The 58138-nt window shown below is 37.9% G+C and overlaps 1 protein-coding gene across 5 annotated transcripts; it reads left to right on the forward strand.

The window, feature by feature from the left end:
- Positions 1–8780: 8780 nt before the first annotated feature.
- LOC306861420 (liprin-alpha-2-like) lies at positions 8781–55731 on the forward strand. 5 transcript variants are annotated; one of them, XM_079403660.1, is made up of 29 exons: positions 8781–8876; positions 12204–12368; positions 14110–14184; positions 18747–18854; positions 22805–23026; positions 23541–23687; positions 25122–25256; positions 26962–27009; positions 27435–27518; positions 30265–30396; positions 30478–30540; positions 30650–30741; positions 31572–31710; positions 31789–32006; positions 35742–35982; positions 36425–36454; positions 37226–37353; positions 37443–37621; positions 37810–37903; positions 41956–42037; positions 42817–43017; positions 45258–45290; positions 45814–45989; positions 46138–46235; positions 46326–46501; positions 47299–47367; positions 48541–48697; positions 54390–54470; positions 55448–55563. In XM_079403660.1, the coding sequence occupies exons 2-28, from the start codon at positions 12258–12260 to the stop codon at positions 54446–54448; spliced, it is 3297 nt and encodes a 1098-aa protein (XP_079259786.1). In that variant the 5' UTR covers positions 8781–8876; positions 12204–12257; the 3' UTR covers positions 54449–54470; positions 55448–55563. The 5 variants fall into 5 exon arrangements, with proteins under 5 accessions (XP_079259786.1, XP_079259788.1, XP_079259789.1 ...); XM_079403662.1 differs by lacking the exon at positions 48541–48697 and having other exon boundaries at positions 55448–55731; XM_079403663.1 differs by lacking the exon at positions 26962–27009.
- Positions 55732–58138: the final 2407 nt, after the last annotated feature.

Genomic DNA, 58138 nt, shown 5'->3' on the forward strand with positions numbered 1-58138 from the left:
ATGTATGTATATATATGTGTATATATATATATATATATATATATGTATGTATATATATGTATGTATGTATGTGTGTATATATATATATATATATATATATATATATATATATATATATATATATATATATATATATATATATATATACTTTAAAATATGTGTGTGTGTGTGTGACCCTGGACCACAAAACCAGTCATAAGTTGCACGGATATATTTGTAGCAATAGTCAACAACACAATGTATGGGTCAAAATCATTGATTTTTCTTTTATGCCAAAAAATAATTAGGATATTAAGTAAAGATCATGTTCCATGAAGATATTTTGTAAATATCCTACTGTAAATACACTCACCTAAAGGATTATTAGGAACACCATACTAATACTGTGTTTGACCCCCTTTCGCCTTCAGAACTGCCTTAATTCTACGTGGCATTGATTCAACAAGGTGCTGAAAGCATTCTTTAGAAATGTTGGCCCATATTGATAGGATAGCATCTTGCAGTTGATGGAGATTTGTGGGATGCACATCCAGGGCACGAAGCTCCCGTTCCACCACATCCCAAAGATGCTCTATTGGGTTGAGATCTGGTGACTGTGGGGGCCATTTTAGTACAGTGAACTCATTGTCATGTTCAAGAAACCAATTTGAAATGATTCGAGCTTTGTGACATGGTGCATTATCCTGCTGGAAGTAGCCATCAGAGGATGGGTACATAGTGGTCATAAAGGGATGGACATGGTCAGAAACAATGCTCAGGTAGGCCGTGGCATTTAAACGATGCCCAGTTGGCACTAAGGGGCCTAAAGTGTGCCAAGAAAACATCCCCCACACCATTACACCACCACCAGCAGCCTGCACAGTGGTAACAAGGCATGATGGATCCATGTTCTCATTCGGTTTACCCCAAATTCTGACTCTACCATCTGAATGTCTCAACAGAAATCGAGACTCATCAGACCAGGCAACATTTTTCCAGTCTTCAACCGTCCAATTTTGGTGAGCTCGTGCAAATTGTAGCCTCTTTTTCCTATTTGTAGTGGAGATGAGTGGTACCCGGTGGGGTCTTCTGCTGTTGTAGCCCATCCGCCTCAAGGTTGTGCGTGTTGTGGCTTCACAAATGCTTTGCTGCATATCTCGGTTGTAACGAGTGGTTATTTCAGTCAAAGTTGCTCTTCTATCAGCTTGAATCAGTCGGCCCATTCTCCTCTGACCTCTAGCATCAACAAGGCATTTTCGCCCACAGGACTGCCACATACTGGATGTTTTTCCCTTCTCACACAATTCTTTGTAAACCCTAGAAATGGTTGTGCGTGAAAATCCCAGTAACTGAGCAGATTGTGAAATACTCAGACTGGCCCGTCTGGCACCAACAACCATGCCACGCTCAAAATTGCTTAAATCACCTTTCTTTCCCATTCTGACATTCAGTTTGGAGTTCAGGAGATTGTCTTGACCAGGACCACACCCCTAAATGCATTGAAGCAACTGCCATGTGATTGGTTGATTAGATAATTGCATTGAGAAATTGAACAGGTGTTCCTAATAATCCTTTAGGTGAGTGTATATCAAAACTACATTTTTGATTAGTAATATGCATTGCTAAGGACTGAATTTGGACAACTTTAAAGGCGATTTTCTCAATATTTAGATTTTTTTGCACCCTCAGATTCCAGATTTTCATATAGTTGTATCTCAGCCTAATATTGTCCTATCATAAATCAATGGAAAGCTTATTTAATCAGCTTGTATAAATCTTAATAATAAAAAAAAAAGACCCTTATGACAGGTTTTGTGGTCCAGGGTCACATGTATATCATACCAGTCATTTATTATAATCCAGATTGAAATACAAGAACAGTTTATTATATTCTCTCTGAAATGTTTTGTGATTATTTATTTACTTTTGGATGCAGATATACTATTAAAATATCTCTGTCTCAGTGCTGTCACACTTGTGAGTTGTGAAGGAAGGATGTGAAAGTAGCTGACTGCAAAGCCAAATAAAAAGTCACTGAAGATCACTTTTCAATGATGTTGATTAATTTTATAATAATGGCAACAGAGCCATAGAAGATATCTCAAAATTGTTTAACACCCATCAACCATAATCTAAATTTTCACTTTTTCTGGAGATTACAACTTCATCTGTACAGGAAGCAAGGGTTGTTACAAAGATCACTATATAGTTGTCTATCACTATATAGATGCTGACCTGTTTCTGTAAACAACCTTCAGAAAAAAAGGTTTGCTTCTTGAAGAGATGCTGGTAGATTCATATGTGACCTTCTTCAATATTTAAAGGACGGAAATGAGATGTGCTGAGTGCTGATGGTCATATAGGCCTTTCCTTCTCGTTCTAATGTCATTGGTTAGCTCTGGTTAGATGCTTTACTGACCAGGAGCCAGTCAGGACTGACCGGCTCCAAACATGTATGTAATTTAAAGCAGCTTAATGCCATTGGAAACTGTACGGTGAATGTGTTTTATTGCAGAAACATTTGAGTGTTAAAGAGTGCAAGAAGATGAGAAATGATGATGTAAATGTGTTTTCTTCTTTTGGTATTTGGGCTTCTTGAGCTTTGAGGGAAACCTGAAACAGCACACTGACATATAAAGAGTTTTATTGCTTGCACAGAGATGATTTTACTTGAGCTACATACATTTTATTTAATATTTATATGTATATTTAACTGGTAGTCTGTACTGTATTCATTTTTGCTGTGATATCAAAATTAAGAGTCGTCAGTAGTCATTAAGAATTGACTACTGATCATTTGGTATTGTAGCAATTCTACATGCATATTTTAAAAAATATTAGGGTTTATTAAACTGCTGCATCAGAAATTTACTCTACAACTAAAGGACTAGTAGGAATGTTACTCTACAACTAAAAGACTAGTTTCAAAAGCCTTGCATGTAACATACAGTACACAAAGACAGGAACTCCGATGCATCTGTGAGCTTGCACATGCCCCATGGGACATTCGGTAAATAAAGCTTTACAGCATCCATTAAAGATTCATCAAACGCAGAACATCCTCAGTCTAGAATTTAATGGGTCTGTGGTTGTATATCATCCACGTAGCTGTTCTGTCTGCTTTAGTGTTTGAGTTTTTTTTGTTTTGTTTATGATGAAGCATTGCTCCCAGTTTCATTTTATTTCATTAGTTATTGTGTAGCACTATGGGAATGCTCCATCATGCCACTTTAAATGAGTGTTTCTCAAGAGCCGCAGGTGCATTTGAAGGTTATCACTATACACAGGTCTTTGATTTAAAGCCTTAAAAACTCACTCTGAGTTTTTAAGGCGCATACCCTACTCAGTCTGTCATCCATTCTGCTCTTTAAACAGCCTGTCGCTCCCAGGAGTGTGTCTCATCCAGCTGAAAAAGAGTGTTTTGAGTCAATCCAAATAGAATGAATGACATGTGCTAGGGCTTTCACACTCACTGGTTGGCAGTCTTCGAGACATTTCTTGGTGGCTTTGTCAAACCCAAACACTTCAAACTGTAGTGCTGTTTCCTTGGGGAAGACCAGGATTGGTCTGGTTCCATGATGCAGTTCTTCCATCTGCCTTTCAAAAGGGGTGGTCTTTGTCATTTAGACTTCACACAGCTGTCAGGGTGAGATTGCCAACTTATATGGTTTTGGTGCCTTTTTAGATGATATGAAGTGGAGTTAAAGGAATTGTTCACCATCATGTTGGTCCAATCCCACTTTCGTTTTTCTGGGAAACACAAAAGTAGAAAAAAATTTACTTTGAATGTTCAAGCTGCTCTTTTCTATACAACTAAAACTTTCAGTGAACAGGGACTGTCAAGCTCCAATATAGACAAAATAGAAAAATATATGTAGACCATGTGACTTTCCAATTTTCAAGCCATATGATGGTTTTGTGTGTGAAACAGTAATTTAATTTACTACTGTCTCATATCTCATTCACACTTCTGCATATTCAAACTTTGTAACTCACATGAGATCCAGTGTAGCTTGATGTCTTAGTTTACACAACATATTTGAATATATGCAAATGATATTTGAGAGTCACGGTTGAGTAGAAGGTTTTCATTGAACGGCTTAAACTTTGATCAGTTTCTCACACAAAGCCGTTGTACAATTTTCAAACACCTGGAATAGCGTGCATGAGTCATATGGATCACTTTTATGGCGTTTTTGTTCTTTTATAGAGCTTGACAGGTCCTGATTACCATATGCATTTGTTGTATTGAAATGAGCAGCAAAATATTGTTCAAAGTTTCTCTTTTTGTGTTCATGAAAGAAAGAAAGAAAGTTTTATGGGATTGGGAAAAAATGATGGGTTGGAAATGAAGATTAATAAATAGTGACAGAATTAAAATGTTTAATTTTCAATGATTTCTGTACCTCCATCAGCCGCTCACCTGCAAAACAAAGCCTATATAAAGCTTAGCATGTACTAGTTTGTCATGGTAACACCTCGGGAGGTGAGAACCTACCCTTTATAGCACTGCTTTATATTACATTATTTAACAAGATATTCATCTGTTTTATTTAGCGTTTTTTGAGTCATGTAGGTACATTGTTGTTTTAAGAAAGTTGCAAACAAACATTTTAACATTCCTCTTAATAAAATGGGTAAAATTTCACTTTGACACTTTCCTTTGAACATTTTAACAAGTCTCTCCAGTTTTGTTCTCTCTTCGTTGTTTAAAGCGGTGTGGAACATGTTGCAATTATGCCTGTCTCTCCCCTTAGACTAACACCTCTTCACCACCACCTCTCTAATCAACACTTTTTAATTAGCGCTTTGCTAACTCATCCACAGTGACGTGTGTGCCAAACTGAACCGAGTGACTTCTGCTAGACGGCAGTGTCGTCAACATGCCCATTATGGGCATCTGCCAGCAGCGGCACTCTGGGCCCTGGTGCCGTCGGTGTATGGGATAACTATGGTGAGATATGTAGTTGTTGCTTTTCGTGAGATAGTCTGGAGCCAAAGACCTCAGGCTGGTTGAATCCCTACTGGCTGCTTCTCATAACGCTCTGTGGAGATTAATTATGACATTTCACTGTCCTCATTAAGTCAACTGTCCTGACAAACCAAGGCACAGTGCAAAAGTTCATCCGCTCCATATTAACCTGGGTTTTTGTCATAACCAGCTTGTGAAGCCATCACACAATTAGACAATTTAAAAAAACACTTGGATTCTGTTTTCAGCATAGTGAAATCTTGTCGGCTTTGAATGAAACTATATAAAGTAGCTGAATATTAAACATGAAGGGTCATATTTACTTACCAGTTGTGTCAGCACAATCCCCACTGTCAAAAAAAACAAACTAGTGTCAATATTTACTAAAGATACACTTGTGAAAAGTAGCAATAAAAGGAATGAAAGCAATGAAACTGTGGACAGCTATTTTTTTTGGCTGACCTTGTTGAATATGCAGTTGTAGGAGTTTCCTTTATTTTATTTTATATTTTATTGTGATTTACTAATGTTTGCGGTAGCCAATTTGCTAGTATTTGCACCAATATTTAACAAACTAAAAAGCATGTATTAACCTATGTTGCACCTGACATGACTGCGATAGTTGCTAATTTGTGCTGATCTTGCATTATGTAAGTGAGAATGTGTTCTTCAATACATTTTTTAATTAGCACGTTTTATTAAATCTGGCCACAAGTATGGTCTAATTGGCTGTGATTTAGTTGCTTCCCAGATGAAAGGCTCTGTATTTATTTCTCAGAGGTTGCTCGCCAGGTAACTTAATTGAGTTCTCAATTATGTATTGTTTAACTGTCAGCCTTGTCTCAGATGTTTCTCCAATTCCTTTGGAGAAACAATAATATAAACTAATAAGAATAGAGGTAATTAACATACAGTAGCATGGCAGAGCTTGGCTATTTTGGCATTAAAAATTTTGAGAAATGTTTGTTCATATTGAAATATTAGACTTGGATTGCAGACTTTGGTATCTTGAGAAACAGGAGACTTTAGAAAACAAATCAGTTTTCTCCATTTAATCTCATGTCTAGGAGAAACAGTTGTGATATTTAAGAAGAAATGGTTTACTGTAGATCTTATTTGTGGCTCTGCACAATATTGTTGGTGGTCAGAAATCTCTTCCAGGCTTTTCACACTACATTTAATTCCAGGTAAACTTCTTGTTAAATGGGTCATCGGATGTCCATTTTGCACAGGTTGATATGATTTTTTTAGGGTCTTAATTATAAGTCTATAACATACTTTGGTTAAAATTTCTCAATGGTAGTGTAAAAAACACATTCAGCTTTGTTTTCATTAAGCCATTCTAGTCCATGTTGCTTTAAATGCTAATGAGCTCTGCTGACCCGCCCCTCTCTTCCGTGCGGTGACAAGCAGACTGTAAACGAAAGGCGATTTGCAAAGATTCATAAAAAACCATTATACTCAATTCTTCTGTAGATGAAGCTGGATCACGAATGATTCGTGTGAACATACGCATTTAGGCAGATCAGGGATCGGCGCATTCACTTCAAAGCGAAAGTAACGTTAATCTTCTGAGTCTGCGTCTTCAGCGGCTCAGATGTCAGGAGTAAATAACGACTGCCATATTCATTATTACATCCAACAACAAAAAACCTCAATCGCTTAATCTGAGACATCTTGTCTTGCCCTGCACTGAGTCGACACGCACCCCTGCGGTCGGACTGTATACCGCTCACTCAGTTCACTCAGCTCACTCAGGGCGGGTCTAAGGTAAGACGGCTTTGTCAATCAACTATTGTGGGAGCGGTCTGTACAGAACTACGTCATTCTGACAGGAATCTCAGAACAGACTGATTTGAGAGAAGGAGATTTTAAAATAGGGATTAAAAAAAAAAAACTGGGTGGATTTTTATAATTATAGGATGGATGTGTACACACACTTCCAACACACATTTATGTTCAAACAACTTGAAAATTGAATTTTGCATCCGATGACCCCTTTAAATCCGCATTTAGAGCTTCTAGAAGGGAGTTTTGATCATTACTGATTGTAATTCCAGCCCATGTAGAGCTGGTTTGCTGTAAGACTGTGTTTATCTGTATGTGTGCGCTGGTGCATATGTTCACAGCAATGAATCTTACAGCTTCCCAAGATGAAATCTGAGGTCCCGGCGTATTTGTACTTTGAAGATTGCCTCCAGCAAATCCCCTTTGAAAAGCTACATAAAGCCTGGATACTTGTTTGCTCACACACATATGTTCTTGTCTGTCTTACAGTAACTCCGTGTAACATCAGTAATCAATACCGTCACAGCAAGTGGTTGTGGTACATATGAGATACCATGAGATAACATTGCCAGCTACCACAAGACTTCTACTGGGGTCTTTGATGGCCAGCTGGATTGAGTCCTGTTCAATTATCCCTCTATAATCGGAAGAGTCTTGCAGCAGAAGACAAGCTTAGATCAGTACCCCAGTGAGTTATTGTCCTAGACATCTACCTTTGCATGATCCCAATCCCTCCTGTCTGGTGGTAGCGAGAGGGGCTTGTAATCATCCACCAAGTTCATGTTTATCAATCGTAGTATCCGCTATAGAGATTTAAACTCTTGCCAATTTAAATAACACCTCTGATCCTTGCCTTCAGTCAACTGCCAGACAGATTCATGAAGATGTAACAGTCTAAAAGTTTCCTTTATATTCTGGCTGCACCCTCATCCATCATGTGCATTGTGATGGCCATTAGATTCAAGAAGTAAGCACATTTTAGTCCACTCAGACATAGTTGAGAGAAGGAAGGTGGAGGCTACTGTTACTGCAAATATTTTTGTCACTTAATATCATAGTATATAACAATCCTGGTCATAACAGTATAATTTTAACTCTGGAATGATTCATTGTCCTTTTTTTTTTTTTTTTACTTTAGCCTGTCCCTGGGATGATTCATTGCGCTTATTATCAAATGGTTACCAAAGTTGTAGTTGAGGTTATAGGGATGCAGGGTTGTTTTTCACATTTCACAACAACCCTGAGAACAACACTAAAGCAGCTCCTTGCTGCTGGAGGACTACCGCTGGTTAAAATAATGCCGGATATTATTTTATATGACTCCTCAACTCCTGTTGGCAGGGCAGGAGAATCTGCTCCTGCTCCAAGAGGGTCAATAGCCAGGTTTCCGTCCAAAGTTGCAAATTTAACTTGTGCTCAAAATTTAAATATTGCATAAAACATTTGCGAATAAGCACCGTTTCATCCAACGAGTCAAAGAGAACAAATCATTCTCTATTCATTCCCCTGCTATTTGGGGGCACAGTCGTGTATCAGTTCTGGGAGGCAATTAAACAGAAATACTTTGACAGACTTTACTCGGGCATTTCAAAATGACCATAACATTTCAGATGCTGTGGAACAAGATAAGTCTACTGGTTAGTCAGGTTTTGCTGTCCCATAGCGCAAAATCACATATATATTTTTGATACGCATGGAAGAATTTACTCGCCAAATGCGTTTCCATCTCACATTATTCGCATTAACCAAGTCAAAAACCACCTCAAGTGAGTGTAAAAACTTTTTTTGCAAATTAAGGGATTATTATTTGAAATGTATCATTTCCATTACTTGTTTCTGATGCGATGCTTCAAAATGCGCATAGAAACAGGGTGATGGAAACATAGCTAATGTCATGCAGAGTTTAGCTCAAACCTACTCACACTTGCCTAGAAGTTTCCAGTAATCCTGAAGACCATAATTAGATGTTTCAGGTGTGTTTGATGAAGATGTATTGTCCTTTGTGATGTTAAAATGTCTGTTTGGTGTCTTGCAGGAGTTTGCTGCCCTGACGAAAGAGTTGAACGCCTGCAGGGAACAGCTGCTGGAGAAGGAGGAGGAGATTTCAGAGCTGAAGGCCGAGAGGAACAATACCAGAGTGAGTTCACACACTGTGTCTTCCAGGCACTTCAAAGAACAGATTGTGCTCCTCAACTGTCAGCCAAGTTGTACTTGCTTACAAAAAGCCAAAAATGTAACAGATGCCCACCCAATAACTCGTGCATCATATTCATGATGTTTTGTTGGAGTCAGGATGTTTGTAGCCGCTCCAAATTGCTTTTAATGAACTGAAACCAGATTCTGTTGAGATGCTTACTTTAAAGTCACAACATTCTCACTTCAGTATGCCCTGCACTACTTTTCTTGGGGACTTTATTGTGATGAGATGACAGTTGAGCGATAACTTCATCCTTGTGAGATCATAATTCCTTGTAAGTCAAGATAACAGGCTGGCGTTTTTCAATAAAATTGTCATCAAGCATTTGCATTGAATGCAGAGAAGCTGCCAAAACGTCTGACAAGACCCAGCACTTTGGCTATCACTTCCATTTCACAAGAAAGTAGTCATTCTCACTTCTTCAGCTTCATTTTCACCTCCATTCTTTTCCTGCACCCCTCCGTGCTTGCCTGAGTCACCGTGCTAATGCAGCCCGGCTCGCCAGCCTCCACGCTGCAATTCAATTAATTACTTAACGTTACTTAGCCGCAGCCAAACGTTTGAAGAGTCAATTATGGAATTGAGGATATTGGAGGCTATTAAAAACCAGAGGGAAGCATAGATCGAGGAGGATAAGGGGCGTAGTGGAATGAAAAAGAAGAGAGGTCGAGTGAGATTAGCAACAGACTCTGGGAGCAGCATTTCAAGCAGAGTTTCTAATCTTACACATTCATGTATTAGCTAATGGCTGTGTCTACTGACGGCACCAGTGTGAATGTGATCCACCAAAACAGACACAATCAGAGGGAGAGAGAGAAACCTAACCTGCTTCATCCGGCTATAGGGTTGTTTTAGTGCTGAGCTGGCGCTGGGAAAGACAGAGGCTGGCATAGACCGAGGGTTATGAATGAGGGAGCAAGGAACTGAGCAGAAATAGAAAGGTCAGCTTCTCTATAGGTCTCTAGAGCAGCACTGCTACAGTACAGCCCTCAGGCAGGTACATGTGCTGCTGCAGCCCTAATGCTGCCTAACATTCATCTGGAGAAGTATGAATATCCAACTGCCTACTTGGAGACTCCACTTGAAGTTCAACTCCCTACTTAGAAAATCGTAGAAAACTTGCAGAAATGAAGCATGCTAAAAATTAGGCTAAACGTTCTTTTAGCTTCGTTTTTGTTCTGTTATTATTCCAGCTTTAGTTTTATCTTCAGCTTTAAGATTGTTTTCAGATTAGAATCAGTTTTAGCTTGTGCTTAAGGTTGAATTTTAGTTTTAACTCTAGTTGTACATATTTTAGTTTTTTCATTATTTTTAGATTAAGCTTCAAGTTTTAGCTATAAATAGATTTTTAGATTAAGTATTAGCTTAAGCATAAGCTTTTTATTTATAAGTTTTATACTTAATTTTAGTTTTTGATTATGTAGTAATTATTTGTATTTCGTTTAGATTTAGTTTTAATATTTAGCTTAAAATGTTCTTTAGATTTGGCTATACTACTGTTCATTTTTGGGATTAGCCAGATTTTTTTATGTTTTTAAAAGAAGTATCTTTTGCTAATCAAGGCTGCATTTATTTGATCAAAAATACAGAAAAAAACTGTAATATTTTGAAATATTATTACAATTTAAAACAACAATTTTCTATTTTATTACACTTTAAAATATAATTTATTCCTGTTATGCAAAGCTGAATTTTCATCAACCATTACTGCAGTCTTCAGTGTCACTTCAGAAATCATTCTGATTTATTATCAATATGCTGATTTATTATCCATGTTGGAAACAGTTGTGCTGCTTTTTTGATACTTTTTTTCAGGATTCTTTGATGAATAAAAAGTTAAAAAGAACAGCATATTCCAAATAGAAATCTTTTGTAGCAATATAAGTCTTTACTATCATTTTTTATCAATTTAACACACCCTTGCTGAATAAAAATATTCATTTCTTTAAATTCTTTAAAAAACAAATTATTATTTAGTCACATGATATTGGTGGCTGGGGGGGATGTACAGTACAGTCAGTTTTAAACAAATAAAATGCATCAATGAGTCAAAGTTCCTAATTATATGATAATGAAACTAAAATAATTATCTCTGTTGATACTCTTGCAAAACAAATGCTAGCATTGAATAGCATTCCTTATGCCCATAATTAGGTTGCAGTATGCTGAGAGGCTTCTCAGTTGGCCATCGAACACCTGCAAAGTGAACAGTAGTGTTTCGTTTCATTATGCCTTGTCTTCTGAGCATCAAGCATTGGAGTACTTTCATGGTTGAAGTCTAAGATATTGAGTAGGAATATCCTGCATCTGGCTTTAGATGCAATTCAGCATCATTCTGAGCAGGTTCTCAAAACATAAACACTTTTTCTTTTGTCTCGCCATCCATAGTAATCTATGTCCACTCCACTCATCTAAAGCCAGACGTTCTCTCTCTCTCTCTCTCTCTCCATGGTGTCCTTGGGACTTTGGGGCCGAATTGATTTTTTTATGCCATGTACCAGAGCAGAGAGTAACCACATTAACATAATCTCCTTTGTGCCGGGTCCAGTTTGTTGTGTCTGCTTTATCGTTTCAAGTAATGTAATGGGTTTTCTTGTGTGTAATGTTGTTATCCATCTGAAAGGGTTCCCTTGTAAAATGAGAAAAGACAAAATGGTGTTTTAAGCACATGCCATTCATTTTCATGTGAAGAATATCCTTGAGGGTTTAGTGACATAACGAAAAAAACTGACCTCATGTTGCAGCATGAGACATTTCATTTCAGTTTTAGATTAACTACAAAATTTAGATTTCATTTAAGTTTTAGTTTCAGCTTTTCATGTAGTTTTGGAATTAATATTAGACTAATATTTAGCTGTAGTTTTTTGTATAGTAATAAATTAGTTTTAGATTCTTCTCTGGTTTTTAACTTTGTCTTTAAATTTAGTTCAAGCTTTAGTTTTAGATTTAACTAGGTTTTTTTATTAAATTTTAGCTTTAGTTTTAGAATTGGTTTTATATTTAGTTGCAATTTTAATTTTAGCTTTAGATTTAGGTTAAGACTTAGTATTAGATTAATTACTAAATTTTGAGTTTTGGATGGATTTGTCTTTTAGATTTAATTTCAGTTTGAGCTTTAAATTGAAAGTTTTAGATTTCAGGCTTAGTATTAGTTTTATTTTTAGCTGTAGTTTTAGATTTAGGGTTTTTAGATTTAATTTCAGTTTTATGTTTGGTTTTATAGTAACAGATGATTGTGATTAAATTAACTCCTTATATGTTCCGCAGCTGCTGTTGGAGCATTTGGAGTGTTTGGTTTCGAGGCATGAACGTTCCCTACGTATGACGGTGGTGAAACGACAAGCCCAGTCTCCTTCTGGGGTCTCCAGTGAGGTGGAGGTCCTCAAAGCCCTTAAGTCCCTCTTTGAGCACCACAAAGCGCTGGATGAGAAGGTAAACAACTGATGAGGTTCCTTTTGTTTTGTTTTTTTATTGTTGAATTCACAGTGCATTGCAAAGACAGAAATCTGATAGTATAAATTCATATGTGACACATCAAGTGTACTACAGACCTGCTGATGTATATAATGTATAATATATATAATGACCTATAAGACCCATATAATGCATATAGGCCGACTGATCAATCTTAGTAACCAAAATAATATTATATACAGTTTTCTCTCCTGGGGCCGGATTCACGAACATCTTCTTAAGAAATAAGTTAAGAAAAATCTTTATCTGAGTGAATAGGCTACATGACGCAGTGATAAACACTTTATTGTCTTTTTGCATGTCCTGCAGATTACCCTAATAATCATAAGCGCGCACACAATTTTCGGCACGACTTTGACTGGCACTCAGCTTCACGTTTTTGAACGGTTACTGTCTCAAGCTTTCAATAATTTTTGTGCTGTGCTTTTGCTCTCTCATCCAAGTGAACGCTTCCGGTATGTGTGTTCGCGCTGCTACAGCAAACGCGTCCTGTATATCGGCGTATTCATATGCGCTGAGTCTTGCCGAAGATTATGTCGTATTTATAGGCTAAAATTAAAAGTGTCCAATAGCTCTCTATCTGACTCGCTTTTGTAGAGATGCTACTGAGTTTTGAAGTCAGCAAAAAGTAGCGTCACTACATAGGCTAATCATGACCGATCATTGTTTACATTATCAGTCATCGCGGTCACCTCTGAAAACTCGTGCCCATGCATATTAATAGTCCTACTATGTATTATATGTTGCTAGTGTTGTTGTAATGATTAAATATAACAATTAATTTGAAGTAACCCAATAAAATCATTAAATAATTCTTACTGTTTGGGATTTAAGACAGCTCTGGGGCTGTCCTAAATTTAAGAAGTTATTTACGATAATTTTTAAGAAGATTCTTTTCAAGAATTTTAATTCTTCTTAAGTTTTTTTCTTAAGAACAAGTTAAAAAATAATAAGAAAATGGCAGTTAAGAAGAAATTTCATCTTAAGAATGTTTAGTGAATCCGGCCCCTGGTTTTTGGACAGTGAGGTGGAAGTACATTTATTAAACACAGCCGACCCACTGTCCCACCTCTCCTTTCCTTCATCCAGTGGTGTTTTATTTATGGATTAAGCCCTTGTGTGGCGGTTCATCCAGCTGTAATCCATTCTGCAGCCTTCTGCAGACTGTCATTTATAAGGCGTTAGGTAACAGAAGGCAGGAAATTGCTCATGATTTATGGGACCACAGTTTTAGTGACCATTGACTGTCCAGTGATGGACCAAACCCACTAAAATGATTCCAGTGATCAAAAAGTTCAATAGAGAGGGCGATTAAAAGACTTATAATTAGTAAAAAAAAAAAAAAAAAAAAAAAAAAAAAATTAAAAATTTGGCAATATCGCGTTCATAATCGAAGGCGATTCAACTGCGATTATGAATGCGATATTGCCTAGCTTGCTAGTGAACTACGGCTCTGTGTAGTAAATGCCGCTCCATCTGAAAGCAGGTGATGGCGATTTAATACCAATCACGAAACCGGCTTTACTGACGAGATGCGCATGATAATCGAATTCGATTAATTGCACAGCCCTAGTTGCAACCATAATTTAAATGTAATTCTAAATCAGGAATATAAACCATTCTCAGTTCAGAGTAGAGCTCAGCCTTGAAAAAACAGTGAGTGATGGAATTTTTATTTTTTTTATTTTTTTTTGTTCAGGTACGAGAGAGATTGCGGGTGTCACTAGAGAGGGTCTCTGCATTGGAGGAGGAGTTGGCCGCAGCCAATCAGGAGGTGAGGCACAAGTGCTCTGATTTACGTAATTATACATCAATCTGCACCCAAAAGGAGTTAAATATACTTAATAAACATGCTATATGTTTATTTGTTGATATGGTGTGTTGTTTTTGCTTGATCTGATTAGTGTAAAATGCAACAGAGCAAATCGTACATTGTGTATTTTAGTGTTTATTCTGGTATTGACTGTCCAGATGGTGCAGTTCTAGCTGAAAGAGCTTCAAACTTCTCAACAAGAGCCAAATAACTTATTTTTTCCTTTAAGAGATATGTATTTTTGAGATTGTGTGTACTACTTTTGACTGCACTGTGAGTAATGTCTCTGTTTCTGAATTAACACTCATCTGATTTTTTCGGGTCATGAGAGAGGTTTGCCTCAGATCAAAGAGCCAGACAGATGGAGAGGTGAGAAGTTAAAGCAGTTATTTAAAACAAGACATTGACTCAGTCCTAAGATAGATAAATAGAAGGTATAAATAAGTCATACTGTATATAAAAACATGTAAAGATGCCACAAATCAAAACCAACAGAAAACATATTGATGAGATGATCTCGCCGATATCGGATAGGTGATCAACCAAGAAAAAGATTTGCTTTAAATTCTGTTTCTAGGAAATTAAATAACATAAGGATTTCAATTGAGGCTGCTTTTAAATTTCACCCAGCCCTTTAAGCTGCCCAAGGTTACATCCCTGAAAATGTTTATTTATTAGTAGTAGTCATTCAAAACCTCATGCTTTTGGCTCATAGCTGTTCATTGATGTTATAAAAGGACATTCAAGTTGAATGCTCAGAATACTGTGGCGGCTGGTGCTTTTCTAGACTTGAGAAGCACAGATGTAACACTGCACTTTTTAAAGCTAAGCGAGTGCTTAAGATTATTTAAGGTTTCTGTTCTGTCTGTGTGAGCAGTGTCTGAAATGTAGTAATTAAAGGCTGTAACTACCTCTAAACAGTGAAAAAACCCCAGGCAATCTATTAAAGGGATAGGTCATCCAAAAATGAAAATTCTGTTGTTTCAAACCTGTAAGACCTTCGTTCATCTTCAGAACACAAATTAAGATATTTCTGATGAAATCCAAGAGCTTTCTGACCCTGCATAGACAGCAATGCAACTGACACGTTCAAGACCCAGAAAGGTCATCATTAAAGGACATCATTAAAATAGTCCATGTGACATCAGTGGGTAATTCTATAAAGTTACGAGAATACTTAAAGGCTATCTCTCACATATTTTGGCGTTCTCAGTATTATGAGTGGTTCATTTCTGCATGTGAATAACTGAACCATTTATATTTCAAGTGTAGGTTAATATCTCAGGGTTAGAGGGAGCAAAATGTTGTTTTACATGACACATTCAGGTGAGTCGCAAAGATGAATCAGGTTTCTGTGAAGTAGTTGTCTCCTATTTGAAACAAACCAGCATTTCAGGCACAGCCGGGTTCGTACACGCTCGGCTTTGATGAGGCCAAATAAACGACATCAAAGCGGACATGCTCACTTTCATTGGGCCTCTACTTCTCATTTACCTTTATTTGCAAGTTGACTCAATATTCCGGCTCTTTGTGGAGTCAGAAGGTGCGGGATTGTTTGATCTTCAGGCCTCGAAAAATGGCAGACAATTCCTTTTTTGAGCCTTCAAAAGCGCGAAGCCCCTTAATTGCCGCCTCATTAAAGGAATGCATGGCGAGCGGCGATAAACCAAAAAAAGGGAAGCAGATGTCTTCCTTATTTCCATCCATCTACCCTGCTTCCTCTGAACTCACAGTGGACAGAGCGTCTCGACATGGGTGTGGAATAATCTCCCAATGCCCTTTAGCCTGGAGAGAACACAATGTGTGTGTGTGTGTGACAGGGCTCATCAGTCAGATAACCTGCTTTAGAGATGCTCCTTGAAGAATACTAGGATATTTTATTAGGGAGCATATGCCAGTGGACATGGTCAGCAACTTCTGCTGCTATATTTGTATGCGCTGCAGTTTTAAATTTATTGGGCTGTTGCAGTTTTGTGCTGGTCCAGATATACTACGGTGGCCGAGAGAGCTCAACGCGCTGCAACTTCAGAAAACACATGCAAATAGAAAAAAACACCAGCAAATCAAGAAAACATCATCATTTTGGCAACACATGCGCTGCAAATCCTCACAACACATGCAAATTAAGGAACGTGCTGCAAATGCTCACAACACATGCAAATTAAGAAAAACGGGCTGCAAATGCTCACAACACATGCAAATTAAGAAACCCGCTGCAAATCCTCACAACACATGCAAATTAAGGAAACGCGCTGCAAATCATCACAACACATGCAAATTAAGAAACGCGCTGCAAATCATCACAACACATGCAAATTAAGAAACGCGCTGCAAATCCTCACAACACATGCAAATTAAGAAACGCGCTGCAAATCCTCACAACACATGCAAATTAAGAAACGCGCTGCAAATCATCAAAACACATGCAAATTAAGAAACCCGCTGCAAATCCTCACAACACATGCAAATTAAGAAACGCGCTGCAAATCATCACAACACATGCAAATTAAGAAACGCGCTGCAAATCATCACAACACATGCAAATTAAGAAACGCGCTGCAAATCCTCACAACACATGCAAATTAAGAAACGCGCTGCAAATCATCACAACACATGCAAATTAAGAAACGCGCTGCAAATCCTCACAAGGGTTTAGGTTGGACCATCATACTTACTATTCTAAAACTGTTATATTTTCACATGAATTGGATCGCATGAATTCATACAAAATCGCCACCTGGTAAAACCGTTATGTTTTCTAATGAGATCAGGAGATACGACACCAGTGGATGAATCCATGTGTTCTATAACAAGTGTGTGTGTGTGTTTATGTGGTTTATGAGGACACAAATTTGTATAATGACATGGGTATGACAGAGGTATTACAATATGAAGGTGGTTTATGAGGACACTGCCTATGTCCCCATAATTCAAAAGGCTTAAAAAACATACTAAATGGTGTTTTTTGGAAAATATAAAAATGCACAAAGACTCCTGTGAGGGCTAAGTTTAGGTGTAGGGTTGGTGTAGGGCAATAGCACACACAGTTTGTTCAGTATAAAAACCATTACGCCTATGGAGAGTCCCCATAAACCACAAAAACCAACGTGTGTGTGTGTGTGAAAAATATGTAGATTTTAAACCTTTTTTTTTTTTTGTCACACTTTATTTTAAGATCCAGTCCTTGCTATTAACAGACAATTAACTATGGCTTTTGCCTCAATAAACTCCTAATTTGCTGTTTATTAATAGTTAGTAAGGTAGTAAGTTTAGGTATTGGGTAGATTTTGGGATGTAGAATATGGTCATGCAGAATATGTGCTTTATAAGTACTAATAAACAGCCAATATGTTATTAATAGGCATGCTAATAAGCAACTAGTTAATAGTGAGAATTGGTCCCTGTATTAAAACTCTTTTTAACTACTGACACTGGCAAACTCTCCTACACACGCTTAAGAACGGGTCACATTTACACTTGATGTAATTGACACATTGCGAAGCTGTCGCTTGTCACTTCTCATGTGATCCTCTCAATGCGATTAAGTTGTGCTTTACAAAATTTTTCAAGTGCATACATTTACAAAAACTTGTGTATAACTGACTTATGAAATCATGTGAGATCACCTCAGAATGTTAACTCTGTCTCTCACATTTAATACTTCTAGTCTTGTGACAGCAATGTGAAGTGTCATGTGAAATAACTACAGAAACACTTTGATGACGCCCTTAAATGGGTTATACCCTATAATAAAATTTTATTTGTTCAAAAAAGGCATAATTTAGTATTTCATAATCATTTTCCACCTTCTCTCTCTCTAATAATCAAACAGGCTGTTTTATGCTGCTGCTATGCCTTTAAGATTTCTTTATGAAAATCCAGTATAGTTGGTGCTGGCAGCTGCAACAAATTGTTGAGGTCGGTTGTTAAATAATCAGTTAGAGCCACCTGTTTCCAACATTCCTGCTGCTCCTCAATAATTCCTGTCAGAACGAGAGCTACAGTACACTTCTAAGCTGTCAAAGTTTGATTTCTGATGCAGTTTTTCTGTATGCTTGTAGTTTCAAGAGAATTATGCATGATCATCATACAAAAATTACTCTAGAAGAACACACAGACACAGAGTCCAGGAAAAATATGATTAGGTCTGCCCATCAAAACAGAATGGCTATCCAATTTGAATATATACTTAAAAAAAAACTCAAATACAAATAAAAATAGTTTGGATGACAGTGGAAATGTTTGTTGCTTCCAGGTTATATAAATAAAGTATAAGACCTGCTTAGTCTTTATTTGCACAAGGCAATAAAGTATAACCAGTAATATTTGATTTTGCTTATGAATATCACTATTTTAGGATTTATTGGACCAGTAATGTCTAAGTCAGAATGATATATGTCTTTACTGTTTGGTAAATTATTTGGCATAAAGTTTCCTATCACACAATACAGTATAGTGTGTTTTGATATCAGTGTTGCTGGGTATTATTTGATATTGAATCTCTCTATATTGCACTTTTGCAGATTGTGGCCTTAAGAGAGCAGAATGCCCACATTCAGAGGAAGGTGGCGTCAGGAGAAGGGGCCGAGGACTTGTTGGAGGGAACCGATGCTCAGAAAGTTCATGGCAAGGTGGGGGACCAGGCTCTAAACTGCCTCAGAGTGGTTAATGATCTCTCAACAGTCAGATTTTGTTTTATGAATGCTAAAAGTACACTAACATTCAAAATTTGGGGTCAGTAAGATTTTTGTTACAATACAATTTAAAGTAGCTGTATTTTAATATATTTAAAAATATAACTTATTCCTGTGATAGCAAGGCTAATTTTTCTGTCAATTTTGGTCAATGCTTGCTTGCTGAATAAAAGTATTAATTTCTCACAAAACAAAATCTTGCCAACCCCAAACTTTTAGATGGCACTGTACAGAATTACTGACTAGAAGTGATTTATTTTGATGTATAATCAGCTTTTAGAACAAACTACTGAAAATAGTTTTTGAACACAGATGTGTAAAATAAAATCAGTAAACCTTCTCTATACAGTCTACACACGACTCATCCTGTCAGACTGTGAGTCTAAATCACATTTAATGTGCCGTTAAACCAGTCATAGCAGAATCTTGCCTCACACTCCTGATGAAAAGATAACAGGATGAGAGGAGAGCCGTCCTTCTCTCGCTGTCACCGGTGGGCGCCATGTGCGGCATTAGATTGTGCTGGAATGGTGACAGTGATGGCAGGAACATGTGGCCTTTGTAAAAGATAAAAGTTGGCACTTTGACAGTATATCTCAATTGGCCAAATTAATCTCCCATGATGATCGATAGATTCAGTAGCAGTACTGACGATATCCAGGGCCTCTGGCACTGATGCATTGGTCCAACCGACCAACCAGAGGTCACTGGCGTTGCCTCTACATTACAAACATATCTTGTCTTTCTTGTCTATTTATGATCACAGAACCTTCTTCTGGTGAAGTCGTGTCGATCTCTCGTGGTTTCACAGAGTAAATTCTGTGTGCTCTGCAAATGATTTTATCACCCTTCTGTCTGGGTGTGTGCACCATAAATTAAACAGGATGTAAAGTCTAATTTTAGTGTAGCATAAGACGTGTCAAGATTTAGTGTGAATATGTGACAAAAATCGTTATTTTAGGCATGGCAGAGGAAGGATCTGCTGAGCCTCCGTTTCACACACTGAGAAAGCAATTAGACTGAACAGACACAATTGTGCATGCTGGGAATTCAACAGTCCAAATAAAGAGCACTGTGCTAAATGACAGTTTCAGTGAATGAATGGATGAAGTAGCTGAAAACATTAAACCATGGAATTTGTATAATATAATATATTAATTATAGGTATTTGAGCCGCAGAAAATTACTATCAATTTATGTTTTTTCCATTTAATTGGCAATTAATTATATGATTACTGGACGTATTTACTTGGTTTTAAGTAAATTTCTTATTAAGTTTTTGTTATTTTAGTACTTCATCTTAAACTAAACAAAAATGAGAAGTAGAGCCTTGGAAACTGAGTAAAATGACTTTTCAGTTTTTTATTTCAGTTAAAGGAGACATATGCCCCTTTATAAGTGTCCCCAGAATGTGTTTGTGACATTTCAGCTCAAAATAGCCTATAGATAATTTATTATATCAAAATGCCTATTTTGAGTGGAAGCAGAAGCACTCTCAGGGCTCGAAATTAACTTTTTTACTTGGTAGCACTGGTGCTCCCAACTTTAAAAAGTTAGGAGCACCGGCAAAAATTTAGGAGCAACCACCAAAAATGAATGAGCACCACAACTACAAATTATATATTAACAGATTTCATCTTCACATTCTTAAATTTAATGCAGATTTTAGATTGGTAAATATTAGCTGTCAATCACCCAGTCACTGCATTTAACCTGCAGTTACACATGCATATATAATGTTTTAATACTGTAAACATAAAACGTTGAATACCGATATATGAAATTAGAAAAAAAAGAAAAAATAGAAAAGACTGAACCGAATCAAAACCCCGTCATGTTGCTCAGAGCCGCAAAACAGTGCTGTGGCTTTGTTTGGAATTATTTTTGTTGTCAAAATAGAATAAAAGCAGGAAATATGGTGTCTAAAAACGTAAGTCTCTTAATAATTAACTTCTTGTTTATTGAACTGTTGCATAAAATCAATATCACATTTGTAATCATGCTGATTTTTGGAGGAAAAAACATTCAACATTCACCACATGATCGCTATCACCAGCATTATTTGTAACTTTAGGTGGTTTACAAAAGAAATCTGTCAGTGTTTTTTCATTTTCTCTCTTCTTCAGCTATTTGCATTTCCCACAGTAACGTTAGTTAGCTCCCTGTCACCTGACAGCGGAAAGCAGTGACTGAGTGATTGACAGCTAATATTAACCAATCTAAAATCTGCTTTAAATTTAAGAATGTAAAGAGGTTATGTAACGTTTGATAGAACGGCAGACCGGTCACCGTATCAGCACACAGAAGGCACATAACTGTGAACGTTTTTAGAGAAATTAAAACAGGTCACACTACAACAATTATATGCACTCACACAGATGCTCTTAAATATATTTTGAGGTTGCACAGATTAAATTATGGGAGCATATGCGACCAAAATAGCCGCAATTTCGAGCCTTGACTCTGTTTTTGTGTTTCTTTAAATGCAAATGAGCCCCCTTTTCCAGAATAGTACTGTGCCTTTACAGCTCGTTCCTCAGATACTCTGCTAAAAAACATCTGTTTGATTTTGATTACGATGTCTATTGTGCTGAAATCATGCGTTTTAAACCACATTAGTTTAAACTTCTGATATACGGTTTTCTGAGCGCACACATCCGAAGCACGCACACAGAAAGCGGCTGTCATATGGCATGTGAGTACTAAACCAAGTTCTCTTTCATGTCTTATTGCGCTTAAACTGTCAAATATACACAAGTTTATGTTAAAAACACATAAGTTACAAAAACAGTCGGTTATGTCTGTGAAGGTAAACAGCTGGGAAATAAATGGCATGTTTATATTAGATCTGTGAGGCAGCAGCGTAATATACAGTTCAATCATGACAACTCGCTGAAGATTTTAGCAGGGTGATGGATATGACAATGTTAATGTATTTGGTCTTAGCAGAAAAGATCTGCTACACTGCTGCTGAATTGCTGCTGCTGTTGATTATAGCTGTAGTTGTAGATTATTGCTGCTGCTGCAAGCAAGTACAGTAACTTGCTACTGCCAGTGCATATGGCGATACTTTGCCTTGAGTATTTAAGACATACTGCTGCTGCACAAATAGCATATAAAATAGCCCGTAGCAGATCTATACAGGTGGACCTGGGGAAGGTGGAGGGCTTCAGAGAAACTCTGAAAGCGTGCTGAAGGAATCTCAAATGAATGCTAGCCAGCAATATAAATGCAACGTAGTAAGCTCATTGGCTGCATATGCAGCATGAACCAATCAGCTTGTGCCAAGTCGTTTAACTCTCTGAATATCATCAGTTACGTTAACAACCTGTCAGCCTGAGTTTCATGACTGAACTGTATTATTAAATAAATCAATATGTCTACTGCTCTTGTCAGTGCAGACAAAGACAGAACATTTAGCATGCTTTGCTTGAACTTTTGCGAAAACACAATGGCGGCGCCATGGGTGGAAACTTGCAGATTAAGGGGCGGTAATATTATAATAAGATCCCCTTTCTACGTCACGGGGGGAGTGAAATCTGAGCGGCTCATTTTTTAACAAGATTGCAGAGAAAGACTTAAAAAAAAGAACACAGTAAAAAAATTTTTGGTATGTTTTCTGGGTAGGTAGGTCCACCGGGGACCCGATTATAGCACTTAAACATGGAAAAAGTCTGATTTTCATGATATGTCACATTTAATGTAATAAAATAATAATTTTATGGGTTTTGTTCTATTTAATGATAATAACCCTGATAATAATGTCCAGTTTTACTGAATTAACGAATAGTTAATTCTGTTTAAACATCCTTATTTAATCTGGTTAATCCATTTTACAGCATTTTTTCACTCTAAAAGGAAGTGTATTGCATGTGTTTGGGTTGCAGCGGTTGTCTAACGGGTCGATGGAGTCGGGGGACGAGGCCAGTCAGGTGGTGGAGTTGCAGGAGCTGCTGGAGAAGCAAAACTACGAGCTGGCGCAGATGAAGGAGCGCATGTCCTCGCTGTCCTCCCGCGTGTCCGAGGTTGAGCAGGAGTTGGAGACGGCTCGAAAAGACCTCATCAAAAGCGAAGATATGAACAACAAGTACCAGAGAGATATTAAAGAGGTGCAGTATGGGTGCATGTCAAGCCTCTGTCTCAAAACACACATACTGTAAATTAGACCGCGTCTGAAACTTCATCAGACAATAGTTTACATCCTTTCAACTCAAATGCAGTTTGGTGCCTTCTTTCAAAATTCAGTCTGTTGCAACACTGACTGACCAGGTAGCAAAGCAACTGCCTTTGTTTTCAGACACAGCCTTGTCACATTGATGATTAGCGACAGCTGGACAGATTCTGGGAAATGTCTGTTGGATTTGAGATACAGCTATTGATGGAGAGAGGTTGTGGCAGCCCGGAGCAGTGAGTGTGTGTGTGTGCCTCTGTGTCCGAATGTGTGTGTTTGCTTGTGTTCATACATGTCCTCAAGCCTGAGTGTAATTATAGGGCAGGATTTTTGATTGACAGCAGACTATTACACCTGCGGGCTCCATCTTAGGTGCGTGTCTGAGAGCCACTAACCAACAGTCTGCCAATATATTTGTGTGTGTGTGTGTGTGTGTGTGTGTGTGTATACAGGCTATGTGTCAGAAAGAAGACATGGAGGAACGGATCGTGACTCTTGAGAAGCGCTATCTCAGTGTCCAGAGAGAGTCCACATCACTACATGACATCACAGACAAGCTGGAAAACGAACTGGCCAATAAGGAGGCATTCCTCAGACAGGTCAGGCTCTAACCACTTGCCTTCCAATTTCATTTTCTGTTTAGCATTATTTCAAATTACTTTGATATACTGCATTTATGTAACTGCCTAGTGCACAGATGTTTTGAACTTGACAACTGACAAACAGTCATTCCGTTCGTTCTTGAAGATTCTTTTCTGCTGAAATCACGGTCAGCATGACACAGTTTCATATCATGCCAAATGATCCACCAGGATTTCTGAGAAAGTGCTTAGAGATGTGAAGAAAAAAAACATGTTCTGAACATATTACAGAGACATAATGAAAGTGCATGACAAAATTAAGAATTTTTTTTCAACCATCGATTACTTCAGCTGGAAAATTAAATTCTGTGAGTATTTATTAATTTTCTGCCAAACTTGTTTGCCTTTTTTTTTTGGTTCGTTCCTTGTCAAATGAAACACATTTCAAAAACTTACCCAGCTCAAATTTTTGGTTTTATTTAATACATGTACAGAAGCCAAAATAATAAATGTTTTGGATTAATATATACTGAGTAATCCAGTGTTTTGTAGAGAGGGGTCAAAATGACAATTTTCACCTGAGATTTTGGAGCCAATGACAATAAAATAATGTTGCTGGCACTTTTCTAAAGTCGTTTTTACTTTAGAAAAGTGCCAGCAACATTATTTTATTTTGAGACAGAGATTAGTAAATTAGTCTATTAGTAAAATCTGTTGACGTTAGTGATCTTTCTTGCATTATATGGCAATGGTGACGGTTCAAAAATTGAAAAAAAAAAACACTTACTAAACTGACATTAACATTTATTCAATTAGCAGATGCTTTTATCCAAAGTGACTTACAAATGAGGAATACTTAGCTGATATTTTTTTTACTTTACTTTTTAGAAAGTAAAAGCTTAGGAACAAATATTATGAAACTAGAAATGCATCGTTTCCCTCTGTCAAAAAAACTGCACAGAACAGTTCCTGAGTTCCTTTTCCAAAGTTTTGCTTTTTATATAAACAGTACCAAAATAACACTGATATGTAAAAGAGCAGCGAGAATATCCTACAAAAGAATTATTTGTTTTTTTATTTTTCAGTTTCAATTATTTTTGTACTTATTTAGTAGCAAATTAAGTAATTTGTAGATTGTATTTTATTTTTGCTTTTTTTAGTTAAAGAAACCTATTTGTAGAAATTTTAGTGTATAATGCAATTGAGTTGAAGACAGGTACTGCAAAGCTTCAGCGTGCATTTATCACCCTCTAATGAGAGTTTAATTGTTCCAAGAACAGGCAAAAATAGGCAGTTATGTAATTTTGTTTGTTTGGGCAAACTGAAAACGGCCACGATGATCCACTTTTTGCCGTGGAAGCTGGACTGTCCAATGGTGTCTGCTATATGAGGATAAACTCTCTGATCAGGCACTGTGTGTGTGTGTGTGTGTGTGTGTTTTTCCTCCCACAGATGGAGGAGAAGAACAGGCAGTTACAGGAACGGCTGGAGTTGGCGGAACAGAAGCTCCAGCAGACCATGAGGAAAGCTGAGACTCTGCCTGAAGTCGAGGCTGAGCTAGCACAGAGGATAGCAGCTCTCACTAAGGTACTGTACTTGATACCACACACACACACACACACATACACACATTAGCTGTGTATTTAATGCAAACCTGTGTTGTTGCAATCCTTAACTAAATATTAATTTGCTTTGAAATTAACAAGAAGGAAAGTGAAGGAATATCTGGGAACACTTGAGTGATAACTCAAATGAACTGATTTACTGAAGTGAACCATCAGAACAAACGATTCACACAAATGAATCAGCCAAACAGTAGTACTTCAGAGAGAGAGGCATCACACTGCAATCCATGTTGGCCTCAACTATTCAGGCTAGGGGTCAAGGGCCATTTTTGAGGTGGTTTCTCCTATTGACCACTGCACATTAAGGTGCTCTAAACATTCTTGGTTTAGTTGGAGCAAAGCATTACATTGCACTTAGTGAACATTTATTATGTGCATTGATCAGCATAAAAACTTCCAAATCTTTAGTCGCAGTAGAATGAAATGATCTCTTTCAAACTTATGTAGTGTACTGATGAAAGGTCATATGGTCAAACACATCAGTACATTTTTGGTCTGGTATGTGTTAACAAATTGTACTTTTAGTGAAAATTGTTATTTCCTGTGATTCCTTCCCATAGTACTTACTGTATGTAACCTTGATATAAAAATAAGAATATCTCTTTCATTATAAATGTATAATATTAGTAATATAATTAACTTGAAAAGAATTTGCATTACAATTTTTATTATTTTTCCATTATAAAATAATTATATTAGATATATAAATATCTTGTTAAAATAGCATTAGGTTTTAAATCCTATGTTTAATAAAGTTGTTATATTATATACTTTTACTTTACTTTACTTTTGTCATTTAGCAGACGCTTTTGTCCAAAGCGACTTACAAATAAGAAAAAGTAACTAAAACTAAAAAGTTACAACTCTATAAATACTATCTACCCACATATTTAAGAAAATAAAGAAATTAAATAAAATTGACACATGCATATAACAACAACATTTCAATAATAAACATATCAATGAAAAAAATTTAATAAAAAGCTACTACTATCCCTTGCCGGTGTCCCTGCCCGGTGGAGTCGCACGGTAGAGTCGATGGTCTTTACACTCTTTACTTTTTTACTTTTGTCATTTAGCATATGACAAATATTTATATAACTATCTTGACAGAAAAAAATTACTTTTTTAAAAATAACTTGTCTTTATAAAATTGTTGGTTATAATTAACTTTATTAAAAAAAGTCATTATTTTTAATTCTTTCTTTTAAAATTTTATATTTATATCATTTTCTTGTTGAAAAAACATTATTTGTTATAATGAACTTTATACAAATTTGCAGATTTTATTCATTATAAAATTATTTGTTATATAATTAATATATTTAATATAGTATAATTTATAGAATTATAATTCATGTATGCTTCTTTACTTTGCTACCCTTCCTTAAAAAAAAACACCCAAAATCTTCATAAAATGGAACGATTCCTACTTTAAGCCCAAACTAAATTTGGCAGGTGATTTTTTTTTTTTTTTTTTTTTTTTTTTTTTTTTTTTTACAGTGACCACTGCCCCTGAAAAGGTTAAAGAAAAAGTAAAACACAGAAATTTCTCTTGTTCATTCTTTAAAACGAGCTGTTAACAAACTCTACCGTGGGAACATGGACAGATACACTGTTTATTATTAACGTTGTGTGGTATTTCTCTGTATTGTGTGGTTTGTTAGTCTGAAATGGAAGCTAAACTCCAGGACATGAACTGCAGTCTGAGGAAGGTGGGGCTGAAAGCTGCTCTCTTTCTCTCTCTCTCTCTCTCTCTCGCTCTCTCTCTCTCATTCACTTCACTCTGTCTGGCTGTGGGTCTGTTCACTGCTGGTGTATTTCAGCTGCATGTGATGCTCAGCTGGGATTTTCTTCGCTTTAATGAGTTGCTGACGTACTTGGTTCTTTCTGTTCACCCAGGAGAGAACAAAAGCTTAAGGAAATACACGCTCCTTCTCTTTACCTGTCTGCTCAACCATGTCTGTGGTTTTTGGTGTGATGGCACTTTATAAACCAAACTCAAAATCTCATAAATCTAGATTATTTTCAAGCCAACATCATAGTCATGCTTCAAGGGTCTTTTCTCTGCTCTTTGAGCTAATTTGTGGCTTCACATTTTCTCATCTGACAAAATACAATGTGTGTGTTTGTTGTTCAGGCGGAGGAGAGACACGGCAGTATCGAGGAGCGGATGAGACATTTAGAGGGACAGCTGGAGGAAAAGAACCAGGAACTGCTCAGGGTCAACATCTCTTTATATCATTAAAGAATCCACACGTCCATACTATATATTATCATCACAGTATGCTTATTTTGTGCAGAATGTAAATTTTCTGTTTGTGGAATATCCAAAATACTAACTTAATTTGAAAAAAAAAAAACGTATGAAAACAGTATAAAACTTATTTATATAAAAATTATATCCCACAATGCAATGCACTCTACCTTGACCTTCCATTTCCAGTAGGGATGTGACGGTATGAAAATTTCTCATCACGGTTATTATCACAGTTATCAGTATTATCACAGTATTGTTAAAATGTGCTGGAGATGTTCAAAAAGTACAGACACATAAATCACTTCAAACAACAAATTAAAATTATTTTTTGTTTGCATAATCACTAAAACAATAACATTACCAATGATGTTCGCATTTTAAATGACAACTTGACTGACACCAGTTTAATAACATGGTCAAATATCGAATGTAAATGTTCAAATAAAGCTTTGAAAAAGTTTCATAAAAAGGTAAACCTCACATTTCAGCCTTTAAATAAAGAAAAGGGATAAGTCAAAATGATAATTGATTAATAAATGATCATATGTATTTGATCTGCTCCATAAATAATTCTAGATAGCTTATCTGATTTGTTTAAATGTGTAGAATCCACATAAGCTTTTTTTTCATCAACCGGTCAATATTTAGGCTACAGCAGGGCATGCAAATTAATTTTTGGCCAGACAGAAACTGCACACAGGCTGAATGTAAATATAAGTCTCTGTAAATCCACTCTCTGACAGCAGGTGGTGCTTATGGAAAAGCTGAATTACAGCTGTTTCCCGTAAACTTTGTGGACCAAGCAATATTGCGATTAATAACACTTCTTTAGGTATTAAATTGAGCGAAGATGAAAACAAAATTCCATCGAATTGTTTCTGAAGACAGTCAGAACCTTCAGAGGTACACTCGTATAATTTAATTAATTCATATATTCATTTGTATAATTCTCTCAGCAGTCTTTTAAAACCTCCCAGCTTTTCTGCCCTGTTTTCATTCAAAACGAAACTACTCTGCTGCTGTGCGCACGTGAGACTGTTACTGAAAACTGTGCTTTATGCTGGACAGTATTTATTTATCGTGAGTTGTTCAAATCACGGTAATTGAATACGGTTTTAATGATAATTAAAATATGAAACGGTAATACTAACCGTGAGGAATTTTATCATGATTTATCGTCAAACATTACATCATTACATCCCTAATTTCCAGTATAATGAATGATGAAAAACGTCAAAAATGCAATGATTTTATTTTGGTTTTTATATTATGATAACTGGGCAACACTCACAACACTCACCCAGCATTGCAATAATTAAATAATACCTAACTTCAAATATGGGTCAAAACTACACATAACAGTAGCTGACACTTTATCACAGCAAGTTTAAGTGATGGGAAATGGCTTACATGCTCTGAATGTGCGGAAATTTGAGACCAGCCCTATAGGCCCAGCATTGCAATTTTTCTCTAAATTATACCCCAATGCAAATATTGCCTAAACAAAATGATTTTTATAATTAATGACTTTCTTGAGACATGTTTAAGGGTTAAAAAATATGTCATGAGTATCAATTTTGGGTCTCTGAGGGTTAAACATGCAGTGGTGTGAGGTTTATGGCAAGTCGTTTTGACTTTTATTCATTCTCAGGATATGAATTCTTGATATCAACAATTCAGTTTTTACTAGTTAAAATGCTAATTCTTGATATCAGGAATTATATTTCTACTAGTAACAATGGCTATTTCTGATATCAGCAATTGCATTTCCATTAGTAAAAATGTAAATTTCTTATCTGTAATAGTGTTGTCGCCCTTTTGACATTTAAAAATATGTATTGTTGATATCTGCAACTTAATTGTTACATGTTAAAAATAAATTTTCACTAGTAAAAATAGATATTTCTGATAACATGAATTCCTTTTTGGATATGTGCATAGTAATGAATTCCTTTTTGGATATGTGCACAATTTAATGACGAGTGCCGCCTATTATGAATGTTTATGATGGATAGACGACAAGGTACAGAGCCCAAAAGAGAACGGCACATTCGATTGCCCTTTCATGAAAATAAAACGCTCCTGTAGGCTATTTTTTATAATTATTTTGTTTTCATTTAGGCAGAGGCTACTAACACTAACTCCGCCTACTAACGTGTGGTAGCGTTAGAAAATACCGCAAAAAAACGTCTAAGTACTATCAGCTTCAGTGGTGCAGGTAGTAATTCATAAGTTGCTTTTGACGCGATAGACCTGGGTTCGATTCTGCCTTCTGCCGACCTCGCGCTACTCTCTTTTCACATCCCGTATCACATCAGAAAGGCATTTATTTTCAGTAAAAACTAAGGAAATAATCGAAAAGTGCAAAATAACGTGTGTTTATTGGTTAAGGTTAGGGTTAGTTTTAGGGGCGGCATCCATTTAATAATTTTAATAAAAATTATAATTTACACTCAATACGTTATTATTGTATACTGTTTTATAATGTCGCCCACTACAATACTGAGGTGCAGATATCGGCCACTATTTGCAAATGTAGTATAAACAACAACAACCTACTATTACTACAAGAAAAGACTCCTATCTTTGAATCTATTGAAACATAACCAGAAACAATGTCTTTACTGATATAGCAATTTTCCACACACATAACATTTTTTTATTTATTTTGTGAATAAAATGCTGATAAAATAACATTTTGTTTCCTCAGGCTCGACAGAGAGAGAAGATGAACGAGGAACACAACAAGCGTCTGTCAGACACTGTGGACAGACTCTTGACAGAGTCGAATGAACGTTTACAGCTCCACCTGAAAGAGAGAATGGCCGCTCTTGAGGACAAGGTGAGAGAAGATGTAACCATCATGGCAGATGTCTTCCGATAATGTTGATCACTCACACTGTTTCCGTTGCTTCTCTTTCAGAATGTGTTAATACAAGACTCTGATAACTACAGGAAGCAGTTAGAAGACTCCATACAGGAAAAGGTTACTAGTTTTTATTTTCTGAAAACAAGATTGGTGGAACAAATTCTGATGCAATGCTTTGCTATCCATTCTGAGTAAAATGAAACTTTAATGTGCTTTGCGGTTGTAGTCTCATCTCTCGGAGGAGATCGAGAAACTGAGATCTGAACTGGATCAGTACCGATTGAGGGCCGGATCCCTTACAGAGCCCACGCTGTCACGGTGAGACAGAAAGCATGAAGAACTCAGAACTATCATTTTACAATAAACAATAGTTCTGTTCCAAAACCCCGCAAGCTCAACAGAATTTTGAGACAACATAGGCATGCGCTCATCACAAAGGCTGTTCCAAATACAGTATCTAGCAACAACATTAGCAGCAGCACTGCATGTATTCATTCTGGAGGAAGCGATCCAAGGATACATGCTATGAGATCACACAGACAGTCATATTAATTTACTCCGTAGGGGAATTGGTTTTTTAACAATAATTTATCACCTTATAAAAACAGACCTACTGTGAGCTCTGAGGTTGTTAATTGGTGGTTTATGCTTTTTTTGAAGCCATCAGCCCACATTTTTTGAACTTCTTAAATTATCATGTTTAGTGGAATTATAGGTGAAAAACTGTTACCCATTATTCTTAAAAAACAAATTCCACCAATCAAATCAGACTTTGCAATATATCAAACATATTTGGCATCATATCAAACATCATTTTCAATTATGCTTTATGGGATTGTTCCAGATCTGTCACTGATAAGGTTCCATTCTTGTTAAAATACCTTAAAAGACTGCGGCGTATGCACTTACAAGGAACTATGTCACCATTTCTGTGCAGTGTTTATCAAATTACTTGACTCGTACATACCTCGATTCTTCTGCATGGTTTTATACTACGGTTACATCAAAACCGTAGTAGGGATGAGTTTTGCAAATGAAGTTTATAGTTTCCAATGTAGTTCATAGTGAAACTAACCAGTTAGAATGTGAACAAAAAATTTTTTCGCCATGTCTTAATGCTAGATAACAGATTGTGGTCTTGATTCCAGGTCTCATCTGGATGCATCTGGAGATCTGCTTTTCTCCCTGGGTTCTCTTGCCGAGACGCAATCTGACCATTATCGCTCCACCAAGGTGATCCGCAGGCCCAGGAGAGGACGTGTGGGGCTACGTAGGGACGAACAGAAGGTAGGATCTCATCACCTATTGTTTCTCGAGCTTTATACTAAACCTCACTCCTTATGTTTCTCTTTCATCTTCTTGCAGGCTAAGTCTCTGGGAGAGCACGAATGGCGCTCTCAGCAACTTGGCGTTCTGGGCGGCCACCCGTTCGAGAGCGACACGGAAATGTCGGATATCGATGACGATGACCGAGAGACTCTTTTCAGTTCGATGGATCTACTGTCTCCTGGAGGACATTCAGATGCTCAGACTCTGGCAATGATGCTGCAAGAACAACTAGATGCCATCAATAAAGAGATCCGGTCAGTTTGCTGATTGTGACCACAGCATCTTTTTGTAGAGTAGGCTTAAATCATGTTGCCTTAATGGTCTACCAAGAGATGTTCTACATTCAGATTGCTTTAATGTCTATAATGTAATCCATCTGTAAATCAAGGAAAGAACATTATATTTCTTAGAAATACCACCTCAAAGGTGATAATAAAACAGCAGTGGGCCTAAGATCGACCCATGGTGCACACCTTATTTAGCATTACTAGGTTTGTCAGCTGTTCATTTACCCCTACAAAGATAGTATCTAAACCAGGCTAGCACCTGTCCTAAAACAGCAACACAATTTTCAAGACTATCCAAAAGAAAGTTAATGATATAGCAAATACAGGCCTAGCAGAGAAATACAGCCCTAGTTGGATAACAAATGTAAGACATTTGCTACTCTGATTAGTGTAGTAATGGGGCCTGAAACCTGACTGACGAAATCTGATATGGGGTGATTTTTTATTATTTAGTGAACATCTATGTTTGTTTTTCTTGTTCATTTAGCATTAGCTTAAAAAGAACTCTTACAGCTTTTCTTTAAAACATCATTTAAATGTTGTTTTAAAAAAATCCACAGTCATAAAGCAACCCTCAGTGATCTTTTTAGTCAGGTTAAGGCTGGAATACACTGCACAACTTTTGCACAGATTTTGGTAACACTTTATCTTAAGGTGTCATAACAAAAAGTAATTACCTAATTAATTACTTAGTAATAGCCATTGTACTTATCTGAAATAAAATGTACTTACCATGTAACTGAGTTATGGAACAGCCTGTAATTACAGTTTGTAATTATGTACATGTAATAGGCAGCTACTGCTACACATATGTAACAGGCCGAGTCCGTTACATAGCTACTTGTACACTTAAGTACAATCTTGATATACTTTATTTTAAGTAGCTTATGCCTGTGTAATATTCTGTAATTTTGAAAGGTATTACATGTATCTTAGCTGTGTACTGGTGGGTTAAATCAAACTAAGGTGCAGCTGGATAAGATGTACAGGATAGATACACATGAAGTACACTTAAGTACAATCTTGATATACTTTATTTTAAGTAGCTTATGCCTGTGTAATATTCTGTAATTTTGAAAGGTATTACATGTATCTTAGCTGTGTACTGGTGGGTTAAATCAAACTAAGGTGCAGCTGGATAAGATGTACAGGATAGATACACATGAAGTACACTTAAGTACAATCTTGATATACTTTATTTTAAGTAGCTTATGTCTGTGTAATATTATGTAATTGTAATGTGATTAGAAATATATTACATGTATTTTAGCTGTGTATTGGTGGGTTAAATCAAGGTGCAGCTGGATGAGGTGTACAGTATAGATACACGTGAAGTACACTTATGTACAATCTTGATACACTTTAGTTTAAGTAGCTTATGTCTGTGTACTTACATTTATAATTACGTTGTGTAAAGTCTGCAACACATATGTAACAATCGGTCTTTTACATATGTGCAACAGTAGCTGCCTCTTACATGTACATAATTACAAACTGTAATTACAGGCTGTTCCATAAACTCAGTTACATGGCAAGTACATTTTGTTTCATGTAATTACAAAGGCTACTACTAAGTACTTAACTAGGTAATTACTCTGTATTATGGACACCTTAAAATAAAGTGTTACCCAGATTTTTCTACCGTTTTGGAGTCTAAAGGTCGAGGAGTCGATTTTGTGCAGTTTTGACAGATGTCACGTGATTTTTTTAGCTTTAGAATATGAATTGGTAAAGTTGGAGCACATCAAACATGTTTGATATTTTGAGCCAATTTTAGTGAGAGTGACTTGTAGTACACTGATTCCTGGGACAGGTACAAGTTCCTTGACTATTATCCTTGTAGCTTTGTTTAGAACGAGCAGTACGAGGAATTGAACTTGTCACCTTTGCATCTTAGAAGCGTAGATTTATCATTAAAGTTTCCCTCCATAAAACCTTCTACTCCCTAGCTAATCCCTTCACTCATATTTTGATGTTTTAAGTGTCACATTTATTAGAATTTCTACATCTCTACAGAGACTCAGAATCAGGATTCTGCCACACACAAGTCCTAGAAAGAAGTAAAAGTAATTAAAGGCACTGCAGAAAGACGAGTTGTACCTTCAGGCGGCGTATATGCTGAATTAAATATCAGCCAGAGCTCAAGGTTTCTCCTGTAGGCTGTTCTCGCAGTGCATAAGATGGAGGCTGATTTGACACTTGAGAACTTGAGGCGTGACTCCAGTAGTTATTGAACAAGAGCGGTTGACTGAAAGGTTTCCTTGTGGACATGGAAACCCTTCACTCCATGTGGACATTTCTGCTGTTCCCGATTTCCATAATTTCTGGGATTGGCATATGTATACTGTATAAATCTGCTTAATATCACAACACTATCACTTGTCTGGCTGGACATGTGTCCTGCATGTCGATGTCCTTTTACAAATTGTTCACCCTAAGGCCAAACTGGGTTTGAACCAGCAGCCCTTGCACTTATAGCTAAAGGCAGGACTACACAAGTTTTAAAATCCGAACGCAAGACATCATACATTTATCGACTTTGTAAACAGTCATAAAATTCATAAACTTCTCCAGACTGTAAATCGGGGGAAAAGTCGTGTAGTGCATTCCGACTGTTAAAAGCAAATGTATGACTTCAAATCAAGTACTAACAAATAAACTATCCCGGCCCTTTGGATTTTATTGAGATCTAATTTGAAATTTATCCAATTCAGTGGAAATGTGTGATTTAATATTTGAAGAGGCCAGAACAGATGGAAAGCCTTTCTTCAGCCTTTTTTAGGAGTTATTTCAAAGGTCATTTTAATTTCACTAACAGCTACTCACTGCAGACAAGTTTTTTTTTTTTTTAGATAGTTCTCTGTCCTGTTATTTCCCACAATATATATATATTTTTTTTGGTCAAGAGCTCTATTTATGTAAGTTTCATCAAAATATAAAAAAGCAGCTTAATTTTTTTTTTTTACAATATGTGTGTTTAACATTATTTGATTACCTATGTACAAATACTGCTCACTATGCTATTAAACTGTGCCTCTAATGTCTGCTGGGTTTTTTGATTACAACAGGAAGAAAGATGGTTCCCCTGTGTGCGTTTATTTATCTCCCCCCCCAGTCGTGGTCCGCTTTTTATAAAGCACCAGCTTTGGTCTTTGTGCTTTTTGGCTGGAAGACTTTTGGGCTGTTGTATGTCTTACAACAAACTGTAAACATGTTAAATGCTTGACAAATGGTCAATGTTTAATTGTTTGCAGCCTGCTCGATGGTTGCTTTACAATATATTCAATAATCCAAGGCCATGAAAAACATCAGAAGAAAAAGAGACAGATTTACAGAAACTGAGGTATCAGATCTTCAAAAACAATCTCTGAATCTGCAAACCAGTCTAAACATTGTAACATTGTAATTGTGCATTTAGTTAAAAAAAATATATATATATATTTGCGTCCAGACAGCATTCAGAATTTCCGATGAACAACAATGTGGCTGCTTTTTATGTTCTTATTAGTGTTGTGCTTTTCATTTTGTTCCATTCATTGTAGTAAGGGATAATTAGTTGTTTCAGCTGCATTGTTTTTAGTCCTGTTAAACTCAAACTCAGCACTCCAGTAATATTGTGAATCAAAATGCTATTAGCTTATTATCATATACTGTAATTTCTGACTCACTGCGGGCTAAACTCTTTTCCCCTTGTTACTCCAGGCTCATCCAAGAAGAGAAGGAGTCGACAGAACTGAGGGCAGAGGAAATCGAGAACCGCGTGGCCAGCGTGAGCCTGGAGGGGCTAAACCTGGCGCGGATGCACCATCCCGGAGCCTCCATCACTGCCTCAGCCACCGCATCCTCCCTCACCTCCTCCTCCCCCCCCAGCGGACACTCCACCCCCAAACTCACCCCGCGCAGCCCCGCCCGCGACATGGAGCGCATGGGGGTCATGACACTGGTATACGAGCCCATCTGTATCTCTGTCCATATCTTCATATCAAGATTTACAGTACATTTTCTTTGATCTTTTTATATATTAACAGTGCTGACCATAGATGTAGCAAAATGGTCATTGGAATTCAAATATTATTATTATTATTTATTAGATTTTTTTTGGTTGGAAATAAAAAAATTAAAGTATGTAAATGACCCTTTAAAAATATTTTTTTTTAATTCACAGCACGTAACTTTAACATTTTGGGGCTTTACAAAAACCTTTTTTCATGCAAATTGTAGTGCAGTCACAAATGACACAGTATGATGTCTCTCAATCAAATGCTGTAATCCAGCTTTCCTGGTCATTTCTCTGCAGTTTCTGCATCATGCTGCGTTGTTTTGAATGCCTCATGACTAGCCAGTATCCATTAACCTGTTAACATATTTTGTTTTTTGTTCTGCAGCCCAGTGACTTGCGGAAACACAGGAGAAAGGTACTTAACATGTGGTCTCTTCACAAAAGAGCAGGCTGTATTTGGCATGATTATTTTTTATGGGCAGCATAGAGGACACCAGGGTTGGGGGAAAATCAAAAAAAAAAAAATCCATTTCCAATTGATGAGTTGGAACTGAATTAGCTGCAGTCTAAAAGGGTGAATGGAATGAATAAAATATAATAAAATTCAATTAGGTTTTTGCTTAAAAAAAGACAATATTTCTAGTCCCACTGGCAAATTTACTTTATTCTCTGAAAACAAGTCTTAGTATTACCATTATGCTCCTTAAGCACATTTATATTGTTTTAAACATGATTAGATATTTGTATGGGCTAAAAAACAACAATGCCCATGATTATTTGTTATTAAGATAAATAAGTATTGGTAAATTATTTTACATGTAAATAACACATTTTTAATAATAATTTTTTAATAAAAAAAATAAAAAATCAGTGTATGGGTGACATTTGTTACTTGATTATTATTGATCTATACTAATCTTTATTAACATCAGTTTTTATTAGCTGAGGTTTCTGGAATACCCCATTTGTTTCTTTCAAAATTCATGTTTTCCACGCCAAAACTCACCCTCAATAAATTTAGTTTACAAAGTCTATTGATTTCCACTGTATGTGCAAAAAACACACTGAGGATGACTCAAAATATCTAAAAGGTCTTACATTTTTGGATCGACATGAGGGTTATTAAATGAGAGTATTTACATTTTTGGGTGAACTGTCCCTTTAATTCAAATTCCCTTTGTCACAGATCGCAGCGGTGGACGAGGACGGTCGAGAGGACAAGGCCACCATCAAATGCGAGACCTCGCCACCTCCCACACCTCGCCAAGTTCGCATGACCCACACGCTGCCTGCTTCTTCGCACAATGACGCACGGTGAGACGGCAAAAAGACAGCAGCCAGACACATCCTGCGTACAAACATAACCTGACTTTCCTGCTGTTAATCTGTTTGTCTGTCTCCAGCCTGACAGCTGCATTAGAGACAGAGGCCAGTGCTCTGAGCAGTGTAGCCAGCAGTCAAGACTCCCTCCATAAACAGCCAAAGAAGAAGGGCATCAAGTCCTCCATCGGACGTCTGTTTGGGAAGAAAGAGAAGGCCAGACTGGGGCAGCTGGGGAAAGAGATTATGGGACCAGGACAAGGTGAGAACATAGAAATATGATAGACATAGAGACATGTGAAATATTAAGAATATTGTATACATGTATATCATAGAAAACGCAGTCCTTTCCAATATTGATTTAATCTGATTAAAACACTGGTCTAGAGTCGAACGAAAATAGAATTACTAACATTATCAAATGACTGGTTAATGGATCTTCTCCATCAGTAGGGAATGTATCCGATCCTGAGCTTCTAGGTCAGGATATTGCAGTGGGAAAGCTGGGAACACAGGCGGAGAAAGATCGCAGGCTTAAAAAGAAGTAAGTATTTTATAAACCGCTCTTTGACTAATTCAAATTATACACCCAACACAAACTTTTATGAAGGTAATTCATTCCTGGGCCCAAATCTTGAAAAACGAAATATTACTGGCACAACATAACACAACTGACACAACATCACAAACAACACAATACTGTGATGTTATGTTTCACACACCTCTCTTTAAAAAATAGTATTTGAACATATGTCCCATCTGGATGCATTGTAGTGCCTTAGGCCAAAAAAATACTCTACGCAAGTAAAAAAGAGCTTTGCGTAGTCCAGTTGTACAGACTTAGAGTGGGTTTTTGCGTCACTTTTAAAAAAGCAAGCCTCAGTACTCAAGATAGATAGTTATACAATAGATGTATTTATTTTAAGTAGCTAGCTTTAATGCAATTGTGAAGATTGTTTGGCCATGACAGTAGATGACCTGAATGAACAAACGACCAACAACAAAAGTAATTATTTAACTATTTTTTGTTATATTTGAAGTTTGTGGCGAAACGTATGACAATCCATAGCATTATTAGCATTTCATCATCTATATCTATAGACATTTCAACGTGCTAAATGTTTTTCCGCAAAAATAGATCCTTGGATAGAAAACCTGGCTAAGATGTGCTGTTAAATCTTGTGCATCTAACTGGTGTTCACATTTACATGTTTGCGTAGAGTATGTTTCGGGCCTTATGTTAGCTAATCTGAAAAAGAATGCATTTTCAGTGTCAATGTAGTTTATCTTATTTGTTTAACTATACAAGACCCATTTACCTGTTTGCGACTATAATAGAGCCTGTTATCTATATGCCACATGGTGTACTACTTAAAATACAATTAATGTACGATTGCCATTTGTAGAATGTATGTTAACATGAGAATGTGCCTTTCATAGAAGGCTTGTGACTTTGTTGCATATTTGGTTGTGTTTACAGCATGTCAAGCGATGCTTGCCGAATATCACATTTCTTTGCTTTAACGCTAATGGTTGAATGTGACTGTTTTATGTAATTTGACTAGTGTCGGTCTCATCCATTGTGGTGCCACGCAAAGGCGGCTTTCCACCGTTTCCATTGCACTGTCACATTTTCTGCATGCTGTATGATAAAAAAACTTTTAAAGACAAGTAGATCTGTTCAATTGTGACCAACAAGTCAATTACTAAGTGCAAAAATACAACAATTCCCAACAGTAATGCACGTCTCTGTGCCGAGGTGTTTTTTTCTAAAGTCTACATACAGTATGCTCAATAACAAGCATTTAATTTTGTCTCCCATCGCTTTCTCTATTTTTCTTTTCTCTCTCTCTATCTCTTTTTCTCCTCATCTGACTCTGTATCAGCGGGTAAGTTTAGTTTGTGTTGCCGAGACTTGCTGCATTTTCCACTGTCGACGCTCTGTCCGTGTCTGTCATCATGCTCCTAAAGTGTGTGTCTATCTTCAGGGGGGTCCGAAGCATTTCCTTTCTGTCCATCCAGAGACCCCCACCTCTGCCTTTCTTTTTCATTTGACTGTAAATGTGATTCTCCCCCTCTGCAGTTCTATAGAGGATGCATCTCTGCCTGGAGAGAGAATGTGTGCCTTTATAACAAGCTGTTCTCGATCTGCCATGCCGAGGCCTTTCTCCTCTCGTGTACGTGTGCGTGCGCGTGTCCGTGCGTGCGTGTGTGCATCGTGTGCCGTATTCAATAACCAGGTCTCGTCTCTGGTTATGGACTGTCAACTCATTGACTTCTTCCCTGCTCTCTTTTTCTTTTCATTTTGTTTTCTCTCATAACTGTTTCTCTCCCTCCCCAGCTACAGTATGTTCAGAAGAAGTCACTCATACGCATTACATTTGACCTGAACATATGCAGTCCAACACGTAAAGATGAGGAGAGATGCATCATAACCACCACCACCACAAAGGCCTTATTGCCTTTACAGCACACAGACATGAAAGTTCACGGCCACAGGACGGTTCCCCATTGACACGGTGGCGGTGCTCAATCCGGTTCGATGCGGTGTTTTTCAATCAAAGAAAAGGTGGTTCAGGAAAATTAGACCCATTAAACCTGCCGGTTTAAACCGGGAACAACTAGTCTCGTGTAGAAAGTCTTTTAAAGTTGGCATGAAATAAAAGTTAGCCCAATTTATTTTCTAAATGCATGTTACTGTTCTTATTGTGACTGATTCATCCGTACATATGTTAAATTGTCAATTACTAAAGTAGGAAAAAAAATCCCTACAATTGACTGCAAGTTCTCATTCAGATCCAGCTCACTTGGATGCACGTGACAGCATGGAAAAAATGATCCGTCGTTACGTCCAACTTTAACTGTCAGCATAAAGCGTGGTCCATTTTATTCGCTTTTAGTAACAGCTTATTCAGGCACGAGTCGTCCTGACAAACCACATTTTCTTTCAGATACTACAATAGAACATCATGGAAAAAGTGCTTGTTTAATATAAATGTTTTTTTGTTGTTCTGAAAATACATTTTTACAATGTCGCATTTTTCTTTGGCATGGCGATATTTCAAAAACGATTGAAGCATGTTAGTAAAAGTGCCTTTTACGAACTGTTCCAGGATTTATCTCATAACAGCATTGACGAAATGGATGGCGAACAGCTTCACGGGTTCATCATAAACACCCAACTTCAGTTGTTCAACTAAGCTACATGAAAAAAAAAAATTCATTAAACGGAATACTAACATATGTTTCCAAAACTAGGAATTAGATGGCTTATTCAATTTTCGGCTTACAGGTTACATAGTAAAAAAAGTCATTTCCGTCTACTCTCACATAAAAACAATCCACCCCCCCATGCATAGAACCGGATCTGGCACCATCACCGGCACCACTTTGGTGGAAAAGAGATATCAGTGGTCACGTAAGGGGTTTCGAGATTTGATTTGTGCAGACAGAACCATATCATTCACTACAGCATGTGTCAGTACTGTACCCAACACTTCAAGTGGCCTTATCGTACACCCCAAACATGTGGTTGGTTTACGAAGCTGCTCTCTGAGGAAGGAACACCCAACTGTCTCTGCCTTAAAGTCCACCACAATTTCCGCACACCATAAAGTACTCACCTGTGCTTGTTCTGTAGCGAGGTGCCCTTAGAATTGCATCATAGTTCAACTAACGGTAAAGCCTTACCACAAAATATCTCTGAATTTGACAGAACCTTGGAGACAAGTGCTCTCTGACATGCAGACGTTAGAGGGAGAGATATATTGAAACATTTCTAAAGACACACTCTGTTACAAGCCTTTCAGTCCCTGTAAAGTCGGTAAACGACAAGAGGCAACCTTGAGGAAAGCTAGACATATTTCCCTGCGGAGATCTGCGTAGAAAGCGTCCGTGTGAATGTCTGATGAGAGTTTATGATAGCAGCCTTGTCTTCAGCGCAAATATTTATCAAGACAAAAACAGATTAGGGTTAAAAAGAAAAGGCATTTCTGTTTTCCCTCGATAAGTCACATTATTCCAGTTTTCTAAAGCTCTTGGTTTTATAGACGAGGATCTGGGCGCAGTAAGAAAATGTCACAATACGTTTATCTGAAAAACTGGAACTATTTAGTTTGCTGGCATCTCAGCGTGACCGACACCATTAGTTTCTTTCCTTCGTTTCATCCCTCTGAAAACCTTGTCTTTGATTCTTAACCAGAAACCCAGACTGCGCTTAAGAGACGAGACAGACTTAAATTAAATTATGGAGTGATGTGAACTCAAACAGAGCATTAAGTGTTACTTATGTACAGAAATTACATCAAAAGGTAGCATTCGTCACGCTGCATGCTAATTACAGAATAGTATTGGGTACGAAAGAAACTTTTAAGAAGAAACTTGTGCATTTAGTGTTCCATGTTGCTCTGATAAACAGATAGTGGCCATTAAAGGACAGGAAACCTGGCAGAGACAGATAAAGCATCTCACGTTCTCTCTCTACATGCCCCTTTCCCTCTCTCTCTGTTCAGTTGATTATCTCTAAGATGGTTCTGTCTTTCTCCTTATCTGTCTTCCTCTCTGTCTCGTTCTGTCTCTGTCACCTGCTCTCTCTAGACACGAGTTGTTGGAAGAAGCCAGAAGAAAAGGGTTACCTTTTGCTCAGTGGGATGGTCCTACAGTTGTCGCGTGGTTGGAGGTGGGCAGTACAATGTTTTTTGCAATGAAATTTTTTTTATATAAATCTTATATATGTAAGATATATCTGAAAATTGGGCAAGACACACAAAACATATGCGAGTAATGACATCCAATTGCATCCATTTTCTAAAAGGCAGGTGTTGGTTAGAAGTGCTGGGTACATTATTTATTGTAATCCGTTACTGATTCTAAATTACATGACAAAAATGTAATGCTGAGGAAATGTGTGATTAAAGGTGGCCTGTGGTGGGATCCTGGGAATTATTTCTGTGTTTGTTCCATATAATAACACAGATTCTTTATTGTGCGATTAAGCTAGCTCCGGGGCTCTTTAATGGCAGCTAAATAAAGACCTGAGCTGTATCGACTCAACAGCACAACAGTTGCACATTGCATACTGAGATCAGTGTCTCCTAGAGTGATGCAATTGAAGTGTTTAGTGGTAGTAACATGGCTGCAATGTCTTTTGAGAAAGTAACTTATATGAGTTTGCTAAGATACAGTGTTAACATACAGTATTTTAATTAGCGGTTTATTGAAGTCATGTGAATATTTTCTTAAAAATTGAATGTACATCAGTGAATGTGAAGTAGAGAAGGAGATTTTGCCAGTATTCAGGTTTGTTTGTGGTCAGAACGGATCTGTTCACGTTTATCATTAGATGCAAAGCAATGGCACCATCTTGTGTTGAAGCTTGGACGATACTGCACAAGTCATTCTTTGTACTTACATTTTTTATATACATGTTTAATCATGCTTCAATGTGTGTGTTCAAAGCTGTGGCTAGGGATGCCAGCATGGTACGTCGCAGCTTGTCGTGCCAATGTAAAAAGCGGCGCTATCATGTCAGCCCTGTCGGACACCGAGATCCAGAGAGAGATCGGCATCAGCAATCCTCTGCACCGCCTCAAACTGCGCTTGGCCATCCAGGAGATGGTCTCGCTCACCAGCCCTTCGGCTCCCCCTACGTCTAGAACCGTGAGTGCACACGCACACACACACACACACACACAACCACCCTTGGTTTTCAGTAACATACATTTATAATTTACGAAAACAAAACCGCCCATTGGTTTCATCATTAGGAGTCTTGCATTGTTTGGCAAATACTGGGCCGCACCGGTTTAACTATAAATGTCAGTCACCATAGCCACTAAACCGATCGTCATCATCAGCTATTTTCAACCCATCCACAGCTTTATTTTGTTCCTTTGTCATGGTAATAGTGTTTTGCATCGATCGGAGAAACTGGAAACTTGACAGCTGATCTGGCATGGTATCATGTAATGATGAATTCACAGCACATCCCAGACGTCAAACTGTAGCTTGCGTATTTGAGGTTTTCTTTTCTTTCTGAAAGTTATTTTTATGCACTCCTTCTCAAAGCATCTCCTGATAAACTACTAACTACACAAAGTGTGGTGCACACTGGACAATTTTGTCCACACCTGGCCATCTGAGACAGATTTCATAGTTGTATTGTAAAAGACTAATTTTGTTCTAAGATAAAAAAAAAAAAAAAACATCGCACTTTTTTTTTTTTTTCACACAAAAGGACCATGACCAAAAAATTGCACAGTGTGTACGCAATTAATTTTGCACTTTCAAAGCAGTTGTGTCGTCTTCAGCCACAGTTCCTGTTCTGTCAGTCTGAACGACGGTTTAGGTGCATCCCAATTTATGTACTTATGCACCATTCCGTGCTGTTTTGTAGTGTAAATAGTGCGAATAGTGCATTTACACTGAAAATCCCCAAAAAAGAATATGCAATTGAAATACCCAGGTGATGCACTTAATTATCCGAAAAAACGAATTGTGTACTGTTGGAAACTTCAAGAACTCACATGTTTCAGCTTTAAATTGTAGCAGAGGGGAGGGGCTATCAGACGCTAATGTTAGGTGACAAAATAACCTTATAAATTTCATACACTACACAGTTGAGTGCATAAGTACATGGTGTATAAGTGCGTCATTTGGGACGCAACTTTCATCTCCCCTGATGTGCATTCAGTGTGCTCTCTGTATGCGTGTTTGTCTCAGGCCTTTGACTCTGTGGGCGGGCCTTGCTAATGATCTGACTGTGATGCTGTAACACTATTGGCTTACAGTGCTGCTGCTCTTCTTCTTTAACACTGCTTGCCCTTCCTGTCGGATTCATCTCTGGGGCCACCCACATAGCCGTCGGGTAATGTGTGGGTAACCCATGAGGAAATGGAGACCCTTGCCGCCCCCTCCAAAACGGTCAGTCACTTCATTCTTTTTAACTCTAACCAAACTAGGGTTGTTTTTTTCCCACATAATCCTTTGCTTACTCTTACTGACCCTTTTTGCTTTCACAGAATCAGGATGGAGCGTGAAAGTCGACATGAAATTGAAATCACCCTCATTTACTTTATTAGGACATGATCCTGATGTTACCGTGCACAATTGAAGCGGCTTCTGTTCTGAAACGATTCTTTTATCTGTTAGAGGATACAACAGTAATGGCAAATAACAAGAACAAAATAAAAGTTAAAGTTGGAATATATGTTATTGACTATCCAAATGCCTCCTCAAATATGAATTTATGGAAGTAAAGTGAGTCATGAATGCGGTTTCATGTCGACTGTGTCCCTAACTGGGCAGAGGAAGATTTCATTAATTCTTGACTGAATATATTTGAGCTTCAATAATCGACTCATATGTGCTTCTGTTACATCCATTGCTATGACCATTAGATGGGTGAACCAGCAGTGATAGAGGTCCTAATTTCCCATTGAACAGCTCTGAAAAAAGCGAGGCCGAACAGATGTAAAGTTCTCACATTCAAATCAAATGCATTCAGTCAAAAGAGAATAAAAGCAGCCTTGTTATTCTCCATTGAGCCTCATCATGGCCTCATACAATCATCACGGTTCACCCTCATCAGCATAACGATCACTAGGAACACGAGCGTGCAACGGAAAGTACAAGTACACCAAAGATGACCGCATGTCATGTATGTGATGTAGTTTGTGTGTGATGTATTGTGTTTGCATGTAGATTATTAGTTGAAGTCAAGCACTAGTTTCTTAGATTTTTTCATCCACTGTGAGCTGTTGCGTTACACGTTTAATAACATTTAAATGGATGCATGTACAATAAGGTGATCATGTGCAACGTGCGTGCTTTGAAAAGTTAACAAATGTACATATAGCGTAACATTTTTAAGGTGCACTCACTTTCTTGTGCTTCCATAGAAATCTCAGTCAGAGGAGGGGAGCTGGTCACAGGTGAGAGTGTAAAATCCACACAGAGCTACACTACTCATTTCTAACAGAAAACACGCATTAACAAACTATATAACAAACTTTAAAAAGCTATAACATACACTTATCCATTTCACTTGTTAAAATTCGGTCATTAATTACTCACCTCATTAATTCCAAACCTGTAAGACATTTGTTCATTTTTGGAGCACAAATTAAGATATTTTTGATGAAATCCGAGAGCTTTCTGACCCTGCATAGACAGCAATGCAACTACCACATTTAAGGTCCAGAAAGGTATTAAGGACATCGTTAAAATAGTCCACGTGACATCAGTGGTTCAAATAATAAATGAGCACAAAATTAGCACGATATTTGAAGGATGGTGTGACATTGAAGTTTAGAGTAATGGCTCCTGGAAATTCAGCTTTGCCATCCCAGGAAAGAATTTGGTTTAAAAATAGATTTAATATATTAAAATGGCAAACAGCTATTTTAAACAGCAGTAATGTTTCACAGTATTATTGTTTGTGCACATATCATTTAGACATTGGCATACGGGGACATGAACCACGAGTGGATCGGGAACGTGTGGCTGCTCAGTCTAGGTCTACCTCAGTACCGCAGCTACTTCATGGAGTGTTTGGTGGACGCACGCATGCTGGACCACCTCACCAAGAAGGACCTCCGAGTGCATTTAAAAATGGTGGACAGCTTTCACAGGTCAGTAGTCCATTGGTCTCCAAGCATTGCTATAAATTCTTTTGATTTGATTAATTAAATTTGCGCTATCTTGACCTAACTTGCCTTGATTGTAATATGAATGTATCATTAAAATGTACTAATTGACACATGATCAAATTTGCAACAGAACCAGTCTTCAGTATGGCATCATGTGCCTGAAGAAGCTCAACTACGACAGGAAGGAGCTGGAGAGACGCAGAGAGAGCAGCCAGCACGAGATAAGAGGTAGGCCGAAGCTGCTTGGAAACCCTCCTAGGGCTGTGATAATCCATGAACGTAAACACATGTTATGATTTCGCGTGCATATTTACGCAGATGTGCTGGTGTGGACTAACGAGCGTGTGATTCGCTGGGTCCAGAGCATCGGTCTCCGTGACTACGCCAACATCCTGTTAGAGAGCGGCGTGCACGGGGCACTCGTAGCGCTCGATGACAACTTTGACTACAGCAGCCTGGCCCTGCTGCTGCAGATCCCCAACCAAAACACTCAGGTACATGTCCATCCAGCCATCTGTCCCTCCACACACATACACACACTCTTTACAGTTAAGGTGGTTTCACGCCAAGCGTGATGAGGAAAAAAGCGAGGTGAATCGCCGACGAAGGGTGATTTCACACCAGTAGCGAAACGATTCATCGCCTTCTGCTAATTCACGCCTGCATGCTAGGTGGCGCCAACCAGCAATGCATTTTTCCTCAGATTTGTATCTCTTATATGGTCTGCTGCTCAATATATACATCATCATTAAATTAAGATAAAGTTTGTTTCTGACCAGAAACACAAACAATCCATAATTCCTACAAGAATACATCTTAAAATACAAATAGAGCTACAATTAGCATTAAGCTACATTTGAAAATTGTGATTGTTTTTTGCCTAAAACCCACTTTAAACCATCATCGAGTGGATATAATAACTTCCAATTGAGTTCTAAAGTGGATTTTTATTTTATAATAGGCAGACATGCACTATTTGTATGTTTTATAATGGATTGAGCGCGACACCGGCTTATTATTTTTCATAAACATCCTTTACAGTTATGAAAAAGATCATAAAAGATCATCGGGGGAATCGATACACATGATGAAAAAAAAATAAAACTTTTTTTTTGTGCTGCGAATGACTGCGCCTGGTGTGAATAGCTCCATAGGAATCTGTTGTTTCGATTTAAAAGCATCATTGCGCCAAACATTCATGCCAAATCTTTGCATTCGGTGTGAAAAGGACTTTACAGTAACCCGTTCATTTGGAGGTATTAATGCTGAATTAATGAATTCTTTTCTACAGGCTAGACAAATTCTGGAAAGAGAGTACAACAATCTGCTGGCGCTGGGAACGGAGAGAAGATTAGATGAGGTGAATCACTAGTTTCTTACGTTTTGTGTAGAACCGAACAGTCGACAGTGGTTCCATTCCAAATGTTAAGCGACTCGCACTGCCTACATACTGTAGCCAGTGTCATGAAGGAAGCAGAACTTCAAAAACGAGTGATTGTGAACGGTCAGTTTTCAGTCAATTGCTCCCACACAAAACTCAAGAAGGCTCAATTGAAAATTGATTTGAATAGAGATTTGCTTGTTACTAAACTGTGACATACTAGTCAGTTGGCGTAAAAAAAGGTTAGAGTGAAAATTGTATCAGAATGTTTTGTCTTTAACAAGGCACTAACGCTTTAGTATAGAGACCAATTCTCAATATTAACTATAGTTGTTTATTACTATTATTAAAATATTGGCTGTTTGTTAGTGCTTATAAAGCACATATTCTGCACTTCCCTAATCCTACCCAATACCTAAACTTAACAACTACTTTAACTATTAATAAGCAGCAAATTAGGAGTTTGAGGCAAAAGTTAATACGAGAATTAGGCCCTTAACCTTGGCTGTTGGATGATTATTTTTTGTTCTGGAACAGTAAAAGTGTAGCCTTTAAGTGCAACACAAGTTTCAATTTCATTTAGATCTTATTTATTTATAAATTTGTCTTTGATGATAGTTAGTATAATGAAATACAAACACTTTTTAAATTCAAGTAAAACTGTACACTTACAGTACATAATCCATATGTTATAATACATCATGATAATAACCAAGGGAATTTATCATGATGTATATAGGCCATCCAGTGAAAAAATAAAACTAACATGACTGTCAGGTTAAAATCAGTGAGTGATTTTATGGTGGTGATAGTTATGAGTTACTCGTGGGATGGCTTTGGTGGTTTATAGCATCACTCCTTTATTTCTGTTTGTTCATTCATTTATTTATTAACAAACTATATAACATTTATTTATTTATATATATATACACACCATTTTCTTCTTTCCTATTTTATTTTGAGCATGAACAGCCAACATTTTTGGGAAAGCTTGTTAGAGTTCAATTATTCCTTTTTTTTAATATAGAACTAGCATCAATCAAACAGCAAAGCTAAAGGCATGTATGTAGTGTTATGTAATTAATTGCAGCAATAAGACAATTTAATGTCAAAAAGCACTTTGGACTAAATCTGCGTCTGGACCATCCATAGTGCGACGAGAAAGACTTCCGAGGGCCGTCGTGGAGGAGGCAGTTTCCTCGGCGAGACATCCACGGGATAAGCATGATGCCCGGCTCAGCAGAGACCCTGCCCGCCGGCTTTCGCCTCACTGCCACCTCCGCACACTCACGCAGACTGCCACCAGAGGGTGAGACGCGCACAGTACCGTTCAGAGCAGATATTCACAAACACGGTCCAAAGAGTTTGAAAGCAGTGTGAGACACAAGCTGTGTTTGGGATGGGATAGCGGCATTGCGTTTACTGCTAACTAGATATGTTTTTAAGCAATATGAGAAACCGTATACTGATTTGGAAAAAAAAAATGTGGAGTAGATAATCCAATATAGGAAAAGAGCATATACCGTGCTCAGAAATGTCTCTTTTGTACATTGAAGACTGGATGACCTATCCCATTAATAAATATTTAGGCAAATACAGTATGTAATGAGGGTATTTTATACAGAATTTCTTTTCAAAAGTGAAACATAGTACGAGTAGCATGGTGTAACATCATTCCAAATATAGCTGTTACACACAGACTTCACCACAAGAGGATCAGACAGAAGTAGCAGATATGTGACACTGGACCACAAAACCAGTCATAAGTCGCACGGGTATATTTGTAGCAATAGCCAGCAATTCCCTCATTGTATGGGTCAAAATTATACATTTTTCTTTTATGCCAAAAATCATTAGGATATTAAGTAGAGATCATGTTCCATGAAGATATTTTGTAAATTTCCTACCGTAAATATCAAAACTTAATTTTTAATTAGTGATATGCATTGCTAAGGACTTAATTTGGACATTTTTAAAGGTGATTTTCTTAATATTTCGATATTTTTTTTTTGCACCCTCAGATTCCAGATTTTCAAATAGCCATATCTCAGCCAAATAATGTCCTATCCTAATAAACCATACATCAAGCTTTTTTTTATTCAACTTTCAGATGATGTATAAATCTTAATTTTTGCAAAGAAAAAAAAAAAAACCCTTATGACTGGTTTTGTGGTCCAGGGTCACATATATACTGTATACACACACACAGACACACTTGGTTGACTGTGTTTCTGTTGTTTTTTTCTTCTGGACTGCTGCTGGGTAGTCCTGTATGAGACGATGGACGACAGTCCTGACGACATGTATTTGGACTGGTTTCAAGGTCAGACACGACAGAGCCTCCAACCGTGTGACATTCCCGACCCCATCTCTACAGTGCAGTGTACTCGTACCCCCTTGAGTGGTCTCAGTTTGTCCCACCCTTAACTGTCAGATATAACCAGCAGGTGGATGCAAAGAGAGATTTGGAGCGACCTTACGCCAAGCGATTAGCATTCTGGCCTTCTGCAGACATCAGAATCGAGAGGTGAAATATGGTGGTCATTGCGTATCAGCAATAAATACAGTAGGTTATGGAAACAGTAGGGGCAGGGACAGGAACAGCAGGGACAGGAATTCACATGGCAAGATTTAAAGGGGTGTTTGATTGCGATTTCACTTTTTTGTAATGTTGCTGTTTGAGCATGAACAATATCTACAAAGTTACGATGCTGAAAGTTCAATGCAAACGGATATATGGTCTTTTAAAATTTTAATGGCTACAAAAAAACGGCTCGTAGGGACTATGAGTTACTTCCAGGGTTCGTGACATCACAAACCCTGCTCCCGGGAACATGCAACGAAGGGGGCGAGGCCTTGCTGTGCTGCTTTAGAAAAGAGGAAGTGTTGCTGCCATGCCGTCAAAACTAGGGGTGCATGAAAAACTTTTCATACATTAATCGCGATTCTGTCTTCTAACGATTCAAATGGATTCACAAGTTTCAAAATCAGTGTTCTAAAGCAGTGGTTCTTAATCCTGTTCCTCGCGTCCCCTGCTCTGCATCTCTCTCTCTGATTCAGGTCATTAACTCAGCTCCAATAATGAACTGATCCAATGATACAGTTTCTGTAGACAGACAGATATTTTTCACAAAGGTATGAGAAGCGCTAAACGTGTGGTTGCCGTACTGTATTAAGTCTTTAATTAGGATATAACCGTATATTAAAAGCTAACAGAAGCAGTAGCATTTACAAATAACAGCCTATTTAAAAGTATGGGTTAGGTATTTGTGGTATGTGCTTGTACTGGATTTGCAGTCAGTGTGAGTATTTGGTGCTCATCTGAGAGTCACTGAATGCGGGGAAAACATATTTCATTGTCCTGTCTGTGAACTGAAGATACTTTTGGGAAGCGGTCACACATAGCTATTGTTCTTGTGTTTGTTTGTGAATGTGCCTATTTTTCCAAAGTAGTATTTACAGGAGGAATTAAGTTTTAACTGCATTTCTATCCTTTCCGGCCGGGAAGCGGCGTGTCAATGCGAGTCCATCCAGTTGCTAAGGAAAATGATCCCTCTCCTCCACGTGTGTAAATCTTGGGTACCAACAGCATTGCTTAGCATTCCTGATCAACAATGTGTTGTGAGATTAACAAATGTGCATTATGTCCCCCTGAGAAAAAAAAAGCGAATGTGTTTTTCTACAGCAGTAGATTTCAATTGCATTTGCCCATAAGTGTCCTGAGAAGAGGATGCTGTGCCGTGATTCCAGGTTGAAGAGAGTTTGTGTTCCATTCAAAGGGTACTAAAATGTGTAGGAAAAGGTTGCAGGCCATGGTGTGGCGCAAATCTGTGAATGAATGTTGTTTGTTCTCTTTCATTGTCTGTTGTTGATTTTGTGTCTTGTAGATGTTTTGTGGCGAGATGAGGGCAGAGGCGTTTGTCCTGTGATGATAGATCTTGCTGGAGTTTCTCTGTGTTGTGGCGATAAATCTTACAGGCGAACGGCCAGTTGTATACAAGTTTCTAAAAGGTGCGTGTCACTTGAACAGGGTTAAGAAACTGCCTGTCCTCTGGTGGAATGTGTGTCGTCTTGGTCTTTGACCCCATATGTAGTATTGATTGAAAGCAGTGTTTTTTTGTTGTTTTTGTTTGCTGGATAATGCCTCTATTGTGAATGAGGTTAGTGAACGTGTATTACTTTGGAATAACTGTGTGAAGTTCTTGGTTTGGTATTAGTGTTGTGTTTTTTTTCTGTTGAGGAGGACAGGCCATATGGGTGAAGTATTTGACATGAGCACCTGCCCAAGTGGTAGTGCAAGTATTAGGTTGTAACAGCATGGGGCAGGGGGCTTACTCTTACTCTATGGGAGTTGGCCCATAGTCAGATGGTGAATGGATGCGTCAAGTAGTTGAGGTGACGTAAGTAAAGTAACCTTGGTTTTTGGAGAATGGGAGTATGGTATGTCGCTATATTTGTGTTCTTGCAGTAGCATGGAGCAGATTTAGTGGGAATGATTTATGGAGGAGTGGCAGTGCTATATATGTATATGAGATGTGGTTGTTTTTGTTTCTTGATTGATGTGGTGTTTGTTTCTGTCTTAGGAAGGTGAGGGACCTGTGATTGGTCTGTCCAGTGACAGATATAGTCTTGTTGGTGCTTAAGGGTGGATGAATGGGCTGTAGTAGTTGTCAAGATGGTGACGTGAGAAAACCGGTTAGAAATGTGTGCCGAGATTGTTGAATGGAGTGGTTGGAATGATGCAGAGGGCTGTGCATTGTCTAGCTGGCTTAGATCTCAGAAATCATACACAGGTTAAGCATGTAATTTAGTTTGGAGGCAGCCTTTTTGACAGGAAATGTGGCTCGATTGAAATCCCTGGGAAGTAGGGGAGCGAGTCAGCAGAGTTCCCTGAGGAAGTCCAGGGTTTAGCTGGTGCGCTTGAGTGCAAGCTTCCACACTGTAAAAAAAGCTACGGTAAAAACCTGTTACATGGTTAACGGAAAGTTCCTGTAAAATATACAGGGAAAAAACGTAAACTGACGTTCCCAGAATTCCCTGCGTTCCATTTCAAATTCTGTTTGAATTTGACGTTTTTTCTTTGAAATAACTTGTTTCTTCTTATCAGTTATGTTTATTAGGGTTGTATGTTACATCTAATGTTGTTAAATTAATGTTTATAGCATATTTCAGTTTAATGAGTCTCACCATGATGGTGTTTAGTGCTTGTGTGAATGACACTGTGCACCTTCTGAATATGCTATTGTTTAAAAGTTGCTTGTGACGAGTTTTGGCTCATCATGTGACTTTCTCATCATCACCTGCATTTGGTGGATATCAGTGTATTTCAAAGGAACAAAACAGATTTCAGTACTTTAAAAGGTTGGTATATTAAGATTATATCAGTTAAAGAAATTACGGTATTTAACTGTAAATTTAAGTTAAAACCTAAAACGTTGCTACCGTATTTTTACCGTAAATTTTACGGAATTTGTTTTACAGTGCAGGATCTGGCAGAAAGGTAGAAGAAAAGTTAGTGAGCAGTATCGCAGGTGTAAACTAGTTAGCGGTTGGCTGGGTTGTGCTAATTAGTGGTTTGGTTGAGTTGTTGTGCAAGTTGGTTTGTGTAAGCCAGCCACCATGTAGCAGTTGTTGTGGAGTGGAAATCCAAAAGCTGTGTGAGAGTACCTTGAAAGGTGTTGGCATGAAGGAGCTTGCTGGAGACCAGGAGGATTCCATGGCCTGAAAGCGAGATGAAGTTGTCAAGGTGTTAGTAGCTGTGAAAGCAAAGAGCAAGCTGAGGGAAGAAGAAAACAAGAGGGTACTGTGCCGCGTCCGCTCTCGTCGTCTGCTGGTCGAGCAGGTCTTTACACAAGCCGGTCTTCACACGACAGCTGCCGCACGATGGCTGCCGCTCCAGGGAAAAGGTCTGCTTACATAGCTCCTTCGCTGCCATCCGCAGCTGACGCCTCTCTGCATTTGACCAATCGCGAGTTACGCGCAGTCACGTGACACTCAGCAACAGCTTTTCCTCGTTACCAATTAAAAACCTTGACACCTACACAACCACAAACGTCTCTGCCTCCTCTCTAACAACAACCAATCCGGCTAGCCTCATGTGACCGACTGCTTCACTACTACTGTTCTTGCCCCACTGTTCAGGCAAACAGTACGTTCATCATTGTGAGCTCACCATGTATCTCATGTATACAGATGAGCAGTGTTTTATTCATGTTGCCCTTTAACACCTTTCCCCAGTGTTGCTGGATCTTCCTCTATTCTGTGTGTGGATATTAACCGCTTAAACACCTCACTGACGGACTTACTAACAGTCTCATTGTTTTCCACATTGTGCTCTACTTGTTTCTGCTGCATGCTGAAAACCCTGTATGCAAAATCCAAATATGTGGGAGGGATTCACCTTCTCCACAATCATCTAGATCAGGGGTGTCCAAACTCGGTCCTGGAGGCCCTCCAGGACCGAGTTTGGACACCCCTGATCTAGATAATTCTTTGCAGTCATTGGGATTGAATATTGTTCATTTCAAACTAACTCCAAGACAATAAATACCTACTTACACAAATCAAACCATTTGTCTCAATTCATCCTACATGGCATAAGCAGCCTTTTCTACAGCTACTTAGTTTTTAGGGACCCAACAAACTACTTGCAAGCATGTCATATCTCTCCCTCACTCTCACACACACAGAGAGAGACAGACAGACACAGAGGCAACCAGGAAACTAGGCCATAATAGAGTGACTCAACACTCAAAAAACAACTGCACCACCCTAACAAATCAAACTATTGCCCACCTCTTCAGTCTACTTGAATTAGAGGAATGTACATTCAGTACATGGTTCCATGTTGAACATCTGATTTACACATCAGGAAAACACACATCACTCCATTCACTGCGTTAACAAAACTCCACAGCCACTTTAACATGAATGGATGGATGGATATACAGACAAATGACTCCCAAAAGATTCACTTGCTGCATATCGTTGTTTCCGTGCAGTTGGACCATCGGCGGTACAGCGTCTGGACAGCTCCACTGTGAGGACCTACTCTTGCTGAGAGAACATCAATACTATAAGCTGTGAGTCTCACACCTGTGCTTAACTAAACTCCTTTTCAGCCTTAGTATGTTCGCTGCACCTCTCCTCTGTTCAAAACAAAGCAATTATTTCAATAAACAACACTTTTTAATTGAACTAAAGTCCCTCACTCAATCAAATACATTTGCTCAACAGCATTTCAGATGAGCCACATCTGCAGGCCAACTGCCATTACGCTTTTATTACATGTAGCTACAACTTCATCCACCTGCAACACTACTCGCACTGCTACAAGTCATCTAGACAGCTTTACACGTACATTACAAACTACAATACTTTTAAACCCCATCTTACACTCACTCTTGCACTTGCATATTAAGAGTATTATGTTTGCTGAAATGAAAACAAACCCTAGAGGTGTTCTTTGAATGACAAATTAAAAAACAATCCAACCCATCAAACTATCTAATAATTTGGAATGGGAACAGTTGCTACTGTCCAATTTTGGCTAACCACAATACTTAGTGCAATTGGGAAACAAACCCCTTTATCATAAAATGCCACTGTTCTTCAAACAAACCCTTCATTCCCACCCAACTATAGCACAAATCCACAATTGGACGTGTGCGTATCACAACGGCTCATTCACAGAGCTAGCCTGACAATCCAACTCCATGGATGGCCGTTGCAAGTGCTATCATGCAACATAAACAGTTGTGCTCTGTGCAATGACGGGACAGTTTTACACCTGTGACTTGCAAAAGCACATTTTGCTATGCCTTGACATGTTGCCTTGTCGTAGCAAAGCAAGACGGTCTAAAGACTGAAAGATTCTAACAATCAAATCCCCTTACAAGCAAAAAGCTTACCGTCTCAACTAATCACCACATCTTACCTTCTACTAATCCCACAACTTTTCACTTTAAATTACCAACCTTGCCTGTTTCATATACACATAAACTGCCACAGCCGCTTCTACAACATCATCCGATCTTCTCTTCTGTTTCGCTTCTTTCAGAGTCGTACCTTAAAGTTGGCCTGAACAAACAATTCCAACGAGTCACACTGCCAAGAGAACAACAGAAGCCACAGGGCAAGGAGGCGGGGGTCGAGTCTGCTCTGTGCCAGACCAGCCGAGGCATCGACCTGGGTGTCCGCCGCAGGCGCCGTCGTTCTCTCGCTCCTTCTGTCTTTCACGCCACACGGCTCCTTCGGCTTAAGTACTGTGTATTTCTTCTACAGGGGATGTGTAGGTTCAAATGTAAATCACTATAAATAAAGTTGTTTTATATATAAATACATAAATATAAATAAATATATATGCATACACACACATCTGTATAAAAAGATCACACGTTCAGAGTTTGTGCACATTGTGTCCTTTAACGTCATGGTCTTAAACTATGCTGCTGTTCAACTTTTTTGCCTACGCCCCAGAGATACTTTGGACATACTGTTATTTTTTAGGCATTCGGTTATGCGTTTTGAGGCCTGTCGCAGTCTGCCAATTGGAAGCACCTCCACCAAAAGCTACACGTACCCGTCAGCGTCTACGTCATGCCAGTTACTCGCTCGTGCCTCTATAGAGCCTGGTATATACATCTGCTCCAGGTGCGGGTCTGACATAAACCTGAAAGAAACGCACCTACTTGTCCACAAACATGTAGGATTTGGTGAAATGGCATTCACAAGCCTTTCACATATTAGCCTACCTTGTGAAAAATATCACCTGTTCATCGTAAATTCATAAACTAGATCGTGAAAAGCAAGTAGCTACTAAATACAAGATAATATATCATTTTGCGTTAAATTGTGAGAAACTACCACTCCTGAAAGACACTACAGAAAAACAATTCTTACAGCACTGATACTTTCAGGAGCCTTAATACCTATTTTTCATCCACTTGACATTCATTTATTCGTTCATCGAGCAATCTGTTCAAACACGTGCTTATAACTTTAGGGGGTTTGCAAAAATGTTCGCCAATCGATCCTTCACGGTAAGGCGTATTGAAGAACACGAGTATTTGGATATTCTCTCATGTGTACGCGCATTTCTTATTGTTTGGTTAGAAAGAATGTAAAACGCCAATTGTTTCCCATTGTTAGTAGCACAAAATTGTACCGCCAGAGTACGCATTGTATTCGTCGCGATGCGGACCGCTCGTCTCGGAGTACGAAACGCAAATCTCTCGCCACACCCGTTGCCGACAGGCTGGCCTCCCCAGGTGAAAAACAAGTACACTTCCATAATGTACTTAAAGTGCTCTATTTTCACGCACTAATTTTGTACTTAATATATTATAAATGATCCATTAGGACTTCTTAAGATAAACTTAAGATCATCTAAGTGTACTCAACTGTGCTATTTTTGAGACACCATGAATATGAACTAAAATGCACTTTTAACAGACTATCATTGTATTTAAAAAATTTATTTAGCTATCACTTATAGTACACTTGATTGTACAAGTGAATAAAAGATGGGTTCAAGTGTACTATAAGTGATAGCTTAATACATTTTTTAAATACAATGATAGTCTGTTAAAAGTGCATTTTAGTTCATATTCATGGTGTCTCAAAATAGCACAGTTGAGTACACTTAGATGATCTTAAGTTCATCTTAAGAAGTAATAAAAAGTATAATTTTTAGTATATTAAGTACAAAATTAGTGCGCGAAAATAGAGCACTTTAAGTACATTATGGTACATTATGGAAGTGCACTTGTTTTTCACCTGGGTCGTCTCGAGAGCGTCCGACCGCCTTTCGTTAGAACAAATTGCTAAAGGACAGGCTTAGCTCGTAGTGAACGTAGACTTACTTGCTGTGACTTACTTTGGTGTAAAAATGTTTCTGTTCGGGACGCGGGGACGTCTGTTGTACGCCCTCCGCCTCCCGTCTTTTGGTTATATCAGACACTTCGACGGTTTGTACATCCCTGTTTTGCACGCGCAGAGAATCATTTTATTTTGTGTCCATTTTTTATTTATTACTGATTGTATTTTGGTCAAAACTATGTGGTGATCAAACAACTTTTCATTGTCAATAAAAAATTTGTCAAATAGGTTTGCTTTAGACCAATCAGTGTCACAATGTTTTTACAATGCATCTCCTCGAGCTGACGCTACACTAGAGCTACAATACATGCCATTACATTTCACCATAGTCATAGTTTAGTGTGTCAAGGTGAATCTCACAAAAACTGTCAACAGCGTGTCCGGGTTATATGTAACCAATCAGAATGAGGGAAAATAGCATTTTACTTAATGCTGGGTACACACCACAAGATATTCAGGCTGATTTTGGGCCGATTTCTCCCCTTCTGACAATCCTAGGTAATGTCCCGATTATCTTGGTGGTTCTAAAGATTATCTCATCAGATTTTCCTGTGGTGTGAGGTGTGTTAAGAGTGACTGAATCTACTTGGAATAACGTCGGAGGCGCCCCGATCACGAATCATAAATATTCAACATGTTGAATATTTACAATCAGAAATCCTGATGTGTGGGGGGAACCCCGAGGACACCACACACTATAGGAGCAAAATGGTTCAATCCTTTTTTGTCCTAATGTTTGTGGTCTGTCACATTTTGAAGATCTTATAAGATTTTTAAAAAATGTTTAGCGTGTACCCAGCATTAGACAATGCAGCCAAATTTTATAGCAACTACATAACTACTTTTTTCCTTTAGCTGTCAAACTATAAAT

Source organism: Barbus barbus (genome assembly GCF_936440315.1).
Source record: "Barbus barbus genome assembly, chromosome: 42".
NCBI lineage: Eukaryota > Metazoa > Chordata > Actinopteri > Cypriniformes > Cyprinidae > Barbus > Barbus barbus.

Coding starts and splice junctions, on each gene's coding strand:
- LOC306861420 (XM_079403659.1), top strand. CDS start 12,258: ATGACGGTGGTGAAACGACAAGCCCAGTCTCCTTCTGGGGTCTCCAGT. Junction 23,688..25,121: donor AGGAGGCATTCCTCAGACAG/GTCAGGCTCTAA, acceptor TTCCTCCCACAG/ATGGAGGAGAAGAACAGGCA. Junction 46,502..47,298: donor TCCCCAACCAAAACACTCAG/GTACATGTCCAT, acceptor TCTTTTCTACAG/GCTAGACAAATTCTGGAAAG.